Genomic DNA, 71,628 nt, shown 5'->3' on the forward strand with positions numbered 1-71,628 from the left:
CTGCTGAACTTCAAATAAACTGGAACTATTTCCTGCAATATCTCTCGTACAAACTCATTCAAAACTTTGTTGGCAAAATTGGGACTGCATCTAGCAAGTGCTTGCTATACACATCAGGATTCCTCTAACCCCAGTCTCACTGTGTGTAGGTTCCCTGAGAAACAGGTGCCTGGGGAGAGCTAGATTTGCAGGAGACTTAGTGGGGGAAATGGCTGGGAAGAATAAAGGAGAAGGAACAGGAGAAGGCAAGGCGGGCCTTCACACCACAGTGCAAGATGGACACCTATGAAAACAGAGGGGGAAGGAAGGAGGACTGGATAGAAGAACCTCAGACGCAGCGCAGTTCTAAGGAAGTTTCAGACAGGTTGATGGGGGGTCCTGGAGCTAAAGTTGTCCAGTAGAGAAGTCCCACATTCCAAAGAATGGGCCAGCACTGGTGCCCCACCATGTTCAGTCACTGGCTGGAAGAAAGTATGGCCTCAGCACAAACAGGGTGGTGGAACCAGAGGGGTGGCAGCTGGGCTCTTACTCCACTGTGCTCCCGCGGCAGGAGTTCTAAGCAGCACGTGTTCAGGGCTACTGCACACTATGTTTGAAACAATATTGTCCCTGGAATGACCCTTTTCAGTGAATCCAAATAGGCTCTTTGAAATCATGCCATCTGTCAGCTGAATACTCACAGTAGATAACACATAAGCTAGCTCACCACCACCATGGTTTTCTCCCAAGTGCTGGAACTTTTCATCCCTACCAGCCAAGATAAAATTTTCTCATAGAACACAATCAGTGACATTGTTATTCAGAAAATAAAAGCATTATTTTGTTTTATTATTCCCAAAGAATCAAGCCCGTCATGAGCAGCCCACATGGTTGCTGTTCAAAGGTACTGAAAAGGGAGGCATTTAGTCACCATTATCCATCAAGAAACTCTTTACAAGGATAGGTTCCAAGTCGTTCGTGCTGCTCTTGGTCATTCAGTGACTGCAGTTTTGGCCCAGAAGCCATCCAAATGAGCAAGTGCTGAGCCATCCTCAACTCATACCCAGATGAAACAACTTGCGCAGAATTGCTGGTCCGCCCCAGTAACCCCTGTAAGAAATAACACAAAAAAATGTACTTGCAGCAAGAGAGATGGGGCGACTTCAGTCAGGAGGATGCTGAAAGGGAAGCCGGGCTGCACACAGAGCACGTTTGTCAGCACATGAAGCAAGATTGTCTAGTGAGTTGGAAAGATCCCATGACTAGTAGGGGACAACCTACTTTCAGTCCTAGCTTTGACACTGACTTGCTGTGTGAGCCTGGACGTGCTGACTCAATTTGGCAAACGTGTCTAAAGCCTCTACTACATGCAAGCTGCTACTCTTTCTGCTTTCCAACAGCTCATAATTAACTGTAGGTCAGCATTTCACAATCTCCGCCCTATTGACATTTTGGACCAGATAATTCTCTGCTGTTGGGGGCTGACGGGGCATTATAGGATGTTTAGCAGTATCCCTGGCCTCTGCTCACTAGAAGCACCCCTCCAGTTGTAACAACCAAAAAACGTCTCCGGAAATTATCAAATGTCCCCAGGGCAGCAAGGGATAGGAAGATCACTCTTGGTTCAGGACCACTGGTGTAGACACCTTGATTTCTCTCTCATATGAGTTTGGAAAAGTAAAATGAGGTCATCAGCTTTTAGAATGAAGAGTGGCTGGGTGCACTGGGAGGCTGAGGCAGGTGGATCATTTGAGGCCAGGAGTTTGAGACCAGCCTGGCCAACATGGCAAAACGCTTTCTCTACTAAAAATACAAAAATTAGCTGGGCGTGGTGGCGCATTCCTGTAATCCCAGCTACTTGAGAGGCTGAGGCAGGAGAATCATTTGAACCCAGGAGGTAGAGGTTGCAGTGAGCTGAGATCGCACCACTGCACTCCAGCCTGGGTGACAGGGCAACACCTTGCCTTAAAAAAAAAAAAATGAAGAAGAGGAATTTTTATTCCTCTGTTTACTTATTGAATCCCTACTATGTACCTGCCTCTTTATGTGTTATCTCATTAACCTCCATCTTGTGAGGTAGGCAATGTTACTTTCATTTTGCAGATGAGAAATGTAAACAAAGAGAGTGTTTAAATTAAATTAAAGAGAACTTTCCCTGGGACAACAGCTATGTATGTCCTGCTAACAGCATGACACTGCTGATGACTTCTGTCATGCTAATGACAGAAGTATGACTCAAATACAGGTCTAACTCCAAAGTCTGTGCTCTTACTGTTTGGTTTTTCCTATAACATAATAAAAACAAAGGTAAGGGACCGGGCGTGGTGGCTCACGCCTGTAATCCCAACACTTTGGGAGGCCGAGGTGGGTGGATCACTTGAGATCAGGAGTTTGAGACCAGCCTGGCCAACATGGTGAAACCCCGTCTCTACTAAAAATACAAAAATTAGCCAGGCATGGTGGCAGGCACCTGTAATCCCAGCTACTCAGGAGGCTGAGGCAGGAAAATTGCATGAACCCCAGAAGTGGAGGTGACAGTGAGCCAAGATCGTGCCACTGCACTCCAACCTGAGCAACAGAGCAAGACTCCATCTCAAAAAAAAAAAAAAGTAAGGTAGCAGATGACAGAGTACTTGATATGTGAAAGTGATTTACTATTATTATTTATCCTGCAGCAAAAGAGGGCCTAGAGTATGGAAGACAGAACACTTGGTCACTGCTAACAATGAAGAAAAGAGGCTACATCCCGTGCGGGTGGAGATGTGCTATAAATCCCTTTCCTCATCCAGGAACCAGACAGCACACTTACCTTAGCATCATATTCCAATACAGGAAGGGCATCAGGTCAGCTTTCATGACATACATGGAAAGGCGCTCTTTGCTTTGATCAAAGGGGAAGGTTTCTAGCGGCTCTGCTTTGTAGTCAAACTCGGCAAGAATCACACGGTTGTAGCCGGTCACCAGTGGACATGATGTGTAGCCATCATACTAAAATTGTAAATCAGACTGAGTTGGAAAGTAGATTTTTTTTCATGGTCCTATATGAACACTTTAGAATTTATTATTTGCTGTGAGTGATTATATATTTTTTTCTTTTCTGTATATTCTTTTTGTACTGTGAAAAATGCAAATTATATTACAAAAAAAATAGTACTAATGGCAAAAACAGTAGTACCCACACTGGAGACACTAATCAAGAAAGTGCAAAACTGTGGGAAAACATGACTTTCACACAGAATGGAAGATGCTCATTGAGACAGTGATTCTTATAAGGCATACAAACCTTCTTTGTTGGTGTTTGATTCTTCATAATCAGAGAAATTGTTCTATCAAGTATTCCTGACTGGGCAGCTATAAGAGAAATGGGAAAGTCGGAAAAATGTAAGCATCTAGGTTTTCCATGAAAACTAATTTGCAAATAACTTTAATGTAAACAAGTTAAGAAGATTCCATTTCCCATCCCTCGAAACGGTGACTAGAACATGAGCTTCTTTCTAATTGAAATTGACTACCAGAGGGGATTCTTTAATTCGTGAAAGGCCTGCACATGTGTTTCCATGGATTTGAAACTAAAGAGCCGACTCTCTCCAGTGTGGCTATAAGGATGGACCTACCCCAAAACCACTGCCTCTCCTCCTGGGGTTGAGGCTGTCAATTTAGTCTGTGTGTCAACTTAGTCAGTGTTCTTGGCCATGCGGGTTATCCCTGTGTCCCCGTTCACAGGCAGTCTGGATTGGTAGCCCCCAGGCATTTCCAGTAAGACAAAGCATGCCTTCCTCTCTCCTGCACTGTCCTGGCTGAGGCAGGACCAGGTGGATATAGATATACATATAGAGATATGCCTGTATTTCCATCTCTCTGTCTCTTTCCTAGATAACCAGATGGACACAGACAGATACATACATACATCAGGATTTTTTTGTTTTGTTTTTCTTTGGCAAGAGTGGGGAGACTGCCTTTTTTATTAGGAAAAAGTTCAAATTCCATCATTTTGTTTAATCCATCTCATCACACATGCTATTTTTTTTCCTGCTGTATTTTTAGAGCAGATATCACATCAATTCACTCATAAATCTTCCTGTCTGTATCTCTCTGATGGGGAATTTTCTTCACACAAACCCACAGTATTTTCACACCCCAAATATTAGTAATAGTTTCTTCATATAATCTAAACCCAGTTTGTGTTCAATTTTGAATAATTAAGACTGCCCAGATGGGCACTGTGGCTCATGCCTGTAATCCCAACACTTTGGGAGGCCGAGGAAAGTGGATCATTTGAGGTCAGGAGTTCAAGACCAACCTGGCCAATATAATGAAACCCCATCTCTACTAAAAATACAAAAATTAGTCAGGTATGATGGTACATGCCTGTAATCCCAGCTACTCAGGAGGCTGAGGCAGGAGAATTGCGTGAACCCAGGAGGTGGAGGTTGCAGGGAGCTGAGATCGTACCACTGCACTCCACCCTTGGCGATAAAGTGAGACATCATCTCAGAAAAAAAAATAAAAAGACTGACCTTTTAAGGAGACAGCAGTTTGTGGCCGAGCATGGTGGCTTACGCCTGTAATCTCAGCAGTTTGGGGGACCAAGGTGTGCAGATCACTTGAGGCCAGGACTTTGAGACCAGCCTGGCCAACATGGTGAAACCTGTCTCTACTAAAAATACACAAAATTAGCCAGGCATGGTGCTGCTCCTGCAATTCCAGCTACTCAGGAGGCTGAGGCACAATAATTGCTTGAATTCAGAGGCAGAGGTTGCAATGAACTGAGATCGCACCACTGCACTCCAGCCTGCATGAGGGAGTGAGACTCTGTCTCAAAAATAAAATAAAGATACAGCAGTTTGTGTCTCTAGAAGTAGAACATGGGATTCACTTTTGAGGAAAGATGGGTTACCTTTGTATTATAAAATGCTTATTGGAGTGGTTATTTCGTAATCTCCCAAATCAGGGGTTAGCAAACTTTTTCTGTAAAGAAAAATTGCAGGCCTTGTGGGCCAATGGCAAATCAAAGATATTATGTAATGACAAAAAACAAAATTTCCACTATACAAAAACAGGCAGTGGACTGCACTGGCCCATAAACTATAGTTTGCTGATGCCCAAATCGAAGAAGCAATGATATTTTTTCTGGAATGGGTGGGGGTCAAAAAATGAAGAGTAAACAACTCTGCTTAAAAATATTAAATAAGGCTGGGCGTGGTGGCTCACACCTGTCATCCCAGCACTTTGGGAGGCTGAGGTGGGTGGATCACTTGAGTTCAGGAGTTCAAGAACAGCCTGACCAATGTGGTAAAACCACATCTCTACAAAAAATAGAAAAATTAGCCAGGTCTGGTGGCAGGTGCCTGTAATCCCAGCTGCTCAGGAGGCTAAGGCAAGAGAATTGCTTGAACCCAGGAGGCAGAGGTTGCAGTGACCCAAGATCATGACACTGCACTCCAGCCTGGGCAACAAAGCAAGACTCCATCTAAAAATATATATATATTAAATGAGGCCAAGCGTGGTGGTTAATGCCTATAATCCCAACATTTTGGGAGGCCAAGGCAGAAGGATTGCTTGAGCCCAGGAGTTTGAGACCAGCCTGGGCAATATAGGGAGACCCTATCTCTACAGATATTTTAAAAATTAGCTGGGTATGGTGACACGTGCCTACAGTTCCAGCTACTTGGGGGTGTTGAAGTGGAAGGATCACTCGAGCGCAAGAGGTCAAGGCTGCAGTGAGCCATGATTGCTCCACTACACTCCACCCTGAGCAAAAGAGCGAGACCCTGTCTCTAAAAAAAGAAAAAAAATGAAATGGCTATATTCACTGTGGGCAAAGCAACATCTCTAAAGATCATATTTCCCTTTTGGAAAACTGTGTTCCTCTTTGAGGGCCATAAAGAGTTTGGAATCTGAACTGAGAACACCTGAGGAGGCCACAGCAGCAGGACATCAAGGCCAACAGAAAAGGAGCAGAGACATCCACTGGGTGCCACTGCAGACAGGTGAGGCCTGTGAAGCCAGGCAGCAGTCACTCAACATCTAGGCTTAAAGCGTGCATGGGTGCAGGTGTGCGGGAGTTGGGTTTTGCCCTGTATTACAATCCCCTTCTATCATGCCCAGGCCTTCAGTTAACTTTGGTTAAATGCCACATCCTGATCTCAGCTGTGTTGAGAGTGATTAAAGGAGCATCCTGGGGCAGAGAGAAGCAGAGAAGGGGACATGAGCTCAGGAAAGTCAGATTCAACATGGCAAGATGGGTCTTGCTCACAACAGCGTAGGGGTCTGGACGGAGGCTTGGTGGCAAGTAAACCCAAGGACAGATTTGTGGAAAAAGTGTGGCATTGCCTTGGGATACTCAGAGGATTTGGGGAAGGGAATCTAAGAAGAAATGAAGATCTGCTTGGGAAAAGCTAGTACTATTGTAATTTGGGCATTGAAGAGAAGAGTAAACAGACTTTTACACAGGTGAACTATTAGGTTGGTGCAAAAGTAATTGCGGTTAATGGCATTACGCTTAATGGCAAAAACTGCAATTACTTTTGCACCAACCTAAATAACAGGTAAAGAGCACTCATTATGGTACTGTTTGAATAAAAATGGGTTGGACACAATCCAGATATAATTAAGAGTGGACTCATTATATAAGCTCTAGAGCAACCATAGAATAGGTTGCAGATTGTAAGACACAAATGTAAAAACAATGGGGACAAGCCCTCTGTGGTTGGGGGACCGTGGAAGCCACGCAGATGCACTGCAGGACTGGGAGCAAAAGACTTTCCACTTAGAATATTTTTGTTCAGTCATATTCAGTCTTATCTATCTGGAACATCGAGTTAAATATTTGTTTGAAGAAGGCTAAAAGCTGGGTAATCTGGGCCTCATATCACAGGTAGTTTCACCACATAAATTCAGCAGGCTTACATTAAATGAATGTCATTTCAAAGTATCACCCCACAGACTACCTATAAATTACAAACAGAGAGAGTACTTTTATAATGAAAGAGAGAGAGAGAGAGAGAGAGAGAGAGAGAGAGAGAGAGAGAGAACACCCCTTAACCCAGTGAGAAAGTCAAGCTTCACCAAAGACAAGACAAACTAACATGACAGGCTCCTGAGGTGCTACAGAGGGAGGTACACAGCCTCAGGCACGGAGATTTTTGCCAAAACATATAACCCGAATCGAACCATAAGAAAGCAACTAGACAATTCTAAATTGTGGGGTATTCTACAAGGTAACTGGCCTGGAATCTTCAAAAATGTCAATGTCATGAAAGTAAAGAAACAAATGTCAGAAGGCCTGCTGTATAGTAAAGGGGACCAAAGAGGCATTTCGCCCAATGCAGTGTGTGATCCTTGACTGGCTGGTGGATTTAAGGAGGGGCTGGGATGACAAAGGACATCTTTAGGAAAATATACATAAATACAGGCTGGGTGCCGTGGCTCACACCTATAATCCTAGCACTTTGGGAGGCCAAGGGGGACAGATCACCTGACTCCAGGAGTTTGAGACCAGCCTGGCCAAGTTGGTGAAACCCCATCTCTACTAAAAATACAAAAACTAGCCAGGTGTGGTGGTGGGTGCCTGTAATCTCAGCTACTTGGGAGGCTGAGGAAGGAGAATAGCTTGAACCTGGGAGACAGAGGTTGCAGTGAGCTAAGAATGTGCCACTGCACTCCAGCCCAGGCAACAAGAGTGAAATTCTGTCCCCCCACCAAAAATATATATATATATATACACACACACATTATATATATACACATAATATAAATAATATACATATATATATAAATATGATGAAGCAAATGTCACAAAATATTAATAATTGGTTAATACCTGAAAGGTATATGAGTATTATAATTTATTTCAAATTTGTATAGGTTTGAGATTTTTTTAAATAAAAAGTTGGGAGGAAGTTAACATGAATAATGAAAAAGACATTCGGTGAGTTTCCTAGATAGTCTACCTTGAGGTTGAAATAGTCAGCAAAAGCACCACAATCTGTTCCACAGGTGTCTCATTCACAGAAAACACTACTGTACTGGAGGTCTTGTGTTTTATAGCATCCAGAAAAGACAGTCCTGTCAGTAGAGGACAGAATCTAAAAGGCAATTCTCCCCATCACTGCTGGTGCAGAACATCGAGGTGAAGAATTTAGTTTTCCAGGCTGAGGCCTTAATCATGTACTACTCAGGACATGCTCCACTGTATTTGTCTTAACAGGACAATTTTCTGGTCTGCAAGTTTCACTGACTTGCATGTGTTTTCTGGGAAAACAAATGCTTCCCGAGCTTTATGGTGTTTCAGGCAGAAGAAAAATAGCCAACCTGCCGGGTGGCCGAGGCAAAGAATACCAGGGATGCCAGTATGGCAGTATGAGAAGTAACAGAATTCAAGAGAGCTGGAAAAGTGATGCACTCCCTCTAAGTCCCCTTCTTCTGACAACAACCCCTCTGACCTAGAAAAGGTAGATAAGATCATGCTATTCTGGGGCAAAACACTCAAAAGGCACTTTTTGCTTTCTATGACACTGGGTTCATTGACAACTTGCTTCTGTCTTAGGAAGGTCAAAGTCATTTTTAGGACACAGAACTTTCTTCATTATTTGGAATGCTGTTGGTGCCAAGTCTTTTTTTTTTTTTTTTTTTTGAGATGAAGCCTTGCTCTGTCATCCAGGCTGGAATGCAGTGGTGCGATCTTGGTTCACTGCAACCTCCACCTCCCAGATTCAAGCAATCTTCTGCCTCAGCCTCCTGAGTAGCTGGGATTGCAGGCGCCTGCCACATGCCTGACTAATTTTTGTATTTTTAGTAGAGATGGGGTTGCACCATGTTGGCCAGGCTGGTCTCAAACTCCTGGCCTCAAACGACCTGCCTGCCTGAGCATCCCAAAGTGCTGGGATTACAGGCAGGAACCACCATCTCTGGTCGATGCCAAGTTTTTGTTTTTGTTACAGTAGTGCCTCAAGGTGACATCTTTTTGAGAAAGAGAGAAATAGAGCTGGTTATTTTACCTACTGCAGCAGCGGTCTTTGACGTAGGAAGGTTGGTACAGTCCCCAATCCCAAACACATTTGGGTACCTCTTGTGTTGCAGAGTTTCTTTATCCACATCCACCCAACCAGCAGCATCAGCCACAGGACTGGTCTTGAGGACATCTGGTGGGCCCATTGGTGGTGTGACATGAAGCATTTCATACTACACACAAGGAGAGAATTCACATTTTCATTTATTCAATATTTCCACAGCTCCGCAAGCTCTCCCCTGACCTTCCTTACTCCATACACTGTGCTATGGCTGCACGAAGCATTATACAATCAGCACTTGTATCAGTCCACACCCTCTCCAAGATCTTATGTGTTCTCCTGGGGGATGGTGATAAGCTAAATAACCATTCTCTCAGTTGACATGATCTCCCCTTACAGAGACCAAGAGATCCCTGTGGCCACACACATAGGGGTACATGAGATATTGGAGTAAAGCTTACTAATAACTCTGAAAGAATCCACTGACGTTTTTATTAATACTAAAATAAAGGGGTGGTATATTTCAGTTGCAGTCTCTCTGACCCTCAGCTGTCAACTTGTAAAGTTTAGCACCTCAGTGTTATTCTGTAAGGTGATGCTCAGCGTCCATTAAACTTGTAAAGGACGTGTTAGGAGCTGGTAAGAAAGCATCATTCCCAAATATGTGTCAACTTCAAAACACATAAAGGAAACTGTCAGAACACCAATTTAAGATGAAAAGGGGTGGTAAAAATATTAGCTAGCTCTTTGGAAAAGGAGCCAGGGGTCTGATTCAGTACTGGATTTACTTTTCAGTGCAGAAGGCAGAGGTGAATTTTTTTCCAAAACACCGTTATCAAAGCTACCCTTGGTAGTGGTGCACTGACCCATCCTAATCACTTTTCAGGGTTCATTTAATTTTTTTGTTTATGTAATATTCTTTCACATTTTGTAGTTGGTTCTTATTATGCTTTTTATTTATTTTTAACAAACTCCATCCAGCAACTTCATCAATTTGCTAGTGGGTGCAGTTAAGGACACACTGATTGAAATGTTCACGACATGTCATTAGGGTAAAAATGTAAGCGTTTCAAGACAATTCCAACCTTGTGAGATAGTCAATAGCCCTCCATTTCCATAAGGAGTCCAATGGTCCCATGCCCTCAGAAAGGCTCAGCAGTCACTGATGGCAATGGGAATTAGGAAGATGACTTGTACTTATTACAACTCTCAGACAAATATAAGCTTAATTAACCTCAGGGAAGGAGCACTGCAAATGGCTGCTGCTCGTCTGCAGGATAATCTTGGGTGGAGGGTGGCTCTTGGGGACATGGGTCCCTGAGGCCAGGTCTGTTAATGAACATTAAAACTGAATGCATGTTTGCAGGATAATGGATGAAATGTCAACAACTATCATCCACCAAATTATTAATGCCCTGTCTGCATTTCTGCAGTCAACTAGAACTACTTTTGAGACAGTGTTTCATTCTGTTGCCAGACTGGAGGGGAGTGGCTTGATCATAGCTCACCATAACCTCTAACTACTGGGCTCAAGCAATCCTCCTGCCTCAGCCTCCTAAATACCTGGGACTACAGGCATGTACCACCACATCCAGCTAGTTTGTTGTTGTTGTTGTTTTTCTTTTAGTAGAGACTGAGTCTTGCTGTGTTGCCCAGGCTGGTCTCAAACTCCTGGGCTCAAGCAACCCACCTGTCTCAGCCTCTCAAAGTGCTGGGATTACAGATGCAAGCTACCATACCTGACCTAGAACTACATTTCTGAACTGAGGTCTAAACCTTACTAGCGTCATCTTGGTGGAGTTAATGTGTTTGAATTTCACAAGTACACATAAATTCCACACCTCTTTTCTAAAAGAAAAGCTAAATACTTTCACATAATCATCATAAAGGTATGGAGTTTGACCTAACACTCTACAAAAGAAGAAATACTAGGGTCTACTTTATGGATTTATTAGAAATTAATGGCCAGGTGCAGTGGCTCATGCCTGTAATCCCAACACTTTGGAGGCCAAGGTGGCCAGATGGCTTGAGCTCAGGAGTTCGAGACCAGCCTAGGTAATGTAGTGAAACCCCTCTCTACCAAAAATACAAAAAGTTAGCTGGGCGTGGTAGTACATGCCTGTTGTCCCAGCTCCTCAGGAGGTTGAGATAGGAGGATGGCTTGCTTGAGGCCGGGAGGTGGGGATCGTAGTGAGCCAAGATCACACCACTACACTCCAGCCTGGGTGACAGAGCAAGATCCTGCCTCCAAAAGAAAAAAAAGAAAGAAAAAGAAATTAACACTGGGTCGGGTGTGGTGACTCACACCTGTAATTCCAACACTTTGGGAGGCCAAGGCAGGCAGATCACTTGAGCCCAGGAGTTTGAGACCAGCCTTGGCAACATAGTAAAACCCAGTCTTTACAAAAAATACAAAAATTACCCGTGCATGGTGGTGCATGCCTATAGACCCAGCTACTCAGGAGGCTGAGGTAAGAGGATTGCCTGAGCCTGGGAAGTAGAGGCTGCAGTGAGCCATGAGCCATGGTTGTCCACTGCACTCCAACCTGGGTGACAGAGTGAGACCCTGTCTCAAAAAAAGAGAGAGAGAGAGAGAGAGAAAGAAGGAAAGAAAGAAAGAAAGAAAGAAAGAAAGAAAGAAAGAAAGAAAGAAAGAAAGAAAGAAAGAAAGAAAGAAAGAAAGAAAGAAAGAAAGAAAGAAAGGAAGAGAAAGAAAGAAGGGAGGGAGGGAGGGAAACAAACATTGGCACTTAGTTATAACTTGTTCATTATCCATCATTTATTTCTGTAACTATATAGGATAAATAACTTGGTTCTCCTTTGTTAACATACATAGTCCATTCAGTGTGGTGGTTTTCAAACTTTAATGTTTATTAGCAGCATTTGGGAGACTTGTGGAAAATACAGGTTCCCAGGCTGTACCATGCCGAGATCCCAATCTAGTAGATCTGGGTAAAGCACAGGAATCTATACTTTAACAAAATCTGCTAGTGATTCTGACATGTAAAATCTGTGGATCACATTCCTACAGTCTCGAAGGAACAGGTTCATTTACAAAGAAAAATAGAATGCTATTACTTGGACAAGTCACTTCACCTCTTTGGTCTTTAATTTGCTTATCCATAAAGAAATGTACTAGACTAGACAATCTCCAAAGTCTCTTCTAGTTCTTGGACTCTGTGGTGTAAAACAAGTTTAGATTTTTTTAAACTTAGGGGACTGGGATCAATTCACAAGTTCTCTAATAAAGATTCAAAATTATAAACTTTGGGTTACATTTACTTTTTTTTTTTTTTTTTTTTTTTGAGACTGAGCTTCCATCTGTCACCCAGGCTGGAGTGCAGTTGCACAATCTCAGCTCACTGCAACCTCCGCCTCCCGGGTTCAAGCAATTCTCTGCCTCAGCCTCCCGAGTAGCTGGGATTACAGGCTCCCGCCACCACACCCGGCTAATTTTTGTATTTTCAGTAGAGACAGGGTTTCACCATCTTGGCCAGGCTGGTCTTAAAACTCCTGACCTTGTGATCCACCTGCCTGGGCCTCCCAAAGTGCTGGGATTACAGATGTGAGCCACCACACCTGGCACAATTCTTTCCATCAGTTGTTCTTAATCCTGGTTGAACATGAGAGTCATTAGGGGAAGTTTTGAAATTTCCCATCCTCAATCTGTACCCCAAACCAATTAACTAAAACCTCTGGTAGGGAGACCAGGCATCAGCACATTTTAAAAGCTCCCTAATGTGTAGCCAGGGTTAAGAGCCACAGCTTTAAATCCTTCTGGTGGATTTTTTGCAATTCAGATTTTAAGAGTGGAACTAACTGTCTGACCTGAAATCCTATAATTCAAAAGGGACACAAATATCTTCTTTCATTACAAACTCTTTAGAAGAATAATAACCATTCATTTATCCACACCCCTACCTATAACCTCAGCTATCCAGAGGACAGTTGAGAACCAAAGTACTGACAAAATTAAGTTCATGCACTCAAGTTCATACACTTTGCTCATAAAAACTTGCTTCGGGCTCTCACTCATAGCCCATTTTAGTGAAAGCCCAACTTGGGCTCACTCAGATGGGGGCTCCTTTGTGAAGTAAAACCGAGCTCACTCATATGAGCTCTCACTCACAGCCCATTTGAGTGAGCCCATTTGAGGAGCAGCAATTTAAAAGAGCTAAAGCTGGAGGGACTGTCCAAAGTCACTTACAACTGCCTGACAGCCAGGAAAAAGGAAAACTACACAAAGGACACACATAAAAACAAAGAGCAGTAATTTGAGACCCTTCCATAAAGTGATAACTAGCTCCAAACATTCCGGTAGCCTCTCTGTGCATAACTACACAGGAGCTATTCAAAACGATGCCCCTGAGCTGCTGCCGAGAGACGCTAGATGAGCCTGGGACAACCTGTGACACCAGAAAGTAAAGGAAGTGCCCAAACACATGATGGGGCACAAGAGCCAGCTGGAAGGGGCACCTACTGACCAAATCCAGAACAATTTGAGCACCAAAATAATTAAAAACAATAATGAATGATACACCATCGGAAAAAAAAATAGGAACCCATGAGTTCATACCAATAGTAAATTAACTAAGAGAGAAGCAAAGACTCTTGCTGAAAGAATGCCAAGAGGTTGCTGGCAAATGTGCAGGAAATATTACGGTTAGAAAATCATCATTTCGCAACCACCCATAGTAAAGATTTGATTAGGCAAGGATCGTCAATGGATGCTAACTCTAGTGGGGAGACTTGAACGAGTAGATTATTTGCATGGTTTTAAAGTGTCTTCCCACAGACTTCTTATTAGTAGCAAGGGAGAAAACAAATTGCAATTATTCAATGGAAAAACTGGACCACATCTTGTCTGCTGATCAAAATTAACATCACCAATGAAGGGCAGATGAACATTGTATGCTTGCAAATGTGATACCTTAGAAGGGCACAATGCTTTCGCGAATGTTCCAGTCTAAAAAACAGAGCCTGAGGCCGGAAGCAATGGCTCATGCCTGTAATCCCAGCATCAGGAGGCCGAGCAGGCGGATGGCTTGCAATCAGGAGTTTGAGACCAGCCTGGCCAACATGGTGAAACCCTGTCACTACTAAAAATAAAAATAAAAAAATTAGCCAGGCATGGTGGTGCACACCTGTAGTCCCAGCTACTCCTGAGGCTGAGGCAGGAGAATCACTTGAACCTGGGAAGCAGAGGCTGCAGTGAGCTGAGATTGTGCCACTGCACTCCAGCCTGGGTAACACAGCAAGACTTTGTCTCAAAAATAAATAAATAAATAGCAGAGCCTGAAACTAATCACTAGAAAACACAGACAAACCCAAAATGAGGAACATTCTACTGAAAGAAAAGCGGTGGCAAGAGGGCTGTATTATTTCAAAATATCAACATCATAGAAGACAATGAAAAGCTATAGAAATGTCCCAGATTAAAGGAGGCTAAATAGACCTCACAATTGAATGCAGTACCTGACTGTAGCCTGAGTCCTGCACTGGAGGAAAAAATGCTATAAACACAGTTGGGCCACTCAACTAAACTGGAATACAAATAGTAAGTTAAAAACTTGTATCTGTGCTAAATTTACTGAGTTGATAATTGTACTGTGGTTATGTAAGAGAACACTCCTATTTTAGAAAATTAACACTAAAGTATTTGGGGCTAAAGAGACCTGATGCATGATATATGTAAATTTCCTTTGGAAAAACTAGATATGGATGGATGGATGGATGGATGGATGGATGGATGGATGGATGGATGGATAGATGGATGGATGACAGAAAGATATAGATAGACAAAGACAGAAGAAAGAAAGAAAGAAAGAAAGAAAGAAAGAAAGAAAGAAAGAAAGAAAGAAAGAAAGAAAGAAAAGAAAGAAAGAAAGAAAGAAAGAAAGAGAGAGAGAAAGAAAGAAAGAGAGAAAGAAAGAAAGAGAGAGAAAGGAAGGAAGGAAGGAAGGAAATCAAATGATAAAGCTAAAGCAAATGGGGTAAAATTCTATAAGTGAATCTAGGTAAAAGCTACATACAATTTTCTTTGTACTATTTTTATTTTGCAACTTCTCTAAGTGAGATTCTTTCTTTTTTTTTTTTTTTTTTTGAGATGGAGTCTCACTCTGTCGCCCAGGCTGGAGTGCGGTGGCACAATCTCGGCTCACTGCAGCCTCTGCCTCCTGGGTTCCAGCGATTCTCCTGCCTCAGCCTCCCGGGTAGCTGAGATTACAGGGACGTGCCACCATACCCAGCTAATTTTTGTATTTTTAGTAGAGATGGGGCTTCACCATGTTGGCCAGGCTGGTCTCGAACCCCTGACCACAAGTGATCCTCCTGCCTCAGCCTCCCAAAGTGCTAGAATTATAAGCAAGAGCCACAGTGCCTGGCCTGAGATTATTTCCAACCAAAAGTTTTTTAAATTATGACCCTGAATCATCAGTAACATTTCAAGTGATATTTAGTACACTATTTTAAAAAGGAAAGATGTATCAATAAGTTTTAGGAAGAGCAGAGCTAAAAAGCTTAAAATTTGAAGTTTTGAAGTTTCAAAGAAGTCTAGTCTTTGGTTCACTTCAAAATTCCTTTTTATGGAACCCTTCATTTCTTGAAAACTTCTGAATGAATAAAATATGACTCTGTAACATTTTCTCATCGCCAACAGCTTTTGCCAAAATGATGTAAACAAATATTCTTCCATGCATGCTTCTCCAGATGCTTTTACATCTTGTTCTTAACCTCATAACACCTCCAGAAAGTACTATTCCCGCTTCACAGAAGAAGAAACTCAGACACCAAGACCAACCCCATGCAACAAAGGCCAAATCTTTCCAAGAAGCATGGTAGCTCTGGCCAGATCCTTCAAGGGGAAATATTTTTATATTTTTAAAGATAGCCTCTTCCACAGGTGAAAGACATCCCTGTTGTTCTTTTTTCTTTTTTTTTTTTTCTTTTTTTTTTTTTCTTTTTTTTTTTTTTTTTTGAAATGCAGTGTCGCTCTGTTGCCCAAGCTGGAGTGCAATAGCATGATCTCGGCTCACTGCAACCTCCACTTCCTGGCTTCAAGCGATTCTCCTGCCTCATCCTCCCCAGTAGCTGGGACTACAGGCACCCACCATCACGCCCAGCTAATTTTCGTATTTTTAGTAGAAACAGGGTTTCACCATGTTGGCCAGCCTGGTCTCGAACTCCTGACTTCAAGTGATCCACCTGCCTTGGCCTTCCAAAGTGCTGGGATTACAGGCGTGGGCCACCATGCCCAGCCAATCCCTGTTTTCTTGAACTACCCACAGGGTTACTTCCTGCTCACAAGCAGGACTGTTTCTCACATGCTGCCAATTGAGACAATCACCAGGTCTTGCATGCGAGGAAGCCCTCCCTTACCTCTAAGCAGTAACCGAAGTTGTGGAATATTTTTGGCTACCTCAAGTCACTCGATGCCAGGAAAAGTTGAGTCAAAGGAATAGGACAAAAATTCCCTTGGCACCAGTTAAAAACACCTTCTCACCTCCCACTGACACAGCCTCTTACATCTTTCTCTTCCCCACCCATTTTGGCCTACTTTCTTGCCCTATCACTTCCCTAAGATGCTCATTTCACCCGGTCTTCCCCAGCACACAATGATGGCAGACAGGGTGGTGCGAGCCCCCATGTGTCTATGGCACGTTTCAGGAGACAACGCTGCAGACTGACAGCTTAGCCTCACCACTCACTGAAATCACTTGGGTCTCTCCAGGTTTGTCCAGGTTCTCAAATACAGCCTCTTGTTTATCGGCTCGGACTTCAATGAGGTTTTGCTTGTAGTTAACAGTGAGGTTCCGCTCCCGGATGATCTCCTGCAGGGCATCTGCATACTTCTTAACCCCAAAAATGGCTCCAAGAGAAGTATTGAAAATGATATTGGCCTTGGATCGCTTCCCTGTCTGAGAAAAAAAAAAAAAAAACCATTAACACCAAAGCATGACTCCAGCTGCCTTCTTTTAAAAAAAAAAAATCTAGACAAGAATTAAAACCCTCAGCAGAGACTTGGCTAGTTTTTGCCACCATTATGTCCTGGCAGGGCAACGGGTAGACCAATCCACTGCCTCCTCCTTACGTTCTGCCCATGACATACAACTAAGTATACACTTGAGTTGGGGGCTGAGGTGGGCACTGTTCAGCTGAAGGCCAGAGGTGAAGGTTAGGTCCAGGTCAAGATAGAATAGAGCAGAATGGAATGTTTATTCATATGTTCATCTATTCATTCACTCAATAAATATTTAACAAAGTTCTAGAGTTGGCCAGATACTATCCTAGGTGCTGAGGGAACAGCAGTGAGCAAAACTGAGTTCCAGCCAGGCGCAGTGCCTCACACCTGTAATCCTAGCATTTTGGGAGGCCGAGGTGGGCAGACCACCTGAGGTCAGGAGTTCCAGACCAAACTGGCCAACATGGTTCAAGATCAGCCTGTCTCTACTAAAAATACAAAAATTAGCTGGGCGTGGTGGCAGGTGCCTGTAATCTCAGCTACTCAGGAGGCTGAGGCAGGAGAATCGCTTGAACCCCAGAAGCAGAGTTTGCAGTGAGCTGAGATCGCACCATTGCACTCCAGCCTGGGTGACAGAGCAAAACTCTGTCTCAAAAAATAAAACTAAACTAAAAAGCAACAACAACAAAACCTTGATTTCCTACCTTCTTGATATTGTTCAGAGAGGCCAATATTCTCCCAAATGCTGAAGATCTTATGGTACACAAAAGAGAACTTTCCTCTTAGGTCATCCAAGACTTGGGAGAAAAGAATTACACAAAGGAAGTTTCCAGGATGGAAGAAACAGCTAGTTTCTTATTCTTTCCTTTGCTTGGCTCCTTTCAGGACTTGCTCACCCGGATCTCACCATTTGAAGAAGTTAGGTGAGTAAGTGCCTCAAAAGGTTATGCCAACCCCTTAGGACCCAGGATGAACTTTCTTGGAGTCAGAAATGATTACTGGAACTGTCTTTAATTCCCTACCTCACAGGGCTGTTGCAGTTTAAAGAATTCAGGGGATGGTCTTGCCCAGTCCCAGCCTCCACGCACACATTCAACCACTCCCCAGCCCATTCTTCCCCACCCTTCTTCCTGTGTGTTCCCGTACATGACTATGGGCTGCTTGGAACCCTGCCACGGTCTCAAGCCAAACCACACTTTGATAAACTAAATGTCACACCCCAGGCAAGAGCAGGGAGGGCAAGAGCAGCTTCCCTCACAAGATTAAGCCAGGTGTACTGGAGCTGCAGACACCTGCTCTTACACAGAGAGCATTTGGAGAATGCTGAGAAAGTCTCTTCCTGCCCAAATATCTCTTTCCATGAAGGTTTAAAGTTACATGAGAACATTTTTTTGCTTTCAAAGTTGGCATGTTACCTATCCTTTTTTTAAATGTATACCCAAAGGACAGAAAATATTCATCAGCTTAAGCTTGAGTGGAAGTAGTTGATAGCATTATGGATAAAAATGAACAATCTGCAACTCATTGTCTAACTATATGGAAATATTTAAACAATCTCTCCAGTAGACTTTTTTTTTTGAAGACGGAGTTTCGCTTTTGTTGCCCAGGCTGGAGTGTGATGGCCCGATCTGGGCTCACCACAACCTCCACCTCCCAGGTTCGAGCAATTCTCCTGCCTCAGCCTCCCAAGTAGCTGGAATTACAGGCATGTACCACCATGCTCAGCTAATTTTTTTTGTATTTTTAGTAGAGATGGGATTTCTCCATGTTGGTCAGGCTGGTCTTGAACTCCCAACCTCAGGTGATCCACCCACCTCGGCATCCCAAAGTGCTGGGATTACAAGTGTGAGCCACCACACCCAGCATCCAGTAGACTTGTACACACATATTTTAAAAGTATGTAACAAAGACTATTTAATATTACATAATACATCTAAATTTTTCATGTACACTATGACTGTAACCCTATTTAAGTATACAGAAAAGAAGCTAGAAAGCCATGTCAAATTGAAAACTGCAGCTTTATTAAAGCAATTGGGTCATGAGTGATTTTCTCCTCTTTTCTATTTTATAAACTTCCAGTTATCTAATTTTGTACATATGTAACAAAAATGTAGAGATAAAAAAGGGATTACGATAGAGATAAAATGGAATTCCTGCAATGAGTGAATGAGCACCGTCTTCCCTGCTCATCTCTGTCCCCGGAAAGGAAGCACACCTTCCTGAAGTAGGCTTCTGATAAATACATGATCTTCTGGGGGGCTCCAGCACACTTCACTGGAGTATTTGGGAAGGTGAAGATGGCATTGCCCTCCTTGAAGTCCTGCAGAGCTTTCCATGTCTTCTCTACAGTCTTAACTGAATAATTCGACCCTATTTTGGGATGAGCAAAACCTTCAGGTAGGCCTTTAATCTGCAACAAAGTACACAAAAATCATTTTAAACAAAAGCGCAATGTCCTTAGAGTCCTTGTTCTTTGCCATTTCTACAGCCTTTCAAATATTTCAGTACTATGATTATCCACCAGTACCCACATGCCTACAGCAGGCAGGTGGGTGAGGGTTCCAAGACCAGAGCTGTGGCACCTGCAGTCACCTGTCAAACTGCAGCATGGGCTCAGCTCAGAGGAACCCTCCAACTCCCTGGCCTTGAGAACATAATTTGAATACAACTTTTCCCACCATGAGAGTGAGGACAAGACGCCAGCCAGCCATCCTTTTAGGAGAACCAGTTGACTTACTGGAAAGAACAATTGGCAGGACCAAGAGCCATTTATATCGTCAAGAATTTAAATCACCCTTTATCAGGTTGTACCAGACCAAACTCTAGGTAAAGGCATAAAGCCAGGTACCTACAAACATGGACTTTAGGATCCCACATGCCAGTCTGAGTCCTGGCTCTTCCACTTACCAGCATTGTGACCCTGCATAAATTACGTAATACTTCTAAGCCAGTAGGTCTCCGAGGGTGGTGCTCAGACCAGCAACACAAGCACCACCTGGGAACTTGCTAGAAATGCGGATTATCAGGCCCCACCCTAGACCTACTGAATCAGAAACTCTGGGAGCAGGCCCAGCAATCTGTGTTCGAACAGGCCCTCCAGGTGATTCAGATGCACACTCAGGTTTGAGAATCTTAACGTTCACCATCTGTGAAACAGGGATAAGGTATCTGCTTCAGAGGGTTGTGGGCAGAAGCAAACGAGGCCATGCATGTAAAGGACACATGCACATGGCAAATATCCTATAAATGTTAGCTGATTATTGCCAGTAAGATCAACTGGATACCTATTATAAATGTTAGAAGGCTCATAGAGTGCAATGAAGATGTCACCGACTCAATTAGAGACTTAAGCCCCAGTTCTTAGCAAGAACAGGTTCAACTTCAATCATCAAGAAACAGTCATCCAGCCAGGCGCCGTGGCTCATGCCTGTAATCCCAGCACTTTGGGAGGCCGAGGCAGGCAGATCACGAAGTCAGGAGATTGACACCATCCTGGCTGACACAGTGAAACCCCATCTCTACTAAAAATACAAAAAATTAGCTGGACGTAGTGGCGGGCACCTGTAGTCCCAGCTACTTGGGAGGGTGAGGCAGGAGAATGGCGCGAACTCGGGAGGCGGAGCTTGCAGTGAGCCAAGATGGTGCCACTGCACTCTAGCCTGGGCAACAGAGCGAGACTCCGTCTCAAAAAAAAGAAAAAAGAAAAAAAGAAACAGTCATCAAGATGAGCCGGTCCTTCAGAGCCTCCCCAGGCCATTCTCTGGGACACCTCCAAAATTACGCCAGACACCCATCCCTGAGGTCTCAAGGAAACAAAGTCCTCTCATCTCCTCAGTGGCCTGGGTTCATTACTTATCCACACTCAATGTTAAAAGCAACTATTTCTTTGTTACTGTTCACCCCGTTCCAGTTAGATAGTGGTGACATTGGCAATCTCAATAATAATAACTCTATCATAAAATCACCTTGCATGTTAATGTTTTCAAAGTTTCAATCAATGCCAACACTGGACAGTCACTATGTACCTCTGAGGGAGGCAGGGGAATATTATTAGCCCATAGAATGGATGGAGCCCTGCCCAGAATCTTAAAGAACCAGACACCAAGGCTTCTGCCCGCCTGCCTGGGGGTCTTCCCACAGGACCGCCAGACCTTCTAGTTCCCAAAGCAAATCTCATTATCCAAGAGATAAACAAGCAGTTGATGTCTTATCACCTTCATTATTTTTCCCTAGTTTTAAGAAAGTGTCGTTGATAGAAAAGGTGCCATAAAGTGGTGACCAAGCTCCTTTCAGGAAAACCTGTGTCAAAAACGGTGGTTTTGACCCCTCATCCAGTCAGAGTTGCTTCCCTGGGAATTCTGAAGCAGAGACAGCTAGAGAGGAGGGGAGAGAGGAAAAGGGAGAATCGGGGAGAGAGGAAAAGAGAGAATCAGGAAGAGATGAGATGTGACTTCTCCTTTGGCTTCCAGCAACAGGCTATGCACTGGGGAGCTGTGGACTATCCTATCACAGAGAGTAGACCGGCAGGCAAGATGGCCTGCTGCAGAGACCCTGTGAAGCTGGCCTGAGAAAGAGGCCCAGAGAGATGGACAAAGAGGCACTGCCTGAGTCCAACAGAACTCACAGTGGAGATCCAGTCCTGCCAGAGGCCCACCTACATTCCTGCCCTAGTGTTCCAGAAACAGCTCAGTATTTTCATCAATGATCTCCAGTTTTTATTTACACCAACCTGAGTAGTTTCCTCGAATTTGCCAGCAAAGAGTCCCAAGTAGCACAGCGACTATGGTTAAGTTACTACATTTCCTTAGCCTCAGTTTCCTATCTATTAAGTGAAGATAAAAATGCCTCCCTCAAAGTAGTTGTAAAGAATCAATTTTTGATTCCTGGCTGGGTGCAGTGGCTCATGCCTGTAATCCCTGCACTTTGAGAGGCTGAGGCAGGTAGATCACTTGAGGCCAGGAGTTTGAGACCAGCCTGACCAACACGGTGAAACCCCGTCTCTACTAAAAAAAAAAAAAATACAAAAATTAGCCAGGCGTGGTGGTGGGCACCTGTAATCCCAGCTACTCTGGAGGCTGAGGCAGGAGAATTGCTTGAACCTGGGAAATGGAAGTTGCAAGTGAACTGAGATCATGCCACTGCACTCCAGCCTAGGTGACAAAACTCCATCTCAAAATAAAAAAGAAACAACACTTGATTCCTAGCATGGTTCCTGGTATGTAATAGAGATTCCATAATAATAGCTACTTTTAAATTCTCTGTGACTTGGTTTGCTACGAGAGGCTGCTACGAACTCTGAGCACTGGCCTCTGCAGTCCTTCTCACATGACACTGGGACTTTGGAAAGACAGCACCATGGAGATGCATTGCCTTTGCCAGGTCAACACTGTGGGGGCTTTTTTTGGAAGGTATGCCCCTCTTGAAAGTAGTTGTAATAGGCACCTTTCTCCATATCGTCTACTTCATAGCTTGCCTGTCATTCTAACAGACTCATGGCCCATTGCACCATGACTCAAAGCCATCTTACAACATACACAACAACTTGTAGCTTCTCTGAACTTTCCCACAACACATCCCAAGACATTCTCACTACCCTTCCTCTGGACATGTCACAGTTCAGGTTTCTTTACACAGAAGCACACTTCAAAGATGCTTACTGGGCCAACTCGGATGAAGCCCTTCACATTCCTGAAGCTTGTTACCCAGTTAGCACAGATGTTTCCTGTACTCCAACTATTTACCCGTGGTCCCCAACAAGCTTCTGGAAATGATAGTATTTACCGATTTATTCTGCTATGTTTTAGAAAAATAAGCTTGAATCTCACAACTTTCAGATAGCATCTGGCTCCCCAGCTCACTGAGAAGGGAGCTCTGAGGAACTTCTGGGTGGCATTTCCATTGCAGCGGTTACTTCACACTAAAACCCTGGCATCTACACAACAAAACCCAGATGGCCCTCCAGCAACTGAGGAGCTAACCGCTGGTGTTCCACCCCTTAAAGTCTGTTTTAAAATTTATAATCTAAACCCTCCTTCCAAAGTGGAATTTAATCTTCAATACAGCCAATTCAGTCCCACATAGAAAGACAGGTTTCTTACAAATGTAAAAGAAAACTGCTGTTTTGCAGGAATTATCATTAAGGCATGAGCATGCTGAACTCTAATTAAAGCTTAAAGCTAGAACATATTATTATTGACAGAAACTTAGAGAAGACTTCCTTCAAACTATAAAAGGACTGCCAAGAAATAAAACCAGAAGAGATTTTCTTAGAACCCCTTTCTTGTCAAAATGAATACAATAAAGCAACTAAACGCAGCATTTGCTCTTGGCATAGATAAGCCAGCATAACACAGAAGCAGTTTCACACAGTACCTTCTCATAGTGCAGCTGGATTCCGAGAGCAATAATAAGATATCGGTAGGAGATCTGTAACACAAAAAGACATTATTTTAGACCAGGACCCAAGAAGCAGCAGCTCAAGCACTGACTCAGGCCCCAGATGTGGTTCCGTGTGGTCTGCGGGAGGCAGGGAAATATTACTAGCCCACAGAACAGATGAGAAAACCAAAGCAGAACAAGGTTGGGAGTCCTGCTCAGGTTCCCATTTTTTAATCTGAATGTCCTGGGGCTGGGGGAGGTGGGCCGACAGGCCGGGAGGGATGCGCGTCCACTCCCATCATGCCCTCTGCCATCTATGCCTCATACCTCACTGCTTCACAAGTATTCTGTAAGCTGCCTAGATCCAGAAAGCTTGAGACAGCTATGTGTCTACACAGTGAGAGGCCACAATTATTTGTACAGTGCTTGTATTAACACTTTTTCATATTGAGAGGTAAGAAAGGGCTTCCTAATCTTAAAAGACAATCCACTGTCTAAAATCTATGGGGCAGGCCAGGCACAGTGGCTCACACCTGTAATCCCAGCACCTTGGGAGGCCGAGGCAGGTGGATCACTTGAGCTCAGGAGTTGGAGACCAGCCTGGGCAACATGGCAAAACCCTGTTCTCTGCAAAAAATACAAAGATTACCCAGATGTGGTGGCATGCACCTGTAGTCTACAGGGGGGTTGAGGTGGGAGAATCGCTTGAGCCTGGGAGGTGGAGGTTGCAGTGAGAAGAGATCACACCACTGCACTCTAGCCTCGGTGATAGAGTGAGACCCTGTCTCAAATATACATATAAATACATTATATGTTAAAAAACTAAAATCTACTGGGTAATATGTGAATCCCAAGCAAGTCTGACCTGTCATGTGGATTGGACCAATATCGTAATCGGGAGATTGCTCTTTTGAAGGTCATTGAAAGGCTATGACATAGTTCACCTGATCTTATTTAATGACCTGTATGGGGTGAAAAATGTCCCTTCTTCAAATGTGGGTATTGTATCCATAAGTAGCATGATGGAAATCTGGGTTTAGGACAAAGAGGAAGACAAGTTTAGGCCAAAAAGTGTAAGCAAAGTAGCCTTAAAGTACAAGAACTTGCCTGGAAAACTGGAGTTGAAGAATGATTGCAATGAGACTCAGGAGCCCAGAAAGAAGAAACAGGTGGTGATTACTACGATCCTGTACTAAATGGCGGAGAAGAGCAAGCAACCTGAGAGAATCGTAGTTGGAGAGAGAGGACTCCAAGACCTGAGAGTGCTTGGCTCTGGCTGAGGAGCCAAGGGAAGTAACGTGCAGAATAGGTCCTGCCCTGGCATCCGGGAGCTTCAGCCCCAGGGGCACCTCTGCAGCAGGCTTTCCCATTATGACACGATCACCCTCACCACTGGCCCCTCCCAGGAGTTCCCCAGCACAGTGTGCATGAGGCTTCCTAGCACGTGTTCTCCCCACCACGATGACCACTCCTAGAGGATAAAAGTTACGTCTTATTCCTTATATTCCTAGAATCTAGCACAGTCACTAAAGTGAGGAACTCTGTAATGTTTGTTGGGTGAATGGATAGATGAATGATTTCAGTTGCTTGTGAAAAATACTATTTCCCTAAGTGGATACATAATATAAGCATTTTCATCTGTATGTTTTCCCTATCCATAGAAAGATGATGTCTCGGCCAGGCACAGTGGCTCATGCTTGTAATCCCAGCACTTTGGGAGGCCGAGGTGGGTGGATCACGAGGTCAGGAGTTCGAGACCAGCCTGACCAACACAGTGAAACCCCGTCTCTACTAAAAGTACAAAAAATTAGCTGGGCATGGTGGCGGGCGCCTGTAATCCCAGTTACTCGGGAGGCTGAGGCAGACATTTGCTTGAATCCAGGAGGTGGAGGTCACAGTGAGCCAAGATCGCGCCACTGTACTCCAGCATGGGCGACAGTGCGAGACTCTATCTCAAAAAAAAAAAAGAAAAGAAAAAAGAAAGAAAGATGATGTCTTGAAATTCCATCTTCTGCAGGAAAGGGCACTGGGCCCGTTAAGTGGCTGGCCAAACCGTGTTGAGCAATCCGGGCACGTTAGGTGAGAGCTAGCACGGCGTCTGGCAGTGATGATCTACAGGTGAAACACCCACTGCCAACAGAGGAGCTTTTGGTTTGTGCAGGCCACCACCAAGCATAATGCAACATAATATTGATTATGCTCTGTTTTATTCGAGCATAATATTCGTTATTTCTAAGGACAAAAACCACGCCAGCTTAAGATTATGGGGAAAAAAATCATTAAGAGAGAATAAACCCTCCATAGCAACAGAGCAAGAAAAAAACCTCAAGCCTTTTAAATGAGTTCAAGTTTTCAGGTTAGATGACCTGAACCCTCAGGAACAGCAAAAGATTATAGATAAGACTTTAGAGCAGTTATGCACAACAGTATAGACCTTGCCAGAAGGCTGAGTATCTGCAAGTATTCTCATATTACACAGGGGTCAGATGACGTAAATTCTGACATGAACGCCTTAGTAAATAGGCTATTAATCCTTTGCAAAAGTCTAGGCTCAACTACTAAATAGACATTTCATAGTACTTTTTTAAAAGATTAGCTGGGCATGGTAGTGTGTGCCTGTAAGTCCCAGCTTCTCGGGAGGCTGAGGCAGATCGTTTGAGCCCAAGAGTTCAAGTAACTTGAGCTGTGATCTCACCACTGCACTCCAGCCTGAGCAACAGAGCAAGGCTGAAGGGAGGGGAGGGGAGGGGAGGGGAGGGGAGGGGAGGGAAGGGAGAAAGAGGGAGGAAGGAGACAAAGAGAGGAAGGAAGGGAAGGAGAAAGAAAGGAAGGAAGGAAGAAGGAAGGAAGGAAAGGAGGGAGGGAAGGAGGGGAAGGAAGAAAGAGGGGGAGGGGAGGAGAGGGGAGAGGAGAGGAGAGGAGGAGAGGAGGAGAGGAGAGGAAAACGAGCACCAACATAGGTTCACAGATGATAAGCCAGCTGCTTTCAATCAGCAATCCAGAACTGCTGGCATATAGTAGATACTCAGCAAATAAATCCTTTTCCTTTTCATGTATTCTTTTAAAAATAACAGCAACGTTTATCGAGCATTTGCTCTGTGCAAGGTGCTGTTCTAAGTGCTTCATATGGTTTCATTCATGTAACACTCACAACAACTTCATAAGGTATCTAAGTACTATTATTATTATTATTTTACAAATGAAGAAACAGACACAATTTCCTCACAAATATTTACTAAGCACCTTCTATGTTCCAGATATTGTGCTAGGTCCTGGGCATAAAACAATGGACAAGAAAAATACACTTCCTGCCCCTCAGGAGCTCCATCTAGTGCGTGAGATGGGCATTACCAGATAATGACACAAATAATTACTAAATCACAGAATGCTGTGATAGCACATCAAGGGGTAACCTGACCTAGTCTGGGAAGTCAAGGAAGCCTTGCCTGAAGGAGTCATATCGAAGCGAAAGATGAGTAGGAGATAGCTAGGGATAGAGGTGGAAATAGCATGTGCAAATGTCCTGGGGTAAGAAAAAGGCTGAGGCATTTGAGGAAATAAGAGGCCAGTGTGGCAGGAGTAGGAACAAGGGGAGAATAGAACTGGGTTAAGCCTGGAGAAGGAGCAACGGCCAGTCTACATGGGGCCTTGAGATGTGTTTCAGACAAACACACCCTTGGAACAGGGAAGAGTCAGAGACACACTGAGTCTGGGTTTCAGCAGTGCCTCCAGCTCAGTCTTTCACCAATAAGCTGGGAAAGTATAAACTAAGAATAGAATGGGCCGGGCACAGTGGCTCATGCCTGTAATCCCAACACTTTGGGAGGCCGACGTGGGCAGATCATCTGAGGTCAGGAGTTCGAGACCAGCCTGCCCAACATGGCGAAACCCTGTCTCTACTAAAAACACCAAAATTAGCTGGGCGTGGTGGCACACGCCTGTAATCCCAGCTACTCAGGAGGCTGGGGCAGGAGAATCACTTGAACCCTGGAGGCAGAGGTTGCAGTGAGCCAAGATCGCAGCACTGCACTCCAGCCTGGGCAACAGAGTGAGCCTCCATCTCAAAAAAAAAAAAAAAAAAAAACAGAATGGAATGATTTGGTCAATTGAATAATATTTGCTAAAGAATATTGACTAATTTTATGCAATCTAAAAAAGCTCTCTAGCGACATGTTACAGAATTAAAACCTTGAACTTATATGAAACCACCTGTGAATAACAGGAAAAACTGCTAATGGAGTGAGAGTCATAAATCCAAAAGACCCAGATGGGTTGGGAGGATGAACTAAAACCAGCAGGATGATTTCTCACATGAGATGTCGAGTGTATTTCTGATTTCTGGATATGAAGTAGTTTTGCTTCATAAAATATTGGAAGAAAGTCCCACTACAGTGCACCAACTTCTCTAGCCCTAAAACAAGACACTACAGCTTTCCTAAGTGTCTAACCTTAGGAGTAATAGGTAGGACTCAGCAGTGAGAACACCTACGAGTGCCTGTCATTCCCAAGAGATGAGTAAAGTACCTGCTCCTTGAGATGAGCATGAACCCAACCACAGAGGGCTCCGAACTGTAGCTTGAAGGGGTCCAAACAATGAGGCAGGCCCTGCCGCGCCAAAGAGATGCTGTGTGTGATATGAGAGAGGTCTCCTGGCCCTGTATGCAGAAGACTGGCAAGGTAAAAGAGCCACCAAGCTCAACCTTGTGAATTGAGAACAATCTTGACTGTAATTCAGTCCGGTCTTCTGGAGACATTGAGAAAGACTAAAGTTCTGAACTATTAACAGGCAAAAGCCACACATAAAATTTTTAATTAAAATAAATATATATGCATATAGGTATTTGCTTATATATATTCATTCCTGCCTTTAGGTAAAATCAGTAACAACTGTACTTTTTCTGGATGGGGAAAGCCTGACTCGATTGTGGGTCGTATGAAAAGGGCCCAGAAATTTGCACCGACCTCAAGCCCAGCATGAATCAGCACCATGGTAACTGTCACAAAAAAGGTAAATGCTAACTTAGGCAGCATGAGCTCCTGGGAGAGAATGGCTCCACTCTATTCCGGGCTGTTCTAGAAAGTTGCCTTCTCTTCCAGGCACCTCTTTCATGGGGCACTAACAAGCCAGATGGTGTTTAAAGCAGAATAAAGAGGGGGCTGGGGGGACCGGAAACCATGAAATGTGAGGAAGAATTGAGGGACATGAGGACAGGGGGGACACATCTACCTAAACAGAAAATTTATATAAAACGTAAGAGCCATCTTCAAATAGCTGAAGGGTTTCTCCACAGAAAAGAGAGAAGACATCCTTCTCTCATACACAACAGGACAAAACAAGGAATAAAAGTATTAAGAAAGGTATTAAGTGTATTAAAAGCAATAACATCCTGGGTGTCCAAGAAAGAATACAAAAAAGGTTACAGGAAGGTGGATTCTGGCTCAGTAAAGACAGAACTTTCATATAACCCACCTGTCTGAAAAAATGAAGTTAACTTATCAGAGAACTCCTTGGCCATGGACTATGTAAATACCAACCTATTTTAAATTCAATCCCCCACCTCCATGTGCCCCAATACCAGTTAGCTCCAAATCAGCTCTATTTTTTCCATGAATAACCATCATATTCTAACATAGTATATAAGTCTATTGTTGATTGTATGTTCTCACTGACTAGAATATAATATCCAGTTCAGTAAGAATTTTTGTCTGTTTTTGTTCACTCATGTATCCTTAATACCTAAAACTGCACCTGGCTTATAGTAGATGCTTAATAAATATTTGTAGAATGAATGAATGAATGGAGGCCAGAAAGCCAAGGATCATAAATGCTATATGGCAGGTACTCTTTTTTTTTGTTTTTGTGTGTGTTTGTTTGTTTTTTTCTTTTTTTGGAGACAGCTCTGTCACTCAAGATGGAGTGCGGTGGTGCACTCACGGCTCACCACAGCCTTGAACTCCTGGGCTCAAGTGATCCTCCCACCTTAGCCTCGCAAGTAGCCGGAAACACAGGCACACACACTACACCTAGCTAATTTATTAAATTTTTTTTTTTTTAGTGACAGGGTCTCACTATGTTGCCCAGGCTGGCCTCGACCTCGTGGGCTCAAGTGATCTTCCTACCTCAGCCTACCAAAGTGTTGGGGTTACAGGTGTGAACCACCATGCTCGGCCAAAGTAGGTTCTCTTGATCAGGGTCCAGGGAAAAGCTACAGAAAGTCTCTGAACTCCCTAAAAGCAAATGCAAAATCTGGTACATAGGTGCATTTTTCTAGAGAGGGCTTTCGTCTGGTACCCAGAAAGATCCATGACCTAAAAAAGCCTTAAGAATGCCTCAACAGGCTGGGCGCGATAGCTCACCCCTGTAATCCCAACACTTTGGGAGACTGAGGCAGATGTATCACTTGAGTTCAGGAGTTCAAGCCAGCCTGGCCAACATGGTAAAACCCCATCTCTACCAAAAAGTACAAAAATTATCTGGGCATGGTGACACAAGCCTGTAATCCCAGCTACAGGGGAGGTAGAGGTGGGAGAATCACTTGAACCCAGGAGGTGGAGGTTGCAATGAGCCAAGATTGTGCCACTGCACACCAGCCTGGGCGACAAAGTGAGACCCTGTCTCAAAAAAAAAAAAAGAATGCCTCAGCAGATGAATCTCTGTTGGAGGGAAGGGTTGGACTTGAAAACATTTTAGGATCCTCACCAACTCTGATTCTACAATTCCGTGAAAATGCTGGAGTCTCCAGTTGAAGGGGGAAGAGGCAGAGGATTAAGACCAATAACACTCTGGGAGCCCCAAAACCACAGGAACCTGGAACAGGTCAGAGCATGGTGGCTGCACTGCCTGCCCCTGTCCTGGGCTCAGCAGCAGGTGGGGGAAAGAAAGCTGCAGATGGCTTCTGAGCAGCCCTTCCACCATCCTGCTCTTACCACCTCAGTTAAACATGGGGCAGCCACTGCTGAAAAGCTTTGACCCCTGAGTGGTGAGAGTGGGTGACTTCTAAAAGGTGCTGAGCAGTTACGAGCCTCAAGCTGCAGCAACAATTCTTAGCGCTGGCATGAACCTCAGAGTCACAGGATTCCCCTACAGTTCTGGCAGAGTGCCCCCTAGGGTGGCTGGATGGATACTTTCCAGTATCCTATTGCTCTAGGAGGCTAGGCGTCAGGTAGAAAATCTGATTGCTTCAGAAAAAGAGAAAGAGGAAGGTGCTTGCTATTTTAACATGTAGCAACATATAAACAAATGGTTTGATAAACATTCAGGTGCCAGATACTATACTAAGCAATAGGGTGCATGGTGGGTGTTCAACAAATACTTACCTTAGTTGTTTATTAACTCAATATCACTCAGTCCTTCCATCTATCCTCCACTTACCACATACCCTGCCATCTTGTGCAGTATTCAACACACATACGTTCATGCACACTCATGCATATATACTGCTCTTTCAACACAAAGCTATCCAGTTTAAGATGGTTGCGTATTAATACAAGCCATCAGATTAACAAAAAATCCAAAGGCCCCAGTGGTTACCTGCTCGTCGTTGTCTGTGTGAATGCAGTTCTTGTCTGGGTTCAGCTCAGTCACTCTAGCTTTGATCCATTCCACACCAGACGGAATCACACTCGCCATGGGACGACCCGATGAGGACAATTGTTTGGCACCAGCACCCACCAGTGTCCAGATTGGCTGGTAGAAATGTCTCTGAGAAACAAAGTATTTGAAGATTTATTACAATTTGACACTGATCAAAAGGGTGTCATAGCTAACAGTCCCCTGAGCTAGATTCCCTCAGTTACTCCCTCCTGACTCTTAGAGCATTGTATGGAAAGGTCTCCACAAAGTTAGCTCCCTCTATTAGGCGTCTCCTATTATGGTAAGTTCTGAAGGACAGTCATTCAACACAAGAATCTTCCAAGATCATCAAAAAAGCTATAAACTATCTTTAGTGACCACTGCATTATTTATTGCTGAAAGTTGATTTGGTGTTTAATATGTACATGTTATATACACATGCATATCTACACATATATTATGGATACTTCATGTGAACAAATATTTTAAAAATTAAGCCCAGCAGCCTAAATATGGTCCCTCAGGAGCATGTAGAGACAGTGGTAAGCCTGGAAAGTTTACAGCCACTTCCAGGGGTCCTCTAAACTTCATTCACTTTCAACTGTGTTTCCCAAGCCCAGTGAGGGCTGTGTTTCCTGATCAGCCTTTCTTCTACTTTCTCAGACCCTCAGAGACTTTACACCCAAAGACAGTAGGTACTAGATCCTACTCCACAATGCAATGCATGCCCAAACTTTCACTATCTTCTGGAGTTTTCTTGCTTCAGATGGTCCATTTTTTTATTTATTTATTTTTTTTTTTTAGACAATCTCACCCAGTCACCCAGGCTGGAGTGCAGTGGCATGATCTCAGCTCACTGCAACCTCCACCTCCTGGGTTCAGGTGATGCTTCTGCCTCAGCCTTCCGAGTAGCTGGGACTACAGGCATGTGCCACCACACCTGGCTAATTTTTGCATTTTTAGCAGAGAGGGGTTTCACCAGGTTGCCTAGGCTGGTCTTGAACTCCTGACCTCAGGTGCCTGATGCCTGCCTCAGCCTCCCAAAGTGCTGGGATTACAGGATGAACCACTGTGCCTGGCAACAGATAGTCCATTCTTGATCTAAGTTAGTTGTGAAAGTTCTGGACATGGGGCAAAGGGCAGATTTGTATAATGGCCTCTAAGAATTCCAATCCACTTAGAGTAGACCGTGGACCAAGAACTCTCAATATTGCCAAAATGCCTCAAAGTGGCGGGCCAGCACTGCCAAAACCCACAGAGAGGTGAAGAGGACACCAGGAATGACTCTGCAGTCTCCCTACAACCAATAATGTGATCCAAGAGGAGGAAGACAGTGGTCTCCATTTAAGAGAGCTCATCAATGGCCAGTCCATCTTGAACAGTAAGAGGAGCAAAAATACAAGCTCAGATTTTATTTTTAGACTATGAACATCAGCTCCAGCTATCACTAAACCAGACTCAGCAGGCAAAGTACCAAGCCTGGGGCTCTGGCAGCTCCTTCCAGAAATTCCTGCCCTGTACTTCCTCACAGGGCAAGACAAACTGGATTCTGGCCACTTGAATTGTGCCCAGGTCCCAGAAGAGCCAGTCTCCTTACAAAGAGAAGCCCGACTGGGAGACCCACCCATGCATTAGCTAAAATACAACATATACCAGAAAGAGTGGCCACCTGACACAGCTCTCAGACCACTGTCATTTAAAGTAAGGTTCCTGAATTGAAGAGATGCCACTTTACAAAGGCAATTGATAGAGACTGCCCCCTAGTTTCCTGTCAAATCATGGCCGTAGGTAACATCATTCCCTTGAATGGGACAAATCTTGAAAAGGAGTATGTCTTCCTTGTCCTGTCCTCCTCCTGAAACAGGCACCTGATCCATTTTGCTTTTTTCTCCCAAAGATGCAGCTCCCAACTGGCACATGCCTAGTTCCGCAGGAAACATTAGGCAAGCCACCAAAAATCTTGAATATTTTTCTGAAGCTTTTGGACAATCTTAATATGTTTTTTGCGAGACAGTGCCTTACTCAGTCTTCCCTCCTAGTGTCAGCTACCTTTTCTCCCTTATAATCTGCCCTTGCATTTAAGTTTGTAAGCCCACTGACAGCTTTCCAGAGGCTCCCTGTGCCCCAATGCATCATCCCTTCTCCAGACAGGAATGGATAAGAAGGTGCAGTGGCCATTGATTTTCCTCTGGGCAGGAGGTTGGCATTGGGAGAGTGTCGTGGGTTGAATTGTGTCTCTCTCAAAGAAGGATGTTGACATTCTAACCCCAGTACCTGGGAATGTGACCTTATTTGGAAATAGGGTCTTTGCAAATGTAATCAAATTAAGATGAGGTCATTCTTGAAGAGTGTGCCATAAATCCAACGACTTTGGATTTCTAGGAGGGTCATGTAAAGACACAGGGACACAGAGACACACAGAGAACATTCTGTGAAGATGGAAGCAGAGAAGGGAGTGGCACAACCGCAAGCCAGGGAGTGGCAAGGATTTCAGGGTAACCACCAGAAGCTGGGAGAGAGGCCTGAGACAAAGCCGCCTCCCATCCCTCTCACCCAGGCTGCAGGGGGAGCATGGCCTTGCCCATAGCTTGGTTTCAGGCTTCTAGCCTCCAGAACTGTGAGGGAATAGATGTTTGTTGTTTTAAGCTACCCAATTTGTAGTAATTAGTTATGGCAGCCCTAAGAAACTAATACAGAGGAGAACAGTAAAAGCCAAGAGATCTGTCCTCCCTCTCTTTCCGTCCACTTCCTCCCAGTCCTTTTGGATAGGCTGCTTTCTGTGCCCAGGAGAAGCCCTAGCCTGGACACATGAAGACCCATTGCTTGATAGTCATACCCAACCCCAGAACACACACACACACTCACACACACACACATATACACACACGTGTACACACACACCCAGGCCCTCAAAAGGGGAGGCTTACCTCACTGGGCTCAACAACGGCCACATTCTCTGCACCCACTTTCCTCTTCATGCGGGCGGCCATGGTGATCCCACCACTGCCCCCACCCAGCACCAGCACCTCATAATGGTTCCTGGCTGCATGGCTGGCCCCGGTGTGCAGCTGAAGGGGGCCGGCCTGCTGAGTGCCCAGCCTGAGCAGGCAGGCAAAGAGCTGGGCACGGGGCCCCGATACCACAGCCACCAGTGGCACCATCTTCAGGCAGGATCAGTCTGGAAGGGAAGAGACAGGGCTATGAGTGCCAAGGTAGAAACCATCATGGGACTGAAGCGTTTTCTTCCCAGGAGGAACGGAGGCCAGCATCTGGCCCACTCCCACTGGTCCCCATCATCTCTCAGGACCACTTTCCCCACTGGCTATGGTCCCAAGGCCTCCTGAGAGCACCCAATTGGTAGCTATCAACTGACTATACTTTCCATTTCTCCCCTTCCTCCTACGCTCAGGCTATCGAGGACTTTGAACCAAATTCCCCAATTCTTTAATTCTTTCCTAATAACCTGTCTGTACCCATCCTTGTCCATCCATAAGATCCAGGGCACCATCTGGTTGCATCCAGCTGTTGGCCCATTCTCCACTGAGGTACACTCCCCAATGCTTTCTTTGGGTTTTCAGTCCATGAAAACTGATATACGAGTCCACAATCAGAGACCTACAACATTCCTTGCAGTAAAAAGCACCTGAGACCTTGCTGAAACAGAAACCAACTAGAAGAAACCCACCTTCTGCAACTCAGAGTACCCACCAAGGCCATCAAGGCCGCAGCCCCCCTCCAGAGGCCTCCTGGCTCTGCTTGCCCAGGGAAATACAATGTAATTAAATCACCGGCCACACACACACAAGTGTAGGCCCTCCACACCTCTAGCAATTTCAACCAGATGATTTCAGAAAGCCACAAAAGGAGCCCTACCTGGTATCATAAAGTTTTATTTTACTGAAGGAATCTGCACATGCTGCTGACCAGTCTTTTATTACATCCAATTCAGTAAACATTTCTCCTTAACAGTTCCTCCGAGAGACTCACTTTACCTTTAAGAAAACCTGTTTCTGCTCTGAGCAGTGAGTGCTTTGGCAGAGAGGAAAGTAAGGCTTCTCAGAGACTGACCTTTGCTTCACCCCACGCACAAAGCTGGCCCGACATCCAGGACCCCATCCACCTGTAAACCTTGAGTGACCCCGACTCATATCTCCCTCCCTGGGTATGACAGTGCCCCAAATCGTACCGTCAAGTCCAGTGCTTAGGGTTCAACACTGCTCCAAGAACCCTTTATTAAAATGCAAGTGTCCAGCTGGGGATTAACACTTACAGCTGCTAAGGTTACTAACTTCTTAATGAAATGACTTCATTATATCATTTCCCCCCTCCCGACTGGAGAAGAGGAAGTCTGCACAAGGGGATTAGAGAAAGGTGAGAGGGCAAAGGGGTTATAAAAAGAAAGGCCTTGGAGAGGCGGAAAAATAATAGGGAATGAGAAGGAGGAGCCGAGGGGCTGTGAAGATTAACTCTATTCCAGAGTTTTGGTGCCCCAACAACTTCTCCAATATTTCAGATCTGAGAAGCAACCTAGAGCTGTACGAAGGGGACTTGGAGGCCCACGGTAAGTAGAACAGGCACATACAGTATTTCCAGGAGTCTAGAGTCAATACGACCCTTCTGGAAACTTACACTTTGACCCTGCATTTCCATTTCTAGGAATCTAATCTAAGGAAATAACCTCTAATACTGAAGAAGAAAAACCACTACAAAGATTTTTTCACAAATGTATTCATAATCTGATCACCCCTCTGTTAATTGGCTTGTGGATTAGGGCTAATTATGTCCTGGGGACAGAAAAAAAAAACTGCAGGCTCCACACAGGCCGGGAAAGGCTCAGGTCACCACTTTAATATGGGGGCAGAGAGCAAACCAAATATCAAAACACTGGGGAAGGGTTAACTAAAACGTGGAACCCAAGGTGATTTCTGTAGTCTTTTAAAATTATGTTCATAAAAAATACATAGGCCAGGTGTGGTGGTTCACACCTGTAATCCCAGCACTTTGGGAGGCCAAGGCAGGTGGATCACCTGAGGTCAGCAGTTCAAGACCACCCTGGCCAACATGGCGAAACCCTGTCTCTAGTAAAAATACAAAAATTTTTAGCCAGGCGTGGTGGTGTGCACCTGTAATCCCAGCTACTAGGGAGGCTGAGCCATGAGAATTGCTTGAACCCAGGAGGCAGAGGTTGCAATGAGCTGAGATCATGCCACTGCACTCCAACCTGGGTGACAGAGTGAGACTCTGTCTCAAAATATATATATATAAAATATATATAATATATATTATATATATTATATATAATATATGTGTAAAATGTATATAATATATATAAAATATATATTATATGTAAAATATATATATTTTATATATATATAATATTTACATCATGATCAGGAAACAAATTAGAAATGCAATATTCTCTCAACTATGTAAGAGAAAATGTATTAGAAAAAACAAAGCCAAAATCTTAACACTGGTAAGTGCTTTTCTCTGGGTTTTAGAATAATGAGTGATTTTGATTTCTTCGGCTTTTACATATTTTATAAAATTCTCTACTATACACATACATTAATATTGGCTGGGCATGGTGGTTCACACCTGTAACCCCAGCACTTTAGGAGGCCGAGAGTGGGGGATCACCCAGAAGTTTGAGACCAGCATGGAAAACATAGGGAAACCCCATCTCTATTAAAAAAAAAAAAAAAAAATTAGCCAGGCATGTTGGTGCATCCAGCTACTAGAGAGGCTGAAGTGGAAGGATCACTCAAGCCCAGGAGGTCAAGGCCACAGTGATCTGTGATTTCTCCACTGTACTCGAGCCTGGGGACAGAGGGAGACCTTGTCTCAAAATAAATAAATAAAATTAATATTAATAAAATATTCCTTTAGATGATAATTAACATTTACTAAGTCCTTTACATAAGCATTTAACTTGTGAGTTGGCTACCACTATCATTCCCATTTAACAGATGGTACAACTAAGGCAGATAGCAGTTAAGTGACTGTCAAGGTTATACAGCCCATGGGTGGACTGTGATTTGTACCCAGGTATTTTGGTATCAGAGCCTCTACTTTAAACTACTACACCATACTATCTCTATGACCTTTAGAACAATATGTCTCAACAGCAACAAAACAATGCTTGTGTGATAACGTTAAATGGGAAAAAAAAAAAAAGGTATACTTTCTACAACTTCCCAGAAAAGGGAAACCATTTTTCAAGGTACTGACACCTAAATATTAGCAATGGTTTTAATATGATTATAATTATTTTTCCTCTTCTTTGTGTGTACTTTTCTCAAATTTTCTTTAATACATTATACATTTAAAATTTATTAAATTACTCAAACAGATTTTTTTTAGATTGAAGAGAAGAAGAAATCACCAAGTAAGATATGGATGTTTCATACAGAAGGAAGAAGATATTTCATGGTGCATACCCAGTCATCGCATCCTGCCTTTCTTTCTTAATGTCCACAGAATGATAGAATCACAGCGCAAAAATTCTCACTTTCCAGAAAATAAAAATCATGTTTTCATGGTCCTGACACTATATCTATCCCCATGGAAAAAGCCCCACAGAAAGAACCCCATGGGGCAGGGGCAGGAGGAGGCCTGGCTAAGTTTCTGATTTCCAGCCACCCCATCTGAGGTTGTTTGGCCTCCTAGTGATACAAGAGTTAAGAAAAAATTATTTAGGCAGATAGTGAGGGTATGGAAGTCCTCGGTAAGGTTTTCATTTTAATGAAAAGCAGCCCCAAGTCATTTTCCTGTCTAACAAAGAGCAGCCTGTAAAATCGAGCTGCAGACATAGATGCTGGCAGTTGTGCCAATCATGTTCAAGATGGAGGCTCCATTTTCCCTCTGTCAGCCATGTGTACAGTAAGGAGCAGACAAGATGGCCCCAACTAAGGGGAACGTTCATTTGCATAATAAGATTAGGGTGGGGAGGCCAGCCTTCCTGACGCACTATGTAAATATCATACCTGATCAAACCAATCTGTGAGCCCTATGTAAATCAGACACGGCCTCCACCAACCTGACTATAAAATCTGACACATCCACCACCGGCCGGGTCTTTCCACTCAGAAGACCCCTCTCTCTCAATAGAGTTGTTTTTCTTTCTCTTTTCTTCTGCCTATTAAACCTCCACTCCTAAACTCCTTGTGTGTGTCCGTGTCCTAAATTTTCCTGGCGCAAGACAATAAACCATGGGTATACACCCCAGTCAATGTAGCCACTTCACTAGCTCCCTTCCAGGCTAACACCTCATGGTTCCTCTCTTGAAAATGTACACAAATATTTCTCTCACTCAGCCAAGAAGGCTACTTCTGCTTTATTTCATTAATTATCCATAGCCTATTCCTGGATTCAGTATTTATAAACAAAAAGTCCTCTGAACCAGTTTTATTGACATCGTTGACAGTCACATAGCAGAATGTCCTGACCTTTGCAGTCAAATTTCACTTTCGAACTATAAGCAACAACTTCAAAAACACAACAGAATATGTTAGAGGGAATGTCCAAGTTTCAAAATGCTGAAAAATCTCAATTACTCTCTGATTCTAACAATGTAACTTCACCCAAACTTCCAAATCAGAAAACCCAGAACCATGATCCAGCCCTGCCTGTGGAGAAGGTGGAGCATGATGCAATGTCAAAGAAACAAACCAGGGCAGGAATCATAATTTTTTAATGCCACTTCTTTTTTTTTTTTTTTTTTTCTTTTTTGAGTCTGGCTCTGTCACCCAGGCTGGAGGGCAGTGAGGAGATCTCAGCTCACTACAACCTCCACTTCCCGAGTTCAAGCGATTTTCCTGTCTCAGCCTCCTGAGTAGCTGGGATTACAGGCACGCACCCCCATGCCCAGCTAATTTGTTGTATTTTTAGTAGACACGGGGTTTCACCATTTTAGCCAGGCTGGCCTCATGTAATCTGCCCACCTCGCCATCCCAAAGTGCTGGATTACAGGCATAAACCACCCCACCCAGCCTAAATGCCACTTTTAAACCATGGTGTAATATAAAACATATTCTGTCTTTGTTCCTGGTTCCTAGCTCAAAGTTCCTAAAACCTTTGGGATTACCTGAGTGATGGAAGTGTCATTTGTTTTTCATAATGAGTCCCTGAGTTTATGCTAGTAAGGTGACTCAAGGTGGGATCCCTAGATGGCTTCAGGATGGGGCTGGTCACCAGAAAAACCAAACATGTGACTGTGATTAGAGGGCTGGAACTCTCAGCCCCGCCTCCAACCTTGGGAAGGGGAGTGAGGCTGGAAATTGAGCTCTATAAAAACTCTTCAACAATAAGACAAGAGCTTCCGGGTTGGTGAACTCACTGATGTGCTGGATGGTGGTGTGACCGGAGAGGGCCTGGAAGCTCTGCACCACCCTGCTACCTTGCCCTGTATGTCTCTTCCATATGGCAATTCCTGAGCTGTATCCCTTATACTAAACCAGTAAACTCAGGTAGAGTGTTCCCCTGAGTTCTTTGAGTAGTTCTAGCTGATTATCAAACCTGAGGAGGATGGATCATGGGAGCCTTGGAATTTGTAGTTGGCCAGACACAGGTGTGGGTCCCCTTGGGGCCAGCAGCAGATGCCCTGCCTGGCTGGCATCTGAAGTGAGGGCAGTCTTGCAGGACTGAGCTTTAAACTACGGGGCCTCCACTAACTCCGGAAGCTAATGCCACAATTGAATTGAATTACTGGGCAGCTAGTTGGTATTGATTGGTATTGAAAAAGATAACAGGCCGGGCGCGGTGGCTCAAGCCTGTAATCCCAGCACTTTGGGAGGCCGAGACGGCGGATCACAAGGTCAGGAGATCGAGACCATCCTGGCTAACACGGTGAAACCCCGTCTCTACTAAAAAAATACAAAAAACTAGCCGGGCGTGGTGGTGGGCGCCTGTAGTCCCAGCTACTCGGGAGGCTAAGGCAGGAGAATGGCGTAAACCCGGGAGGCGGAGCTTGCAGTGAGCTGAGATCCGGCCACTGCACTCCAGCCTGGGCGATAGAGCGAGACTCAGTCTCAAAAAAAAAAAAAAAAGAAAAGAAAAAGATAACATATATTTGATATTAGAATATTAGAAGTGGCATCAGAAAACATCACTTAGGAACCAACAGGAATTACTGACATTGACCTAAACTAAGTCTATAGCAACAAGCAGAGAAAGATACAGTTGAAGGAAGCAACAGCCACACAATCTTTCTTTCTTTCTTTTTTTTTTTTTTTTTTTTCTTTTTTGAGGCGGAATCTTGCTCTGTCGCCCAGGCTGGATCTCGGCTCACTGCAACCTCCACCTCCCGGGTTCAAGCGATTCTCCTGCCTCGGCACCCACGAGTAGCTGGGATTACAGGTGCCTGCCACCGCACCCAGCTAAGTTTGTATTATTAGTAGAGATGGGGTTTCACCATGTTGGCAAGGCTGGTCTCGAACTCCTGACCTCAAGTAATCTACCTGCCTCGGCCTCCCAAAATGCTGGGATTACAGGTGTGAGCCACCCTGCCCGGCCAGCCACACAATCTTAACCAGAAGGCACAAAAAAAAAAAAAAAAAGGAGGCTTATGCCTGTAATCCCAACACTTTAGGGAGGCTAAAGTGGGTGGGTCACTTAAGATCAGGACTTTCAGAACAGCCTGGCAATGTGGTGAAACCTGGTCTCTTCAAAAATTAGAAAAAATTAGCTGGACCTGGGGGGCATGGTTGCCGGCGCCTGTAATCCCAGCTACTCTGAAAGCTGAGGTACAAGAATTGCTAGAACCCGGAAGGCAGAGGTGACTGTGAGCTGAGATCACACCACTGCACTCCAGCCTGGGCAACAGAGTGGGACTCTGTCTCAAAAAAAAAAAAAAAAAAGAAGAAGACCAAACTGGACCCTAAAGTCAGCAGAGCAGAAATAGAAAACTGAAAACTTCTGTCAGCAAGGAGCATAAATCTGATATGATTTCCTAGTCTCCTCAGAAGATAGCCTGAAACACTTAACTTTTTTAAGAAATAAGAATTAACTATTAGCCGGACGTGGTGGCTCATGCCTGTAATCCCAGCACTTCAGGAGGCCAAGGTGGGCAGATCACTTGAGGCCAAGAATTTAAGACTAGCCTGGCCAACATACTGCAACCCCCTCTCTACTAAAAGTACAAAAATTAGCCAGGCGTGGTGGCACACACTTGTAATCCCAGCTGCTTGAGAGGCTGAGGCACAAGAATCGCTTAAACCCAGGAGGCAGGGGTTGCAGTGAGCCGAGATCATGCCACTGCACTCCAGCCTGGGCAACAGAATGAGACTCTGAAAAAAAAAAAAAAGAAAGAAAGAAAGAAAAAGAAAAAAATCAATAAAGTAAATTTAACTTTCACGTACCAAATGGCACATGCAATACATATTTTATAATCAAATAGTATTATGCTTTTAAGTTAGACTAATATTCCTCTATTCTAAATTGATTGCATCCCTCCTTCAAAGAATCGGAATGAATGCTTTGATATGACGGCAGTCTAACTGGAAAAGTAAAGTCCCTGTTGATTGAAAGATAAGACAGCTGACTGGGCACCCCCTCCTTCCATCACTGGCCCCTGGGTCCAGACCTGGTCTGGACAAGTCTTTGGGACTTCATACCTTTCCACTACAGCCCTTCCTGGACAAGCAATACGGACTGCCTGTGTCAAAAGTTTCCTAATCTTACGTCACACGACATGGTTTGTGAGCAGCCAGGGCACCTGGCAGAGTTCAAACAGAGCTGCTGGCTAAGCAAGAATTACTCAGAGCATTCTTAATGAAAGATCCACCAAGCCAAGGACTGTCATCAACTCTTCAGCTATTTTTGCTTTTGAGGACACAGTGGGTCTTTGACTTACAATTGTCTCCTCTCAAGCCTAGGCCAGGCTGGGCCCACTCTGCTTTGGGTTTCAATAACCACAGGGTCAACCTTTAACAGATCACTTTGCAGAACACTTCCAAAATCAAAGAGGAAAACAGACAACAAACAGGCTCCAGCTCTTGTCGCCTACCCTGTTCCTCCCGCCAGACCCGAGCCAAGCTTACTGTGAGCTGTCAGTCTGGATCTCTGTAGCTTCCTGTCTCAGGGCACCAGTGAGCACTGTGTACACAGCACGGATCAGGCTTACACCTGGTGCCCAGGTGGAGTGACTGCTGGAAAACTCCTCCTCCTCCTCAACTAAATCCTCCCACCTGGGCTTTCTGGGCCTATTTAATTAATTAAGTCAGCCCTAATGCTATTATCCGTTATTTACACCTCTTAACCAAATGTTTTCTTATTTCACATCCAGAAGGCAGGATTTGGTAGGAAAATAACCTATTTTGGCCGGGTGTGGTGGCTCATGCCTGTAATCTCAGCACTTTGGGAGGCCAAGGCAGGTGGATCATGAGGTCAGGAGATCGAGACCATCCTGGCCAACATGGTGAATCCCTGTCTCTCCTAAAAATACGAAAATTATCTGGATGTGGTGGCGCATGCCTGTTATCCCAGCTACTGGGAAGGCTGAAGCATGAGAATCGCTTGAACCCAGAAGGCAGAGGTTGCAGTGAGCCAAGATCGCGCCACTGCACTCCAGTCTGGCAACAGCGCAAGATTCCGTCTCAAAGAAAAAAAACTATCATCGAAATAATAACTAACATTTCTTGTTTACCAGTTGTGCTTGTGCTGTCTCAAAGACTCCTCATAACCTTATAAATAGAATTCCCATTTTACAGATGATAAAATTGAGGGTTTGAGTAGAGATAGAGAACTTGCCTAAGGTCACATGACTAAGCAACAGAACTTAATTCAAACTAATAATTCAGGAAAAATGCCTATTGGCTGAAATTATTTTATTTTGTTTTTGAGACAGTCTCGCTCTGTTGCCCAGGCTGGAGTGCAGCAGCATGATCTCCACTCACTGCAGCCTCCGCCTCCTGGGCTTAAGCGATTCTCATGCCTCAAGTCTCTGGAGTACCTGGGATTACAGGCACCCACAACAATGCCCAGCTAATTTTTCTACTTTTAGTCCAGCTAATTTTTCTACTTTTAGTAGAGACAGGATTTCGCCACGTTGGCCAGGCTGGTCTCAAACTCCTGGCCTCAAGAGATCCACCCGCCTCGGCCTCCCAAAGTACTGCGATTGACAGGCCTGAGCCACCAGGCCTGGCCCAAGCTACTTTAAATTTGAGTGAAAATAAAATAATCCCAGCACTTTGGGAGGCCGAGGCGGGTGCATTGCTTGAGCTCAGGAGTTTGAGACCAGCCTGGGCAACAGGGAAAAACCCTGTCTCTACTAAAAATACAAAAATTAGCCAGGTGTGGTGGTGTGCTCCTATAATCCCAGCTACTAGGGAGGCTGAGGCAGGAGAATCACTTGAATCCAGGAAGAGGAGGTTGCAGTGAGTGGAGATTGCCTCACTGCACTCAAGCCTGGGCCACAGACCAAGACTCTATCTCAAAAAAAAAAAAAAAAGTTAAAGTAGCTTGGTTGAATCCCATGGAGTGAGGTGGGAGATGAGAGTGAATATATGTTTTATTTTGTTTTTTTCTAACAGAGTTTCACTCTGTTGTCCAGGCTGGAGTGCAGTGGCATGATCTCGGCTCACTGCAACCTCCTCCTTCCGGATTCAAGCGATTCTCCTATCTCAGCCTCCTGAGTAGCTGGGATTACAGGCGCCCACCACAACACCTGGCTGATTTTTATATTTTTAATAGAGACAGAGTTTCACCACGTTGGCCAGGCTGGTGTCGAACTCCCGACCTCAGGTGATTCACCTGCGTCAGCCTCCCTGTTATTAAATTTTAGCTTACTAAATAAACTGAAAAGAAAGAAATTAAGTTTTTTGGCAGAGAAGGGCAAGGTACAATAATAGTACTGATTTAATTTTTTAAGAGTCTTTATCTTTGAGAAATATACACTGAGATTCTTATAGCTGAAATGACTCAGAATGTGCTTGAAAATATTTTAGGAGGTATAAGTGGGTAGGGGTGTAGATGAAACAAAATGGGCCATGAGTTGGCAATAATTTGAAATCAGTGGATGGATATATATGGGCGTTCCTTGTGGCAGTCTATTTTTGTACATGTTTGATGAAAGTTTACACAATAAAAATTTAAAATGAGTGAATGAATGGAAAATAAAAAAAACAGTATGTCAGAGTGAACACTGGTTTTGCTCTTTAGTCACTGAAATGTTAAGGTTTGGACGTATTTCAATAATAGCAAGATATTAGCAATACAAGTAATAGCAACACAACTTATAATCATACATCCTCCCATGTGCATAGAGCTTTACAATTCAGAGGGCCCAAACCAGAGCCCACACTGGAAGTATTGATATCACTTTACAAATGGGGAAACTGAGGTTCTAAGAGGCGAGGTCACTCAAGGGTTTCACACACTGCATCAGCAGCAGGGCCAGAGCTAGCATGAATTCTTTTTCAGACGAGGAACTTTTTCTGAATATCCTTTGCAGCAGCAATGCAGGCATTAGCAGGAGCTAGCAATTCAGAGAGGGAGCAATTCCCAGTCTGCACCTTCCAGCTCCAGGGATGGCCCCTCTGCTGCGATGGGGCAGAACAGAAGAGTCCGGCATCCCTGGGTGGCCCCACATGCTGTCTCCTAGAGGGGCAGGCTTCTAAGAAGGGGCAGATCTGGGTTTTATGGGCATTGAAGCCTATATAATTTGGGGCTTCAAATTTGGGGTTTCATAACCCAAAATTACAAATACAAAATTAGATACCATATCTAATATGTATTTTGAATAAGAAAGTAAATCACAACAAATACCTGGATCCTTGGTGAGTCAGGACCCTTTGTTCTGAGATCTCTTTTAGAAAATTTATCAGAAATACAAACATAGCAATGCTTGCTAGTTACAGCCTGGCTACCTCCTGGAACATGGGAAAGCTCCCTGCGCCCACAGCCAATGAAGGGTCAAAACAAGATTTAACTAGAGGAGGTGAAAGGAACAAGGGAGGCAACCAAAACAAACATCATCATTTCCCTATTACATGAAGGACATTCCTGGAAACTGACTCACAAGATTATGGAAGCTAAGTCCCAGATCTGTAGTCAGCAAGCTGAAGACCCGGGAGAGCCTATGGTACAGTTTCAGTCTCAACACCAGCTCAAGACACAGGACAAGCCATGTTTCAGTTGAGTCTCCAGGCAGGAGAACATCCAATGTCCCAGCTCCAAGATACCCAGGCAGGGAGGGCTGATTGTCTCTCATTCATGGGAATGTTAGCCTTTTTGTTCTATTCAGGCTTTCAGCTGATTGCATAAGGCCAACCCACATTGGGGAAGACAATCTGCTTTGCTCAATCTACCCATTCAAATGTTACTCTCATCCAGAAACACCCTCACAGGCACACCCAGAATACAGTTTCACCAAATTTCTCGGCACCCCATAGCCTACTCAAACTGGAACATAAAATTAACCATCACACCCTCTGACTTAAACTCTAAGAAGGCAGGTCTAAATCTGGAAATATCTCAGAAAGGAAATTGTTACTGTCACCTGATTAGCACAACTTCAGGCACCAAGAAAATGCTGAACAGCCCATAAATGAGATTCTTAGCGTGATCTCATCTTAATCTGAAATACATGCAAGTAATGGGTCCAGTAATATTTACAGCACATATCAATGGCACTGCATTAGATACTTCATGAAACCGGGAAGGCAACTGACTGTTTCCCCTTGCTGTAAATATTCTGAGTCCTGCTGTATTAATTCTGTTTTTCATTGTCTGTGTTTTTTTTATGGTTTGACATTTGGGGGCCTCGCTAATCCCAGAGAGACTGCCCCTCCCACAACTAACTCATTCTGAGAGATGGTAAAAGGCTTGCCTGACTTGCCTATGACCACACCTTTGATGTGTAAACCAACCAATCCAGAGCCATATTCTGAACCAGCTCCTCTATCTGGCTTTTACACTCCAGGAGGCAATTTTCCTCTGCCCTGATTATTCCAGGGCCAGGCATCAGACAAATACGACTACAGGCAGCTCATGCACCCTGGAGCACTCTAAAATTATTCAAACTAGCCCATCTCAAACCTGGTCAGCCCTTTCCCCGGCCTCCCAATACCGTCTTTCGCCTGTTCTTTCCCGTCACTTTTTCTGCCCCCTGACCTACACAGGTGCTTTCCCCTATGGCCCCATGTGGGGTGTTATGCCTCCTAATTCTAGGGAACTGTGAGTAAGAGCTTCTTCCTTCATGGCAGTCACCTCCTGATCTGTTGGCCTCACCATACTTGATTAAAACAAATCCCAGGTACATTTTAATATATCTAGATTAAAATGCATGTGCTAACTATTCAGTCAGATAGAAGCTTTTACATGTTTAACAAATTTTTGCTCAGCTCCTTCTCCTCACATATGCACTAAACTGTCAGGTGGCATTTAAAATGCAATTTAAGCCAGGCGCGGTAGCTTATGCAGGTAAAAATTCTCCTAATAAAAATTCTCCTAATCCCAGCACTTTGGGAGGCCAAGGCAGGTGGATCACTTGAGGTCAGGAGTTCAAGACCGGCCTGGCCAACATGGTGAAACCTTCTCTCTAAAAAATACAAAAACTAGCCAGGCATGATGGTAGGTGCCTGTAACCCCAGCTATTCAGGAGGCTGAGTCAGGAGACACACTTGAACCCGGGAGGCGGAGCTTGCAGTGAGCCAAGATCCTGCCACTGCACTCCAGCCTGGGCAACAGGGCAAGACTCTGTCTTAAAAAGGAAAAAAAAAAAAAAAAAGACGCCACCTCTAAAATGCAATTTAATTACATATTACCGAAGAATGTTACAATTATGTGGGTGATTGAGCTAAATTTTTGCAACTAAATAACATAGTTACAGTTTGAGTTTTTAATGCAGTAACCGCTCTAGAAGCAGCAGCACGTGGCCTTCCTTTCCTTTGCCATATACTATCCTCCATTCTATTGAAACTTAAGATATCTTCTCTACCAAGAAAAATCTTCACATCTGTTTTATCCATTTAACCTTGATAAAGGAGGGCATCCGCCAGAAGTGCTGGGAGAGGAAGGTAAGAAACAGGTTTTCTGCAGCATATAAGTCTGTGCAAATTCAGGTTTATACCTACACTGAATTTGTCTCAATCGCACAATGGCTAAATTTGCAGAAGTGAAAATCAGGAAACATAATCTAAGCTGAATTTTTCTTAGGAGAATTTTTACCTGCACAAATGATATAGGATTAAATTACTTACATTTAGCTATGCTAAATATGTAAGTGCATCTTTACGAAACAGACTTACATGAAATCCGCATAGTCACAATTCTGCTGCTATTTAAGAATGCTTCCAGCCTGGGCGCGGTGGCTCACACCTGTAATCCCAACACTTTGGGAGGCTGAGGCAGGTGGATCATGAGGTCAGGAGATTGAGACCATCCTGGCTAACACAGTGAAACTCCGTCTCTACTAAAAATACAAAAAATTAGCCGGGCGTGGTGGCACGCACTTGTAGTCCCAGCTACTCGGGAGGCTGAGGCAGAAGAATTGCCTGAACCTGGGAGGCAGAGGTTGCAGTGAGCCGAGATCGCACCACAGCACTCCAGCCTGGGCGACAGAGTGAGACTCTGTCTCAAAAAAAAAAGAATGTTTCCACAAGTATTCATTTAGCGCCTACTATACATAAGGATGCATGCTGAGAGACAGCAATTTCTCCAGGCCTGGCCCCCTCCCACTCTTTTAGCTAGGGCATTGAGGCTTTACACGGGAAAACAAAGTTCTGGAAAGTGATCGCGCAAAGGAGCAGCTTTGAGTAGGAGAAACTTCTGGTGTTGGAACAAATTAACCCTGCTGTTGGAGGAGAAACAAAACCAGTTTGACACAGGCTGATTTTCACAAACAGTTAGGAGACTATTGGAGTGGTCCAGGTGTGAGCATTAGAAATGCAAATAAACATTCAGATAAGATAGAGGCTGGGAAGAGAGAAAAATTTCAGCAGATGTGGGAAAGGTTTCTGGAAGAAAAAAAAAAGCCAAAGCTGACATCTAGGCAGCTGAAGAAAAAGGAATTATATGAGCAGAAAAAGGGAAGTTATGGCAGGGACCTGTTTGGGCTACTTTTGGACAGTTGGGTTCAAGATTTTGAAAGTAGAATCACTTGCAATGAGAATCTCCTAACTGTGGATATAAAGGAGGGCAGTCGAGCGCACTGGGAAGAGGGAGAAAGAAGATTGGCTAGGCATGTGTTACTAAAGTTTACGTCTGAGAGCTTAATCCCAGACAATGGCAATTTGATCTAGGGGTCACAAAGCAGCAACCTGCAAGCCAAGTGCAGGCCGGAGCCGTGTTTTGCTTGGCTCACAGTGCTTTTCTTGAATTTTTAATTCAGCATCAACATTAAAAAATTTGGAAATCTCGCCAAAAATATTCCAGATTCTTGGCCTCTAACACTAAGCCCACATTCTCACATGGAAACTCTTGGCTGGAGCTGAGCAGTCATTGGTCTTCTCCACCTTGCACAAGGTTTCAGTTCACTCCAGCCCCACTCAGCCTATGTTGTTCATTTGTTACCTACTCAGCCCTGGTGTGCACTTAAGCCTGTGGTTACCGCTAATGGCAGTGAGAGCCCTTGGAAGGTTTTAATAAAGCTGGGTTTAGGCCAGGCGCAGTGGCTCAAGCCTGTAATCCCAGCACTTTGGGAGGCCGAGACGGGCGGATCACGAGGTCAGAAGATCGAGACCATCCTGGCCAATACGGTGAAACCCCGTCTCTACTAAAAAATGCAAAAAACTAGCCGGGCGAGGTGGCGGGCGCCTGTAGTCCCAGCTACTCGGGAGGCTGAGGCAGGAGAATGGCGTGAACCCGGGAGGTGGAGCTTGCAGTGAGCTGAGATCCGGCCACTGCACTCCAGCCTGGGCGACAGAGCGAGACTCCGTCTCAAAAATAAATAAATAAATAAATAAATAAAGCTGGGTTTTGAAAGACTTAGAAAGAGTCCCCAGGAGAAGTTGAGAGGATGAATTGCAGCAATTCAGTTGAGTTCAGCATTTTTGAGTGTTTACTAGATGCCAGGCATTGTGCTAGGCACTGCAGAGTCAATGACGGGTAAGAAGAGTCTATCTGTTATAAAAGGAAAGACCAGGAATATGAAGATCCATTAAGTGGCTGTTTCAGAAATTCAGGCACCAGTGAGGGCAGGGTCTGGGCAAAAGGAACAGAGATGAAGGGTGTGAATGTGAGACACACATTGACATTTTTGCGACAATCAGCTATAGGGGATAAAGAAGAAGGAAGAATGTGAACTATGACATTATATCCACTTGTTCAGGTGAATATAATGAAGACAGGACGTAAGTAGCCATACTAGAATTATTCAAAGTGGAGTAAAGGTCCAAGGCACTGTGAGAGAGAAGAAAAGCACACCCCTTGAAAACTGAATGAGTGCTGTTCCGAGAAAGGATAGCAGCTGTGCTCTTCCTCTTGGCACACCTCCTCTTGAGTAATAGCAGTGTTATTATTCTTGCCTGTGTGTTCAGGAACTGTATTAGTATATTGTTAACAAATAAAGAAAATGGAGCAATCTTCACTTAGCCCTGCAGGGCCATGTTGAAACTCTCCCTCTGTAGCTGTTATAAATCCAAACATTTGTTTAAATATTAAGCTGTGAAGCAAGTACACCAGTAGTGGGCCAGGACTGAGTCATCGGGAAACAGGAACAATCTATATAGCTCTCTGATGATTCAAGAACTGGAGCCGCACTGGGGTTCTTTAGTTCCCTCACTCTTCAGGGCAAAACTGTAGGAATTTCCTTTACAGAGTTACTGATTAAGAGTTGCTAATGAGGACTTTACAATGAAACAGTGGCTCCCTTTGCTCCTGAGAAATGTCCTACACATTTCCCTGGCCTATGCTTCTTTTACAATCAGAGAATGCATTATAACAAGAGAACTGACAATTTCACCAAACCAATACAATTGCTAAGCAGAAAACAAGAATTATATTTACACAAGGAAAATGCTTGCATTCAGATTCCAGGAAAGAAAACACATGTCAGTCAATTGGATTATTGCAACTGAAAGTTAAGAGTTTTGACTGAATTATATAGAAAAAAAAAAAGAACACCTTGTTTTTCTGCTTGCTGTAGCCAGTGGGAGCCTGACTTCTCACGTTCTAGTACATAAATAAGCACAACTTAGCTCTACTTCAACCCCACCACTCATAGTTGGCCTCTGGTCAGGTAATTTTCAGGTTTCCTTCCCTAGTCTGTATATGCCTGTGTGTGCCCATCTGCAGACTGTAGGACACGACTCACTGGAAAAAGAAGTCTGATGTGGAATCAATGTACTCCCAGTCACACAACAGGGATCAACTTGGTTTCCTGAGTTTGTTAAATCACCACATTAAAACTACTCATCAGCCTCAGGAGCATTGGGATTTCCACTCAGAATCTGACATGCAAGAAGTTCACTGTAAACCGGACTGGCCATTTCATTCAGGCATATCATTCCTTGGAATCCAGTGTGTGTGGTCTTACCATAATGAGAAAACACTCTTTAATTACAAGGTATACATCTGCTATTTGAACATAGTTGGAGAGACTCTAAACTCAATCCTTTAATAGTTGGGATAGAATGAGGTGTAGACAGCTCACATGTCTCCTGTGTCCAGCTAGATGACACTGACCCATTCCCAGTGAAGCTTTGTCTGAGGGCATATCAAAAGTCAAAAGACCGAGGACCACAGCCCAGGGAGTGCTAGGTACAGCTCATCCTGACCCATTTTGGGCCATGTTTTCTTCATCAATGGAATAAAGGAGCAGGCTGGGTGGCATCAAACTTTGCTATCCTCTAAAACTTTGCTATCTTCTAAACGACAAAAGGAAAATAGAAGTTCACAAGCAGGCTTTCAAATGGGGACACTTGTTCTAATAACTCCTTAGATTGACCCGAGATGTGAATTTTTGTGACAAAGAATAACAAGGCTTTAATAAGCAGGCCTGGAACATAATTAGAACGGAAACCATTCCTCCCAATCTCTCCCCCCAAGTCCCCAAATCATTTGTGGAAGTCTTGATATGTGACAGGCATTGTGCTATGCACTTTACATAATTACTCACAAAAACCAGAGAGCTGGGAATTACTATTCCCATTTTATATAAGTGAGGAAATGGAGATTGTGAGACCATGAGATAGTCATTTAGCCATTTTGAGTCCATTCCCTGAGTATAAAATAAGTGGAGGTGTCTAGTTGCCATTAAAGACCTTTCTTATTCAATGATTCAAAACAAGCTTGGATTTCATCACCTAGACCTTGAAAGGCTCATGACTTTCCTCCAAACTCAGATGCCCCTCATCCATCTCAAGCATCATTTATGCGCTCACAAAAACACGAAACCACATTTACTAGACCAGCACTGTCTTGAAAAGCTCTCACAATCTATACTGCAAACACGGTGGTTGTTAAAACGCATCATTTTCCTATAAAGACATCATGGACTACCTTAGAACAAATAGCCAAAGATATAAAAAAGTTATCATAGAGTGAAATCACCACAATCCCCACTTCCAGAAGCAGCCCTCCCTCCCAGAAGTCAGAAATTGATCCCAGGATAAAGACAAGCCATTTTCTCTCCATTCACGTAGCTAGGGTCAGAGCTGCTGGTTCCCAGCTGGGCAGAATGAAAATTCCCTGAGGACTGGGCTAGAGCCAAAACATGGAGATTCATTATGATCAGAAGGGAGTCACCCCATGGTATTCAAGGATGATCATCAACATCATCACCCATCACCCACCATGCATTTATAAAGTACTTACTATGTACATGGCACAACAACTAACCTGCATCACTTACTGAAGAGGCCAAGTTTCTCTCTTCCTAACAATCAAAATCATGAAGGTGAATATGACTTTAACAACCTCAGGCAGGATCCTAGGGACTACACAGGGTGTCTGTAGAAGGAAAGTGCATGGGAGACTCTTCTGCGTAGGTGGGGTAAGGGATCCTAAGAGCAAGTGATGGACATGTCGGGATCATGACTTAAAAGAGATGTGCCCAGTTGTAGCCATTTTTTTAAACCAATTGTCCATTTGGTAGAACCAGTTGTATTAATTTGCTAGGGCTGCCATAACAAAACACTATAGACTAGATGAAGTCTAGAACAGAAATTTATTTTCTCAAAGTTCTGGAGATTGAAAGTCCAAGACCTCGGTGCTGACGAGACTGGTTTCTCCTGGGACCTCTCTCCCCAGTCTGCAGAGGGCCACCTTCTCACTGTGCCTTTGCATGGCCTTTTCTCTATGCACATGTGCTCCTGACGAGTCTTCTTCTTATAAGGATACTATTCATATTTGATTAGGACCCCACTCTAATGATCTAAATTTAATTATTCTTTTTTTTTTTTTTTTTTTTGAGACAGAGTCTTGCTCTGTTGCCCAGGCTAGAATGCAGTGGTGTGATGATCTTGGCTCAATGCAACCTCCTCCTCTCGGGTTCAAGCAATTCTCATGCCTCAACCCCCTGAGTAGTTGGAATCACAGATGCACACTACCCCCCCCCCACCAGCTAATTTTTTGAATTTTTAGTAGAGGTGGGGTTCCCCTATGTTGGCTAGGCTAGTCTCAAACTCCCAGCCTCAAGTGATCTGCTCACCTCGGCCTCCCAAAGTGCTGGGATTACAGGCGTGAGCCACCATGCCTGGCTAATTATTCTTTTATTGAGACAAGGTCTTGCTATGTTGCCCAGGCTAGCCTCAAACTTCTGAGCTCAAGCAGTTCTCCCACCTCAGCCTCCCAAGTAGCTGGGGCTACAGGTGCTCACCACCACTTCTGACTAAGGCACTATCTCCTAATACAGTCACATTCTAAGATACTGGGGATTAGGGTTTCAATATATGAATTTGGTGAGTCCATAACACCAGTATTTGCCCTTCCCAAAGTTATAGACATAGATAGTCCCAGTGTGCTCTAAATTTCCGGGGGTTTTTTTGTGGTGGTTGTTCTGTTTTGTTTTTTCCACAAAGTTCTCTACCTCCTGTCCCAATTTAGCACTTTCTCAATGTAAATCACAGGGATGATTGGCTAGATCTACTTTTCTTTATTATTATTACCATCCACATCTGGGAATTACAAAGATTTTTAAGGTTGGGATTAAGAAGCTACTGGTTGCCCAGCGCAGTGGCTCACGCCTGTAATCCCAGCACTTTGGGAGGCTGAGGTGGGTGGATCACGAGGTCAGGAGTTCGAGACCAGCCTGGCCAACATGGTGAAACCCCGTCTCTACTAAAAATACAAAAATTAGCCGAGTGTGGTGGTCCCAGCTACTCAGGAGGCTGAGGTAGGGGAATCACTTGAACCCAGGAGGTGGAGGTTGCAGTGAGCTGAGATCATGCCACTGCACTCCAGCCTGGGTAACAGAGTGAGACTCCATCTCAAAAAAAAAAACAAAACAAAACAAAAAAGCAACTGGTTGGCTTCAAGCCAGGTCTGGGCAGCTTTTCATAAACTACCCAAACTGCTCCTATTTACCAAGTCTTCAGAGTCAACGAGGAGTTATATAGTAGACAGTGGAGCAAGGAAAGGTGAAAGGAGAAGAAAAAAGTACATCTATGCCCAGAAATGCCTTGTCATGGATCTGTCTCCATTCTTTATAAGACACTTCCTGTGTTACAACACATCGGATTAACAAAGCTAGACACAGGCAACATGGGGGAGAAACTGTTCTGCAAAGGAATCCAGTTTCCTTTCAACATTCAATTTCATTTTCACTGGCAGAACACCAGCCACGCAGACACGCACACACAGACCCTGGGCCCTGACTGACATTTCAAGCACCCCCGTTCCAGATGTGTTTATATATTTGTCCAGCCAGAAAAAAAAAAAAAAAAAAAGCCCCAAATTTAAACAAAGTCATTTCCCAAACCACGAGCTGTCTCCTTAACGAATTTGGTTTTTTGAACTTAGTCACAAGCAACCCTTTCCAACCCAACTATTCATTCAATAAATATTGAGTACCTCCCCAGGCTTGGGGATATAAGGCCATAAGCTTGGGAAGGGATACAGATAAGTTCTGATAAATGGTACCTACTTCAGCCCTCTATACCAAGTGCAGTGCTGGGTGCCTTAAATTCTTGGGAAGGTGTTATTATCTCCACTGTACAATGAAGAAGCCGAGGCTCAAAGAAATTCAAAAGCCAAGGTTAGGTTGGGCGTGGTGGCTGCTTTGGGAAGCAGGGAAGGGCAGATCGCTTGAAGTCAGCAATTCAAGACCAGTCTCCCCAACATGGTAAAACCATGTCTCTACCAAAAAATACAAAAATTAGCCAGGTGTGGTGGTGGGCAGCTGGTGTAATCCCAGCTACTAGGGATACTGAGGCAGGCGAATCACTGGAACCCACAAGGAGGCTGCAGTGAGCGGAGATTGCCTCACTGCACTCCAGCTTAGGTGATAGAGCAAAACAATCTCTAAAAAAAAAAAAAAAAAAAAAAAAAAAAAAAAAAAGCCAAGGTTACAATGGACCTTGGAAATATCAATGGAAGTGTCAAGCCCAGAAGCCAAGTCATCTGGTCAGAGCCCTTTCTACTATCAGAGGATCCTAACCTGGACCCAAGAACGTAGAGGGAAAATTTTTTTACATCTTTATTTTTACTGATATTTAATATGTACATCTTTTATTTCTCTAGTATCTAACTGAAATTTAACATTTACTTCAATTATGTATGTAGCCAACAAACTACAGCAGTATTGGCAGTACTAAGACTTTGTCACCAATAGAAATCACAGATATTGGCTAGGCACAGTGGCTCATGCCTGTAATCCCAGCACTTTGGGAGGCCAAGGCGGGCATATCACGACGTCAAGAGATCGAGAGACCATCCTGGCCAATATGGTGAAACCCCGTCTCGACTAAAAATACAAAAATTAGCTGGGCATGGTGGCACGCGCCTGTAGTCCCATCTATTCTGGAGGCTGGGGCAGCAGAATCGCTTGAACCCGGGAGGCGGAGCTTGTGGCGAGCCAAGACCGCGCCACTGCACTCCAGCCTGGTTACAGAGAAAGACTCCGTCTCAAATAAATAAATAAATAACATATTTTCTTATATTACAAGTGTTACCTATATCTTGAAATATTGTTTATTTTCTTTACTACTTCAAAATTATGGTAACTGATCCACTGCTAGATCTTGTTATTTAATAACCTTGTTATTAAATAATGCATTAGTTTTTTAAAGACATATATATTACTATAGCATAAATTCTTTTAACGTTTTGACAAGTGTTTTGCAATTGGTTTCCTTTATAATACTCCTCCTTTTGTTTTATATCTTTAAAAAAGCATTGTTCTGGTCCGGCCTAGTGGCTCACTCGTGTAATCCCAGCATTTTGGGAGGCCAAAGTGTGCGGATCACTTGAGGCCAGGAGTTCGAGACCAGCTGGACAACACGATGAAACCCGCCTCTACTAAAAATATCAAAATTAGCCAGGTTTGCTGGCCTGGGCCTGTAGTCCCAGCTACTCGGGAGGCTGAGGCAGGAGAATCGCTTGAACCAGGGAGATGGAGGTTGCAGTGAGCCAAGATCGCGCCACTGCACTCCAGCCTAGGCGACAGAGCAAGACTCTGTCTCAAAAAAAAAAGTATTATTCTGAGAAAGAGTCTTTAACCTTCCCAGAAATGCCAAAGGGGTACACAGCACAAAAATGGACCAGAGCCCTGCATTATAGCAACGGGCAGCCCAGGCAAAGCCAGGGGCTCTGCACAGTGTCTTTGAGCAAAAAGCCAGGTTAGAATTACCATAAATAAAAGAGACAGATGAAGAGGAAAGGAAATGAGCCCAGATTCCACCAGAAGACCCTTTCTCCCTTTCCGCCAATTCCTGTTCAGCAGGTGCCCTAAATCCTCTCCCCTTCAGGTTTCAGCTGCAGCCGACCCCTCGAGCGCCCCTCTGTCCCACGCGCAGTGTCGGTGGATGACTGTCAGTCCCTGGTCCCCGGATGCCGAGCACTCAGCCCCGCTCAGGGACGGTGCCGAGTGACAATCAACAGGTGGAAGGCGCCAGAAATGTCCACACACCAAGACCACGGATACTTCGGTTTTTAAGAACCCCTCTCGGCTTGGCCTCTCCGCGGCCCTGAGGCTCTGACACTCCGAGAAGGAAGCGAGTCCCAAGACCCGGGTTCTGGACAAGGGCAGCAAGAGCTGCGGGTGTCCGGAGTTGAGGAAGCAAAGTTTGGGGCGCGGCGCACCGGGTCTGCTGAGCCCCAGCTGCGGAAACCGAGTTAAGCCAACAAACAGCCTCAGTGGTAGGCACTGTCCCTGCCCAGTCTCCCTCCACTGGCCCAGGGCCAGAGATCGGCCGCCGATGCCTCTTACCCAGGCGTGAGCGGAGCCTTCGGTCACTGCGTTGGCGCAGCAAAAACCGCCGCTCCCTTCTGGGTCTCAAGGCCTGTACCCGGGCCCCGCCCGCCCGCCCTCCAGGGGAAGGCTGGAGGCGGGGAAAGAGAGGCTCCCCCCAGGAAAGGTCCCGAAAGGTCCCGCCGTGCCCCGCCTGGCGCCGCAGCCCTGGCACCATGGTCAGTGCACACATCAGGGCTTTGAGCGCTCACGGGGCACAGAACCAGGAACAAGCGTCCATCTGGCCTGGGGCGCTGCTGGCTGTGCAGACTCGCCCCTTGCGCGCCCTGAAGGGCGGCCCTGCAGGCTCGGGCGCACAGGCGAGGACACCGAGGCCACCTGACGCTTCCGCCCCCTGGGTGCCAACAGCGTTTTGTAATCAGGGCAGGCAAAAGCGCAGGCGGGGCGCTGGGCAGAGAGGCCCTGGCTGTTCCCACTGGGTCCTCCTATGTGCCCTGGGCTTCTCACCAGGTTCCCACAGCTGCCCAGAAACACAGGTATTCCCGCGCTCATTCCACAGAGAAGGTGACCAAGGTTCAGCTTTGGTATGCGCTGGAGCCCTTCCCTCAAAACGCGCAGGCAGGGGTAAGCTGGCTTCCAGCCACTGGCCTCCACAGTGTCCCGTCCCATATTCATGACTGGACATTTTCAATTGGTGGCTCTTTCCAGGTGGATGTAAAGTGTCAGTGAGTGGTTCTCCCCCATACCAGATTCAGTAACCCTTTTTACAATAAATACAGGGTGTCCCAAAAGTCTCGTAACCTAAGAAGTGCAAGTGCTAGAAGCGTTCAAAAAAACAACCCTTGAAAGTTTGAGTTTCTTTTAGACTTACTTGGTTTCATGAATTTTGAATAATATATATATATATATATATATATATTTTTTTTTTTTTTTTTTTTTTGAAACAGAGTCTCACTGTGTCGCCCAGGCTGGAGTGCAGTGAGCAGAGCAATCTCGGCTCACTGCAACCTCTGCCTCATGGGTTCAACCAACTCTCGTGCCTCAGCCTCCCGAGTAGCTGGGACTACAGGTGTGCCCACCATGCCCGGCTAATTTTTGTATGTTTCAGTAGAGATGAGATTTCACCATCTTGGCCGAGCTGGTCTCAAACTCCTGGCCTCAAGCGATCTGCCCTCCTGGGCCTCCCAAAGTGCTGGGATTACAGGCGTGAACCACCATGCCTGGCTTGAATTATTTTTAAAAATGTTTTCAACTGATGCTTTCTATCTTTAATCAAAGGAACTGACTGTGTCTAGGCAAAATCATCATGAACAATATAATACAAACACAGACTGTAGACTTTTATTGGTAACTCAATTCCATCTGCAGCATTGCTTCTGTGACATGATTTCCTTTTCTTTTTTTTTTTTTTTTTTTTTTTGAGACGAAGTCTCACTCCCTTGTTCAGGCTGGAGTGCAGTGGCATGATCTCAGCTCACTGCAACCTCCGCCTCCCAGATTCAAGTGATTCTCCTGCCTCAGCCTCCCGAGTAGCTGGGACTACAGGCATCCACCACTACCCATGGCTAATTTTTGTATTTTTAATAGAGACAGGGTTTCATCATGTTGGCCAGGCTGGTCTTGAACTCCTGACCAAGTGATCCACCCACCTTGGTCTCCTAAAGTGCTGGGATCACAGGTGTGAGCCATCACACCCAGCCAACATGATTTTTTGAAATGGCAAATAACTCTGGTAAAGAAGCTCTGAACAAAACAAAGTATACTCTTTCCTTCCTTTATTCCAATGTAACCATTCCTGGAAATTTTAGTATATTAAAGCCATGCAAAATACCTAATGTTTATAATTATCTGAACTAGAACCTAAATAACTTTACCAAAAAAAATTGATTTTGCATACTTGAATGTTGGCACAAGGCACAGGATACCAGAAATTGTGCAGGACTCTGGACAGTTAACTGGGTTTTTGGTATTTTTGGTTTTTTGGTTTTTTTTTCATTGAGACAGGGTCTTACTCTGCTACCCAGATTTGAGTGCAGTGGTGCAATAACAGCTTACTGCAGCCTTGACCTCTGGAGCTCAAACAGTCTTCCCACCTCAGCCTCCCAAGTAACTGAGACCACAGGCATGTGCCACCATGCCCAACTAATTTTTTTCTGAATTCATTTATATTTTGTAGAGATGGGGGCCTCACTATATTGCCCAGGCTGGTCTTGAACTCCTGGGCTCAAGCCATCCTCCTGCCTCAGCCTCTCAAGATGCTAGGATTAGAGGAGTGGGCCACCATGTCCGGCCAGGACAGTTCATTGTTACATGGCACTGTTCACATAGCACGGGAGGTTGGCTTCCTTGGTTCCCGCTCTCTAAATGCCAATAGACTGTGTCCCAAATTTATGACAAATAAAAAGTCCCCTCCCATATTTCCAAAATGCTTCACCCCACGTCCCAGTCCCATCACCCTCCACATCCAAGCCAAGAAGCCCTGGTTTAAATGGGAAGGATACAGGCAGGAAGGAGTCACAGGGGATGTGCTGCCTGCTGGGTGGTTTGAGACTAATGGCTGCGGAATCAGATTCAGAGTTAAGAAACATGTCCTGGGCCGAGTGCGGTGGCTCATGCTTGTAATCCTAGCACTTTGGGAGGCTGTGGCGGGCGGATCACGAGGTCAGGAGCTCGAGACCAGCCTAGCCAGCATGGTGAAACTCTCTCTCTACTAAAAATACAAAAAAATTAGCTGGGCATTGTGGCACGTGCCTGTAGTCCCAGCTACTCAGGAGGCTGAGGCAGGAGAATTGCTTGAACCCGGCAGGCGAAGGTTGCAGTGAGCCAAGATCGTGCCACTGCACTCTAGCCTGGGTAACAGACTGAGATTCCATTAAAAAAGAAAGGAAGGGAGGGAGGGAAGGAGGGAGAGAGGGAGGGAGGGAAGGAGGGAGGGAAGGAAGGGGAGGAAGAGAGGGAGGGAGATGTCCTGACCATATCCCACATGCTGAGAGCCTCCAGTGTATTTGTTCTACTATCTCACTCAACAACCCTCCTTCCAGTGCAAAAGAGAACACTTCAAAGGAGAACAGAAGTTGTAACTTGCCCATCAGACAAGGAAGGGGACTGAGAGTTGACTCACTCACTCTTGCAGTCATTCTTTCATCTGATGCATATTCTCTGAGTCCTCGCCTTCTGTGTCCAACTAGCCCTGTGCCTGCTGTCTAGGCATACACTGTTGAAAAAAATCAGACTTGATTCCTACCCATGTGAAGTTTGCAGAGGAATGAAAGTGCACTTGGGGATATGGGAAAGTGAAAGAAGAATCATTAAAGGGTGGGAAGTGATAGGAGGAGCTAGCACTAAGAGGAACACACCCCAATTCAAGAACATCCGGGAGAAGGAACACAAATCCAAACCAGGGCTCTGGGAAGATCTGCAGGCACATGGGCAGAAAGGGCTGGCAACAGGAACGGGTGGAAATAGTGAACGGAACAGTGAAAGGGATCCTTATCACAAGAAAGGGAAGGCTCAGGAGGAAGATCAGAGCAAAGAGGCTGATCCTCCTGTACTGTCCTTCCTGCCTGATCAGCAAGCCCCACCCTCATCCCTTCCCTGCAGCAAACACTTCCTGGGTGAGTAGCTAGAGAAACAGCTCATACCCTAGCCTCCCCAGCAAACCCTCCCTAGCTGGGACAGTAACCTAGCAAAGGCTTCACAGCTGCAATGAGACTTGTGGGAGAGCTGGGAATGAGTTCCTGCTATGCATCAGGGAGCAAGCATCACATGGTGTTTCATCCTGCCAAACCATAAGGCAGCCTCAGAACCAGATAGGCAGATGAACAGGGTGTGTTAGTTTGTTTTCACACTGCTGATAAAGACATACCCAAGACTGGGAAGAAAAAGAGGTTTAATTGGACTTACAGTTCCACGTGGCTGGGGAGGCCTCAGAATCATGGAGGGAGGCAAAAGGTACTTCTTACATGGTGGCAGCAAGAGAAAATGAGGAAGAAGCAAAAGCAGAAACCCCTGATAAACCCATCAGATCTCATGAGACTAACTCACTATCATGAGAATAGCATGGGAGAGACCAGCACCCATGATTCAATTATCTCACCCTGAGTCCCTCCCATAACACGTGGGAATTCTGGGAGCTACAATTCAAGTTAATATTTGGATGTGGACACAGCCAAACCATATTACAGCATAATACTTGTGTTTTATGCCTTGCTTTTAACAGACATCCCCAACACCTCCCAAACATGCTGTTTTCCTCACAGCTAATCTGCTTATCAAATAATAACCAAAACTGCCATGGAGTTTCCTCATCTGTGTCATTGAAGGTCAAGTTATTGTTGTTGTTGTTGTTGTTGTTGTTGTTGTTGTTGTTGTTTTCAGACAAGAAGCACTAATGTATATGGAGGTTCTATCTCAATCAGCATTCTCGGTTGCAAGAAAGAAACCAGCTCTGGATGCTTTAAGTAGAAAAGGGACATTAGGCTGGGCACGGTGGCTCACGCCTGTAATCCCAGCACTTTGGGAGGCCGAGGCGGGTGGATCACGAGGTCAGGAGATCAAAACCAGCTTGGCCAAGATGGTGAAACTCTGTCTCCACTAAAAATACAAAAATTAGCCAGGCGTGGTAGCAGGTGCCTATAATCCCAGCTGCTTGGGAGGCTGAGGCAGAGAATTGCTTGCACCCTGAGGTGGAGTTTGCGGTGAGCCGAAATCACGCCACTGCACTCCAGACTGGGCGACAGAGCGAGACTCCGTCTCAAAAAAAAAGGAAAAATGGGGGGACATTAAAAGGCTCTCAAGGATTCACAGAACCATCAAAATGATGGGTAATGATGGGAGGAGAAGTACACAGGAATGAGGACAGCTCTGGAGAATCAAAAAGCAGAAAGTACACCTTGTTTTAGCAGAAACAGCCTGGCTACCCACAGGATGCTCCCACGTCATCACAAATTACTCTAGAATGATTGACACAAATATAAAGAGAGTGAAAGTGAAAGTTCTCAGTGGGAGTTTCCAGTTGACCAACTGTATGTCAAAGGCCAGCATTGTAGCTGTCAGAGCAGGGAGAGAATGTACTTGGCCCTCTTACTTCTGCCAGAACTATTATGATGGGTATTCCTTCAAAAAATGGAAAGGGAGATTGAATACTGGCAGCAGCGGATTGGGGGAGAAAGCTGTCTACTATAGGCTCCACAAATATAAGATCTTCTAATCATATACTGTTTTCTACATATATAAACAAAGTGGTATAATAGTGAAAATTGGCCGGGCACAGTGGCTCATGCCTGTAATCCCAGCACTTTGGGAGGCCAAGGTAGGCAGATCACTTGAGGCCAGGAGTTTAAGACCAGCCTGAGCAACATGATGAAACCCCACTCTACTAAAAATACAAAAAAAGAAAAAGAAAGAAAGAAAAAATTGCCAGGTGTGCTGGCACATGCCTGTAATCCCAGCTACTCAGGAGGCTGAGACATGAGAATTGCTTGAGTCTGGGAGGCACAGGTTGCAGTAAGCCGAGATCATGCCACTGCACTCCAGCCTGGGCAACAGAGCTAGACCTTGTCTCAAGAATAATAATAATAATAGTCCTAGTGCCACAAAAGGTTCTGCTAAATACATGTATTATTAGAGTACTGGAGAGCAGGGAGGGCTGTGGTTCAGGCAAGCTTAGACTCCACCCAGAAAGGTCTCCTAGGACATAAGAAAAGTACTGGATCTAAAATCAAGTCTTTCTCAGAAATCTAGTCTCAAATTGGCTTTGGGGCAATTCTTTACACCTAAATTTTGTCGTTGTTAAAATGGAGATAAGGCCATCATCATGGTTGCTCTTGTGCTACAACAGCTGAGCTGAGCGGTTGCCACAAAAAGCATATGACTTGCAAAGTCTGAAATATTTAGCCCTTTACCTGAACAGTTTGTTGACCCCGTCATAGATGCTAAAAGCATCCTTGTTGACTGTCTGCCTATTTTGCTTCTAAGTTCAAAAGAGACACTATGCTCCATTAACCATTTCCACAACCCCCTGCTGGTAAAGCCCAGTGATTGCCCCTCAAACCCTGCCTTTTGGTGGGTAAGGCAATTAAAGCCTCCTGGCTTCTGGCAGTTAAGTGCCACCTCCTGGCCCCATCATGCCCACAGATGCTGACAAGCTCAGATTGTAACCGCCACTCTTACCATCGTCCCAGCCTGCAGAACTTCTTAGCGATGTTGGTGCCCTTCTCATCAGTGCATTTTGATGGCTGGGAGAATGGTGTATCTTGTGTGCCTTCTCATGGGACATATTCTCTGGTAGGTCTTTTGGCCTTATATATTTTTGAATTTTAAAATAAATATAATATCTTATTACAAAACTAGAGATGGGGATTCACTGTGTTGCCCAGGCTGGTCTCGAACTCCTGATGAGCTCAGGCAGTCCACCAGTCGCAGACTCTCAAAGTGCTGGGATTACATGTGTAAGCCGCTGTGCCTGGCCCGGCCTTATATAATATAGCCCTCCGAACACGTCCACTTCCTTCAGCCTCTTTATTCTTATCTGTACTATCTGCCTGAGTGAAGAAGAAAAGGAGGGTTGGGGAAAAGCATTAAACTACCAAGCAGAGCTTCAGGAAAGCTAATACAGAGTCCTTCAACCAAAGTCAGAGAAGCCCCGTGTCTTCCAGGAATGGGCCTGTCTTAGTATCCCTGCCAGCCTTAACCATTTGCTCGGAGTGGCCTGTGTAGGAAGCATGCCTGGGTGCAAATGCAGGTAGGTCTCAGAGTACAGCACCGGAGCCCTTAGGCCATTTTGCTCCCTGTGGCTGGAGGTGTGTGAGGCACATTCTCCTGGCCACCATAGGAGCCCAGGATGGGTGTGACACAGCCTGATTTAAACACCAGTCTGCATCTTTAATAACAGGTCTGACTGGTAAAGTAGCACAAGCTGCTGCTCAGGATAGCACTGCTTTCAGGAGTGTCTTTTGAGTCAGTAGAATAAGAGCGCTCCCAGGCAGACTGCATGGAGACAAAGTGATGTGTGTGCCTCACCTCCTCTCTCCCTGCTATTATACTTGTAATCCAAACAGGAAAGAAGTACTTGCCCTGACTCAGAGGCAGTCTGTTCCCTGTTCCTCCATTCTGAGAGGGTGAATTTACAGATCTTAGGATTCCTCACTTGAGGCCTAGGCTGTGAGGTGGTTAAAGGCCAAAAACAACCCACCTGCAATGAGTGCATTGTGCCTGGAAGCTGCAACTGCAGCAAGAGCCATTGATGTCGCAGTACGTAACGCCAGTAAGAGTCTTAGGGATCACCTCCTGTCTGTACATTTATCTCTAAGGGAAACGAACTTTCTCCAGTGATAAAAATTTGGCTTCTAGTACTAGCTATGCTCTTTCTTCAAAGCGATAACGGTGCAAAATAGATGGAGCTGAGTGGTAGGTTACAGACCCAGAAATGCAGGCCCAGGAAGGCAGCATCAAAGGTAGATTTCTGCAGATGGTGGTGGGGATGAAATGTTTCAAAATAGCCCTGCCTTAACGGGAATGTCCTAACCATCCCGGAGTTGTTAATTTCTCCTAGCAGCTTCGCCTTCCTTCTATCAGCAGCATTGTTATCTCAAGGAGACGCTCCTGAGCCAAATCTCACCCAGTTCCAGTCTCACTGTTGCTCATTTCTATCCCTAGAGGTGTGGAGTTTTAGTGGCTGTCTAGAATTAAAGCAACCTTGCAGGAAAATCACAGTTCTGTGTATCCTCACCACTAGGCTCTCTCGTAACAGAGAAACTCATGCCTCCTTCACTTTTGTTCTTCCAATATTATCAGACTGGATAAAGAAAAACAGCAGATAGATTGGTGCGGCCCCATAATTCCCCATTATGGATAGAGTTTTATCAAGATATTTAAAGTAAAACTCCTAAGGTCAATTTCTCTCTCTACTCCTAGGGTCTCCCACTTAAGAAAACTCACCTCTTTCCAGAAATCAAATCCCAGCCCCACCACTTATACCCGTGTGATCCTGGGCAGTTATCAGATGCAACGTGTCTCAGCTTTCTCATCTGTAAAATGGTAATAACAGTAGTTACCTCCTAAGGTTGCTGTTATGAGATAACATGTATAAAGCAACTGGAATACAATAGCTGCTCAACAGAGCTGGGGCTCTGAATTTTAGGTTTAAGAAGGAGCTGATGTAGATCTGGTATTAGAAATCCAGCCAAATATGAGAATAAGAAAAGAAATTGGACAAAATAAGGGAAACACCCAGCAACGAAATAAGGGAAACACTCAGGTGTGTGGCCGAGAGCAAGATTACATCTCTGTGCTGGTCATTGATATCTTCGTCCTTGAATTCCTGGATTAGCAGACATGGAAATATATAAACTGCTAAGTAGGACCCTTATTATTAAAGTCAATAATATACATTAAAACATTTTGAAAAATATAACTTACTAGAATAACCTAAAAGACAGTGATATGCTTATAGTTACAGTATGGTAAAAATGTTTGTGAAAATGTGGAAAACAAGAACCTTAGCCTAGGAATCAAATCCCATGGGAACCCAAGAAAAGTCTAGCGCTCAAGTCTCAAAGAGCCCATACAGGCAAATTGGCTCAGGATCCAAGGCATTTTGAGGGAGCTGATTACTTTGTCCCCTTTCAGAAGCAGAAGTTCATCGATCCCCTACTCATCTCCACTTAATACTCATCCAGTCTCTGTTAGTATCTGTGTGCCCTCTCACTTGTTTAATTACTAAAGGGCTGACTCTCTCTAACTATTCTAGTGCATATTCCCAAGACAGTAATTGACTAAGCCATTGAGATTCCCTGCAGTCTCCATCTAGGCAGAGTTTCTCTGGCCAGACCAGTTCATCACTGACTAGCCCATGGGTTGGCTACTCTTGGGCCAGGTATCCACCCCATATCCAATCAGCTAAGGCCTGACATCATAGGCTCAGATGAATAAAAGCATGGAAATACATGGGATCCCAAAGATCCCAGCAAGATCTTTGGACCAGAACGTTTTTCTTAAATGACAATTCTGAGCATGACTGTTAATAGATGACAGATGAATTGATCATTAATTGATCAAAACCTCAAGCCTAACATCAAACTAGGAGACTCAAAAAGTTAGAAAATATCTTAAATCCTATAAAATGTTTCAGATAGATTGCTTTCAAGCATCTCACTGTTTAAACAAAGCTCAGACAATACAGAAAATCCTAACTTGCCTAAAAAGCTATAGTTAAAAAGGCTTAGGCCAGCCAGGAGCAGTGGCTCACACCTGTAATCCCAGCACTTTGGGAGGCTGAGGCCAGTGGATCACTTGAGGCCAGGAATTCGAGACCAGCCTGGCCAACATGGCAAAACCCCATCTCTACTAAAAATACAAAAAATTAGCTGGGGGTGGTGGTGGGCACCTGTAGTCCCAGCTGCTTTGGAGCCTGAGGCACAAGAGTCACTTGAACCTGGAAGACAGAGGTTGCAGTGAGCCAAGATCGCGCCACTGCATTCTAGTGTGGGCAACAGAGCAAGACTGTCTCAAAAAAGAAAAAAGGCCTAGGCCGGCTGAACTTCATCAGATCAATTGAGACAATACTAGAATTTGTAGAACTAGGGGAACAATACCACAAGATGGCAGCATTACCCCTTTTGTGCCTTGTCGTGTTAAAACGTCTGAGAGCCAGATTATCTGTTGAGCCTACTCTCAATTTGCCCACCTCTTTCTGAAGCTATTTTTAAGAGACCTGAGCAGCCCCTAGTTGATGGAGAAGATATAAATCTAAACAGATATGGCATCTATTTTTGTGTCCTCCAGTTCACTCATTATCTCTGAGCTCATTTTATTTCTAAAATCTCAGGACCTGTTATCATTATTTTTTAGTCTAACTAAATACATAATTAGGCATGGAAGCAGTGGCTTATATTATCCAAGGATTACAAGCTCCTTAGCAATGTCTGAATTGCAGGAATTCAATTTTTTAATTGTAATATTCTTTATTTGGCATTTATATAATCCAGTTTTTCATTATAGCTTTTTAAAATCTATGTATATCTCAGGCCGGGTACGGTGGCTTACGCCTGTAATCCCAGCACTTTGGGAGGCCGAGGCAGGCGGATCACAAGGTCAGGAGATCGAGACCACGGTGAAACACCGTCTCTACTAAAAATACAAAAAATGAGCCGGGCGCGGTGGCGGGCGCCTGTAGTCCCAGCTACTCGGGAGGCTGAGGCAGGAGAATGGCGTGAACCCGGGAGGCGGAGCTTGCAGTGAGCCAGGATCGCGCCACTGCACTCCAGCTTGGGCGACAGAGCGAGACTCCATCTCAAAAAAAAAAAAAAAAAAAAAAAAAAAAAAAAAAAATCTATGTATATCTCTTTGCTACAAGATTCAATGCAAGCCCAAAATACATATTGAAAACCAACTATGAATGTTAATTTTATGTGGGAACTTGGATAGGCCATGGTGCCCAGTATCTGGCCAACTACCAGTCTAGATGTTGCTGTGAAAGTATTTTTAAATGAGATTAAATTTAATTCAGTAGACTTAGAGTGAAGGAGATTGTCCTCCATAATAGTGGGGGCCTCATCCAAGCAGTTGAAGGCTTTAAGAGAAAAAGACTGAGATCCCCAGGGAAGAGGAAATTCTGCCTCCAGACCGCCTTTGGACTCAAACTACAACATCGACTCCTCCCTGGGTTTTCAGCTGTTGGCTTGCCCTACAAATTTCAGACTTGCCAGCCCTCACAATAAACTATAGATAGACCAGGCACCGCACCATGGAATACAAAGATAATTAAGAAATATCTTGGGCTGCGTGCCTGTAATCCCAGCTACTCAGGAGGCTGAGGCAGGAGAATCGCTTGAACCCAGGAGGCAGAGGTTGCGGTGAGCCAAGATCGAGCCACTGCACTCCAGCCTGGTGACAGAGCAAGACTCCATCTCAAAAAAAGAAAAAGAAAAAGAAAAAGAAATATCTTTGATCATATGTTAGGAAAACTCCCTACTGGAACCAATAATGGCCTCCATAAGCGGAGGGCAAGCTCAGACCAAAGAAAGAAGCAGACCACTCCAGGTTGGTAGGTAGCCAAAAATTTATTCAGGGGAAACTTACATAGTAGGCAGTCTTGGGCAGCAGCAAGACAAGGTACATCTCACGACTTGCGATATACACCTTACCTTTTATACCATGAAAATGAAAGTGCACAGAAAGTCTCTGATGACATGTTAAGCCATCTGGTTGCTTTCTTAATCTATTTACTCTAGTTACCTTCTATCTATTTACCTCCTACTTACAGGGATTGTTTGGGTTCCCTACAATCAACTTTCCTAAGCATGCTGGGCAGAGGGTAGGACTGCAGGGGAATGGGGTTGGGGTAGGTTCCAGGCAGCAGCAGTTCACTGCTTCCTACGACTTACTTCAGTCATACCCAGAACACATCTGAAAAACACATGAACACATAACTAATACTGTTTAAGTGTTAAGGCAATGTATTATGAAAGTACTGTGGGAACACAGAAAAATGAATTCTTTGGGTGGCAGTGAGAAAAACCATAAAGAGGTGCCATTTGACTTGCAAAGAATAAACAGGTGTCCAACAGGCAGACATTATAGGCAGTGAAAACTCCGATGAGCAAAAATAGATGTGCAAAAGGTGGCAAAATAAATAGTCCCCCATGTAGATATGTGACTTCGAGGTACTAAGATATAATATCCAACATTTGAGCTCTTACTATTTTGTTAATAAGGGCTTTTATATAGATATCATGAAACTTTACATCCTTATCAAGCTACAAGCTCTTAGTATCCTAACTTCACGGTTTTAGACACTTAGGGACACAGAATTTAAGCAATTTGTCTAATGCCCCAAATCAAGCAGGAACATGAATCAAAGCAGTCTGACTTTATTTATTTATTTATGTAGAGACAGAGTCATGTTCTATCACCAGGCTGGAGTGCAGTGGTGGGATCATGGCTCACTGCCTCAACCTCCTGTGTTCAAGTGATCCACCCACCTCAGCCTCCCAAGTAGCTGGGACCACAGGCATGTGCCACCACACCTGTCTAATTTTCTCTTCTTCTTCTTCTTTTTTTTTTTTTTTGGTAGAGATGGGGTTTCACTATGTTGCCCAGGCTGGTCTCAAACTCCTGAGCTCAAGTGATCCTCCTGCTTCAGCTTCCAAAAGTGCTGGGATTATAGGTGTGAGTCATCATGCTCGGTTTCAATCTGACTTGAGTTCATAATCCTAACCACTATATTACTAAGGCAACTACATGCTTTAAAATTTTTAACTTTATAATCAAAGGGAAGGCTAAGAACCTTCAGGTTTATAGACATATTTTTGTTTCTTAGTATTCCCTTGTCCTTTTTTTTTTTTGAGATGGAGTCTCACCGTCACCCAGGCTGGAGTGCAATGGGACGATCTTGGCTCACTGCAACCTCCGCCTCCCAGGTTCAAGCGATTCTCCTGCCTCAGCCTCCCGAGTAGCTGGGATTACAGGCACGCACCACCACGCCTGGCTAATGTTTTGTATCTTTAGTAGAGATGGGGTTTCACCATGTTGGCCAGGCTGGTCTCGAACTCCTGACCTTGTGATCCACCCGCTTCGGCCTCCCAAAGTGCTGTGTTTACAGGCATGAGCCACCGCGCCAAGCCTGTAGTCCCTTGTACTGTTTAACTGTCTCCTCTAATGGACTAATAAAAGTCAGACCAAAAATAAGAGCGAAAATCATTCTCAGAGTGATTTTCAGCCCATCCTTATCAGGATTTGAACATTGCAGGCTTCCTAGAGCTCATTAGGAATATATTTATGGTTTAAACCAGGATGAACAGCTACAAACTTTTCCTCCATTTACAATAAAGTGACAGTAGGGGGCGACTTTTTGTTACTTTTAACCAAAAATAGGTGGCTTCTGTTTATTGTTCTTTACATGCCTGCAAGCCTCCCTTATTCAGGGTACATACATGAAGCATAAATTACCTTGACCTTCTACGTTGGTCTAGGCCTGTTGTTTTCTCTTTCTCAATCACCACCCCCATCCCATCCCAAATTTTACCCACCTTCTCTTTGATTGCCCTTCTTTTACATTGTGTTTCTTTGGAATTTTTGCTTTAAGTGCTTTTCAAATTGCAGTCATTAGAACTGTCTCTCTTGATTACTCACTTCATTCTCTTACAGGTTTTGAAAATAAACCTAGTCTCATTCAAATGCTAACCTGAAGACTAAATGACCTCATACATACGAACTGAGCTAAAACAGTAGGAATAAACTTGTAATCTCAGCACTTTGGGAGGCCGAGGCAGGCGGATCACGAGATCAGGAGATCAAGACCACCCTGGCTAACATGGTGAAACCCGTCTCTACTAAAAATACAAAAAATTAGCCGGGCGTGGTGGCGGGCACCTGTAGTTCTAGCTACTAGGGAGGCTGAGGCAGGAGAATGGTGTGAACCCGGGAGGTGGAGCTTGTAGTGAGCTGAGATCACGCCACTGCACTTCAGCCTGGGCGACAGAGCAAGACTCCGTGTCGGAAAAAAAAAAAAAAAATAGTAGGAATCAACTAGCAACAGAACAAATCTTAAATATCTGATTAATCTGAACGAACCTATATGGGAACTATCTTCATCAAAATACATATTTAGAAACGAAGTAACTTTTTAAATATGTGCACAATGAGGCTTGGAGGTTTACTGATCAAGAATCACCGCTTTGTAGGAAATTTTACAGATTCATCATATGAATCTGATGAAATCTGGAGACCCAATCCTGGGAAATACACATACACAAAATTCTGTGGTACAATTATAAGGGTTTGTGTCCCCTCCAAAAGCCATTCACAGAAGTTCCTCCCTCAGGGATCCAAAAACTCCAAGGTTAAAAAAATTAAAAATCTGGATGAAGGGGTCCTAGCATACCACAATCACGTCTATTATGTCCTATAATGGAGGGCCTGTCATGGCCATGAAGGGGAAGAACTGTGTGGCTATCGCCACAGACAGATGCTTCAGGATCCAGGCCCAGATGGTGACCACGGACTTCCAGAAGATGTTGTTCATGGTTGACTGGCCATACACCGGGCTAGCTGGGCTTGCCACAGACGTCCAGACAGTTGCCCAGTGCCTGAAGTTCCAGCTGAACCTGTATGAGTTGAAGAAAGGTTGGCAGACCAAACCTTATACTCTCATGAGCATAATGGCCAACCTCTTGTATGAGAAACAGTTTGGCCCCTACTATACTGAGCCAGTCATTTCTGGGTTGGACCCAAAGAGCTTTAAGCCCTTCATTTGCTCTCTCAATCTCATCGGCTGCCCCATGGCAACTGATGACTTTGTGGTCAGTGGCACCTGCGCCAAACAAATGTACAGAATGTGCAAGTCCCTCTGGGAGCCCAGCATGGATCCAGAATACCTGTTTGGAAGCATCTCGGCCAGGCGCAGTGGCTCACCCCTGTAATCCCAGCACTTCCGGAGGCTGAGGCGGGCAGATCACGAGATCAGGAGATCGGGGCCATGGTGAAACCCCATCTCTACTAACAATACAAAAAATCAGCCGGGCGCAGTGGCGGGTGCCTGTAGTCCCAGCTACTTGGGAGGCTGAGGCAGGAGAATGGTGTGAACCCAGGAGGCAGAGCTTACAGTGAGGGATCGCGCCACTGCACTCCAGCCTGGGCGACAGAGCAAAACTCCCTCTCAAAAAAAAGAAAAAAAAAGCATCTCTCAAGCCATGCTGAATGCGGTTGACCGGGTTGCAGTGTCAGGCGTGGAGTTGTTGTCCACATCATTGAAAAGGACAAAATCACCACTAGGATTGAAGGCCTGAATGGACTAACCCTGTTCCCAGAGCCCACTTTTTTTTTTTTTAATAAAATATCCTTAAAAAAAAAAAAGTTAAAAATCTGACCTAAAATATTCTATAAGTTGGAAATTTTCATTTTTTATAAGTCATACCTGCAGGGATCCTTTTGAAGCACTTTCTACCTATCAAACTACTAATAGTAGGTATTATTTTTGTTCTCAAAGAAAAGTGAAAAACTTTATGAAATTGGTTTGACTAGAATCTTTTCACACTATTTTTTTTGCGGGAGTGGGGGATGGAGTCTTGCTCTCGCTCTGTCACCCAGGCTGGAGTGCAGTGGCATGATCTCAGCTCACTGCAACCTCCACCTCCTGGGTTCAAGAGATTCTCCTGCCTCAGCCTCCCAAGTAGCTGGGATTACAAGCACACCACCACACCCTGCTGATTTTTGTATTTTTAGTAGACAAGGTTTCACCATGTTGGCCAGGCTGGAGGCTGGTCTCGAGCTCCTGACCTCCAGTGATCCAACTGCCTCCCAAAGTGTTAGGATTACAGGCATGAGCCACTGTGCCCAGTCTCTATCCTTTTTTTTTTTTTGGATACAGCATCTCACTCTGTCACCCAGGCTGGAGTGCAGTGGCGTGACCTTGGCTCACTGCAACCTCTGCCTCCCA

General features: G+C 44.5%; 1 protein-coding gene, 1 long non-coding RNA gene and 1 pseudogene across 7 annotated transcripts; 2 read left to right on the forward strand and 1 right to left on the reverse strand.

Moving 5' to 3' along the window:
• Window positions 1-792: 792 nt before the first annotated feature.
• On the reverse strand, window positions 793-59,424 carry SQOR (sulfide quinone oxidoreductase). 4 transcript variants are annotated; one of them, XM_011756939.2, is made up of 10 exons: window positions 59,314-59,424; window positions 33,832-34,082; window positions 30,863-31,033; window positions 23,326-23,379; window positions 19,169-19,363; window positions 16,697-16,906; window positions 8,979-9,162; window positions 3,263-3,330; window positions 2,789-2,967; window positions 793-1,089 (listed from the first exon to the last, which is right to left on the reverse strand). In XM_011756939.2, the coding sequence occupies exons 2-10, from the start codon at window positions 34,063-34,065 to the stop codon at window positions 1,032-1,034; spliced, it is 1,353 nt and encodes a 450-aa protein (XP_011755241.1). In that variant the 5' UTR covers window positions 34,066-34,082; window positions 59,314-59,424; the 3' UTR covers window positions 793-1,031. The 4 variants fall into 4 exon arrangements, with proteins under 4 accessions (XP_011755241.1, XP_011755235.1, XP_070923014.1 ...); XM_011756933.2 differs by lacking the exon at window positions 59,314-59,424 and adding an exon at window positions 56,211-56,300; XM_071066913.1 differs by lacking the exons at window positions 19,169-19,363; window positions 59,314-59,424.
• On the forward strand, window positions 24,765-37,395 carry LOC105490922 (uncharacterized). 3 transcript variants are annotated; one of them, XR_011606084.1, is made up of 4 exons: window positions 24,765-24,815; window positions 28,203-28,339; window positions 35,418-35,465; window positions 37,257-37,395. It is a non-coding gene; the product is annotated as an uncharacterized lncRNA (long non-coding RNA). The 3 variants fall into 3 exon arrangements; XR_011606083.1 differs by having other exon boundaries at window positions 24,769-24,862; XR_011606085.1 differs by lacking the exons at window positions 24,765-24,815; window positions 28,203-28,339 and adding exons at window positions 33,982-34,116; window positions 35,243-35,275.
• Window positions 59,425-70,090: 10,666 nt separating the features above from the next.
• LOC105490948 (proteasome subunit beta type-3 pseudogene) lies at window positions 70,091-70,612 on the forward strand (annotated as a pseudogene).
• The last annotated feature ends 1,016 nt before the right edge of the window (window positions 70,613-71,628 follow it).

This window comes from Macaca nemestrina, chromosome 7 (assembly GCF_043159975.1).
Source record: "Macaca nemestrina isolate mMacNem1 chromosome 7, mMacNem.hap1, whole genome shotgun sequence".
Lineage (NCBI taxonomy): Eukaryota > Metazoa > Chordata > Mammalia > Primates > Cercopithecidae > Macaca > Macaca nemestrina.

Bases quoted from the DNA above. Each gene is read 5' to 3' on its own strand.
- SQOR (XM_011756939.2), bottom strand. From the start codon at position 34,065: ATGGTGCCACTGGTGGCTGTGGTATCGGGGCCCCGTGCCCAGCTCTTT. The intron at 23,380-30,862 runs GTAACCACTGGG...TTTGTGTTACAG, and splicing joins ACACAGACAACGACGAGCAG to ATCTCCTACCGATATCTTAT. The intron at 9,163-16,696 runs GTGAGTGGTGAG...CCTTGTGTGTAG, and splicing joins GAGAGACCCAAGTGATTTCA to TATGAAATGCTTCATGTCAC.